We start from the raw sequence: 53,371 nt of genomic DNA, 5'->3' as shown, positions 1-53,371 counted from the left end.
AAAGATATGCATATCTCGTCACCTTCCTCACGTCCACGCATGCACTTGGCCGGATGTTACACAGTTTTTTCCGCCTCTCAAAACTTCTGAACAAACCTTATCTCCGCGTTATACAGTGCAATACACGTATCGCTTACGCATTGTGCGTCCCTTTTCCTGATATGCTCCATTAACTCGCGCGCTTTCTGGCTCTTTCCCTTACCCAGAATCGTCTCAGAAAAGCGCGGCTCACACTTATACATTTCCTGCAGTGTTCAGGTAAAGCTGCTTTCCCTGCACGAAAGTGAGCACTACTGACCCGAAGCTACGAACTAACCCGCCACAAAACTATGTCGCCAAATATTTAAGAGCGGCCCAGCCACGTGGGCCGCAAGCTAACAAAAAAAAAAAAAAATTCTACCGCTACCGTATGCGACCGTGGCCTACGCTAACCTATCTCCCACACCCCCAGCGTTATTTTAATCTGCATGTGCTACTCCATAAACCCTGACAAAGGAAAGGATAAACCGAAAGATCAGCTTCGCTGGAGCTGTCGTCGCGCCAGTCCAACACGTGGAGTGGTCGCATCAGTTCGTGGGAAATATGCTGTATGGCTAAGAGACAAGCCACCCGTTGAGGCGTACCACCATCAAGGCTGTATAATCATAAAAGCAACACAATTTGTAGGACTCCCCACAAGTAAGGGGGATTTCGTATACTACCCCCCTGACGCATTCAACATACGACCTGACATGCTTTGGAGTGCAACCTCCCCTTTATACCATCTGTACGAGCGAGTGCGTGCATCCACAATATGGGTGACAAGATTCCTCGATGCTTTCCCTAAATAATTTCTTGCAGACCACCGCAAAAGCCGGCGGTATCTTTTTACCTATTTTTTTCCGGCTGTACACAGCGGGTGAACTTCGCCGGTCTTTTTTTTTTAGAAGTTCGAACTCGCCGCTACGTTTCCCTTTCTTTTCAACTTTGGCAGATGGTTTTGATCACTGTTGCTTGCCATTTTCATTTTTCCATCCTTTTCGATACGCGGGTTTGGTCGAAAAAACAAAAACAATCGGGTGATTGTTTTGTTTTATTCGATTTTTCAGAACTAAACAGGCATTTGTACTGCAAAGTTCCTGCATTCACCATCTTGCCGTTCTGCTCGTACAGACCATTCTTATTACTTTGTTCAGCCGTATTTCTCCAGGACAAACATTATAAAACACTTTTTTTTTTGTTTGCATGAACCATCGCAGAATGGAATTCATTGCCGGCGGAGGTGGTGTGCCGCGAGACTATGGATCTTTTCCTTGGTGCATTGTGCCCCCCTGCAGTAATGCCCGTAGAGGCGCTGCTGGTTTTTCATGAATAAAGTATGAATGAGTAAATAAAGATGCCGTTCACCCTTGCTGCTGTTAGACTGGTGGCAGCTGGTAAAACCCGTTTGCTCTACTGACGTTTACTCCTGGTTAGCTCAGTTGGTAAAGCGCTGCAATGAAAATGGATAGGTCTCTGGTTCGATACCAGGACCAGGCGGAATTTTTTGACCGCGCACCAGTCGCATGCTTTGGCGATCCTGGCACCTGGTGACAGCTCTCCCCTCGATGGATTTCAACGATTGAAATCCTCATTAATTAATACGTGCTCGTGCATTCGAACCAGACTTGTACACGTTACAGAAAAAAGTAACCAATTACAATTACTTCACTGTAAAAAGTAACCAATTACTATTACAGCCTCAATGAAATAATCGAAAAATTATTCTGAAGTAATCGATGACTTCCCACATTACTTTTCATTCAACTTTTTTTTTTTGTTATGGAAGCATAATTCTAGGGGTCTTGCGCTCAGTTGTTCAAAAAAAAAAAAAAAAAAAAAGCCTTGACCGTTTTTGTTTAGAGCTGACTCGCAGACTTGTACGTAACGCGTCACAAGTAATGGATTACTTGTAATCGATTGCATTTTACCATAATTTTGTAACGCTTCACTTTAATTGAATTACTTTTTTGCTGTAATTGTTACAAAATTGCCCATACAATTTCTCTCGATTTTTTTTTTTTTTTTGAGGGGGGGGGGGGGGGGGGCGGGGCTAGGTGTGCTGGAGTCACTGAACTCTGGGCAACGGTAATTTTTCTTTTCCGAAATCACTAAGTACGGGACCTCCAGGATTAATAGGCCACTTCACTATGCTTCGTTTCCTAGGTACATTAATTTTTTTGTACACCGGAGATTACGTCCGGGTATGCAAAATGACATTATCCAGCCTCTTGTAACTAATGTGTATAAACAGCGCTCTTTTTATTTTTTTATTTTTATTTTTTTTCCGAGAGGGGTTGGGTGTGTTGGGGAGTGAGTGACGCCCCTGCTGTACTTTATTTTCACTGCGTTCGTGGAATCTTTTTTTTTTCCTGCCTTGTACTTGGGACCAGTTGTTCCGGAACCATTTTCTTCTACACCCGTTTTCAGTGCTACAGAACAAGGTACTACGAATGTACGCTGCTAGCCATTATGAGGCATAGCATGTTCTCACAAGGTCCAACACTCCGATAATGATAGCGAGTGAAGTGAGCAGACTGAATTTCGGAAAAGTTCCAACCCGTCAGGCAGAAATGCAGTTTCTTCTCTCACCCTACCTAACCCTACCAACCTACGACGTCAAGTAAAAAAAAAGAAGTTTTTGGGGGTGCAAATTGTGGACACACAATAAAAATGTTTTGCAAGATAACGAAGTTTTAAAGTTTATTCAATAAATTTGAAGGATGTAGCAGAAGACTAAAATACATATGAACAAATATAGGCAAGTTAAAATATAACTATACAATTTTACATTAACCAATTTTCTTAACCAGTACACCATGTAAACTTGTAGAGCACAGCGTTTACTCTCATCTTGTTAATTTTTTCATCTTTTTTACCGTCACAATTTTTTTTTTTATCTCTGCCCGGCCGAAGCTCAACTTCTCACTTTCACCAATAATCTATTTTATTTTCCATTCTTGACCATGGGTCCCAGGTAGACTGCCTTTCTTGACTTTTGCAAAGATTTTGATAGTTTCTCTCGAACTCTTTTTTTTTTTTAAACTTGGCAAACTTAACATTGATCCTGATGTTTTCTCCTCAATAAAAGGTTTTCTAACTAATAAATCTTAGTTTGTGGCTGCTAATGAGGCTAGTCCTGCCCTCAGTCCTGTTACCTCTGGTATTCCCCAGGAGGTACCCTTTATGACCCCTTTTCTTCCTTACGTAAATAAGAGAATTACCAACGTGGTCTATTATCACAAATTATCTTATTCACTAGTATTTTATTTCGTGGTGGCTGTGTAATCTATTGGGACGGTAACTAACTAATCGTATGCCACACTCGAAGGCGCGATATCCGGATGGTGAAACTTACGACAAATGACTCTCAACATTAATAATTCTAAACCATGAGGGTTTCTCGACGGAACACGTCCCCATCATGATACTCAATTTGAAACATCCAACTGCAATTTGGGACATCTTACAATTATTTTGGTGTCTACAGAACTCATACTGTGTCATGGAAAACTCACACCGAACCCACTATCACTAACGCAAATTATATGCTTAAATAAAAAAGAAATTAGCTCAGGCCCTATGCCATTAAAATTAAAATTACTCTTATACTACAAAGCTAGCCTGATCTAAGCTGGAATGTGCCGTATGAATCTGGGACCTCGGCCACGCAACGCCTGTGGCTAACCTCGAAGTTCTGCAAAAGCAAATGGTTTGCACGTGTCGCGAGTCCGCCCCTCTTTCTGGTGGCAAGAAGCGCCTGAACGCGGCCGAAGCTGCGCTCTCCCGCGCACCTTTCCCCCACGTCTACCCCTCTTTCTGGTGGCCAGAGAAGCAAGCCAGGAGCTTCTGGTTAAACGCGGCGGAAGCTCACCCGCCCTTTGCCCCATTATGTCTGGCCATCACACCGTAGTGTCTCATCTGTGAAAACCACTTCATTCCTGGCTCTCGTTACGTCAGAAAATAACTTAACGCGGGGAAACAAATCTTGTAGGAAAATATATTTTTGCACAAGATTTATCGTTCCAACCCTCCATTGAAAAGCGAGCTATTCCTTAGCCCCTCGTACGTTTCTTCATCATTTCAATTAAGGCCGGCATACCTCGCCTTGGAACGTCATTATACACCGACTACTTCATACCAAGAACATGACCTGACTGGAACCATCTTCCAGCATTTTTAGGAAACGTGCCAGCAATCGTTTTATTTAATAAGGCGTCACTAATTACCTTTGCGACCACCATGCCGGACCGATTATTTTCTAACATTTCATTATGTGTACTTTTAGCGTGTATTTACTGCGCGGTATTTCATGCTTCCCCTCTGAAATGCCCTCTGAATACTGAGGGTATGCGGGCAGAAACTGAGGGAGGGGAGGAGACGAGAGGGAACGTCAGAAAACCGAGCTCTGGTTGGAAGGATTAGGGGGTAGACGTGAAGCTAGCTGCCGAATTGCCTCCACTGCACTCGTCGAACGCGTTCGAATGCGAAAGCCAAACGCAGGACGCCGGCGTTCCGCCTTCTAACGCATTCGACGAGTCCAGTGGAGACAAGGGCAGCTAGCTTTACGTCTACCCACTAATCTCATAATAATTGGGTTGTGTGTGTGTTTATACAGCCTAGAACTTGGTCTGCCTCACAGGGGCGACGAGTCTCCCAGCTGTAGATGAGAAATTTAGCCAGTGCGGTACAACCGCTAGCCTGGGATCTTTAACGTGCATCACGCAGTAGTGATACACGACCGCACGCCGGTACGATGCTCATCCAGATCGAAACGGGCAGGTATGGCCTCGAACCCAGGATCCCTGGGTTCTGCAGCGCGAGCTTTCGCTCCACGTGCTCCGAGCTGGTGTGCGCTAGACCACTCGGCCACCGATCCCCCTTACCCACTAATCTTTCCAACCAGGGTTCAGCGTTCTGAAGACCCCGCGCGCCCTGGTCTCCTCCCCCTCTGAGTCTCTACCCGCACTGAAATAAATAGATACACAGCGCGGGCAAAATAATTTCATAACAATCGATCGAAAAAAAAAAAAAGTGTAGTAGGCGCGTGTAGAATATTCAATTCTGGACGTCGTCTTTTTGCAGCTCCATTGTAGAAATTCGCACCTTTGTTAAAAAAAAAGAGGAAAAACAAAGCGTTCGGTAGGTGGTGGTTTTTGATAACTAACTAATCAAGTATCGCTAGTTATCTGCCGCCCCATAGCCGTCGAGCAGCCTGGAGAACAATAATAGATATTTAGTAAACTTGGGCGAGATAGTTCTGCCCTGTCATGTGTTTTTTGTTTAAATCAAATATTGATTTAAAACAAAAAGTGAAAGCTACACAAATGTTGTTTGTGCAAGTGAGTTATACGGCAGGCGGTCATTATGCTCAAGGGAGAATGCAACTAAATGATGACTAATTGACAGAATTCATCACTTTACATCTTGATGGAGCACCAGCTAGGTCAGCGGTAGTCCTGAAGGGAAGTCACGCTAATGCCCGGTCTCCTTTCTAACTTCTTAGGGGGGACCTTAACATTCGTTCAGTACAAAGGATCAGCGCTGTTGCATTTCTGGGTTATTTGCGAGGAGATTGACCAGCTTGTGTTTTCCACATAGCTCGGTGTTTACCTAACACAATGCCCGTGGACTGGATTCGTAATGTAACGTTCCTCGATCGAGTGCGGGACACAGATGGAAGGGCTGCGTCACAGGTCGGCTGGTCCTCGTGTTCGATTAGTGCTTCACTGATCGGACACGAACCCCAATATAACGCTGACGCAGCGTTCGACCATGTCAGCCGAGCGCTGCATCAGGAAGACAAAGAAGTAATTCATGTTGTTTCCATGGCTTAAAAGGACACTGACCCCCCCCCCCCCCCCCCCCCACACACACACACGCACGCACACTTTTTTTTGTTTTTTGTTTGTCGATGTATTATGTTGTCAGAAGACTACCCAATCAACATTTTGCTGCAATGTCAAATATATTAAAAAAAAAAAAAAAAAAAACCGCAACTGTTTGAAACAGAAACTGGACGGGGGAGGAAGAGAAAGATACCGGAGTCACGTGGCTGCGCAACTTTTTTTATTTTTTAGCGCATTTGCAGCTTTTTAGAAGCCACAAAAATGGGTATCATATTTTTCTATTTTTAATATTGAGTGCGTGCCTTCTATGACTCACGACTTCGATTACCTATGGTGTTTGTGTCTAGATGGTTGTGTCTAATCCATAGAAAACGGCACCCATGAAGAAGAGCGTGAGCGCGGCTCAAATCTCGATTGGCGGTTTTCGGGTGGAAAGAAAACGAATTTCGAGCCGCAAATTGTATTCTGGGTGGTTGGACTATCATATGTCATGTACAAATAAAAACCCTGGCGAGCATAAATACCCTGGCAGTGTCCCTTTAAGTTCTCGCCGCTAGGGGCGCGACGGTTGGATCTCAAACATGTGATTGTGGTGTTAGCCACTATTCCGGTTTCAAATCAAATCAAATCAGCTTTTATTTTCCATCACATGATGGGGGATACCAAGAGAAAAAGCTGCTTATATACAGCTTGACGAGCCCCTGGCACCCCTACATGGCAGACAACGCAACAAGAGATCATTTAATAAACAAATAAATCTAGAAAAACAAGACAATGTGCATTTTTATACAATGTTAATAAATCATAGAATGTGCATTTTTTATACAATGTTAACGATGCTATTTTTATTAAGTGAAGTGATATCAATTTCTAGCGATGCGACATGATTTAGTAAGTGAGGAAGTGCATGTTTAATTCTTTGATGTCCAAAGTTCGTACGTGATCTTGGTATTTGCCATGGATGTATTTGACGGGTTTGATAAATTGCAATTTTCAAATGAAGGTCAGCGAGGTTCAGAAATGTTTCGGATTTACCTTTTAGGGCCGATTGGTACGTTAATATTAAGCGTTGACTGTAAAGTTTTGACACGTCGGTTATGGAAAATTTATCAAAGAGAGGCAATGATGGTGAGGTCGTAGGAACATTGGCTATTGCACGAAGAGCTTTTTTCTGCAGCACGCGGAGCAAATTTAAGTTGGTTAAACCAGTGGATCCCCATATCAGATGCGCGTATCCTAAGACGGGGAAAAATAATGATTTAAAAATTTGAAGTTTGATATTGGTAGGTAAAATGTTTCTATATTTGTTTATTACTCCAACTATTTTTGAAAGTTTAGTACGAACATATTTAACATGTTCAGACCAGGACATGTTAAAGGAAAAAAATACACCCAGAGTTTTGACATTTTCAACACAATGAATAATATCAGAACCATATTTGAAAGGAAGAAATAAATTTGTTTGAGTTCTAGAATGTAGTTGAAATATTACAGCCTTGCTCTTATTAGTATTTATATGAAGGGAGTTAATTTCGCACCAACATTTTAATTTAGATAGAACAATATTTGCTCTGGTAACAAGATGTTCATAATTTTTATCAGAAATGATTATACTCGTATCATCTGCGTAAATTATAAAATTTACATCAGGGTCAATAGTTACAATATCGTTAATATAAAAAAGAAATAGAAGTGGTCCCAGAATGCTTCCCTGGGGAACACCAGAATTAATACCTAGCAAAGAGGACATATGGTCGTTGATTGAAACATATTGCCGACGACTTTGAAAATATGATTTTAACAAAGAAAAAGAAACACCCCGAAAACCACATAAAAATAATTTATCTAAAAGAATACCATGATCAAGACAGTCGAACGCTTTACTGAAATCTAAGAATATACCGACTGTTGACAACTTTTCTTCTAAATTGTCCTGTATTATCTCTTTTTGGTGTAAGAGTGCACACTCGGTTGACCTGAATTTCCTGAAACCAAATTGAGAGTCAGTTAGGAGTTTATGCTTATTTGAAAAATTTGTAATTCGCGTGTGCAGAATTTTTTCGAGGCCTTTTGAGAAAATGAGAAGAATAGAAATAGGTCGGTAGTTCCCTATGCAATTTCTATCTCCTTTCTTAAACAATACTATTACTTTCGCGGTCTGCATACCCATGGGAAATGTTCCTGATGTCAGAGCAAGGTTGTAAATATGTGTTAAACAAGGCGCAATGATATCTATGACAAGTTTAACAGGTTTAATATTTATGTTATCAACATCGCAACTGTTGCTGTTGCGTAAATTGTCCATCGCCGCATAAACTTCGTGTTCATCGGCAGGCGTCATCGGATCGGAGTTGAGGCAGCGATTTTATTAAAGTGGAAGCTCCGATCCCGCAGATTTTTGTAAATCGTGCTCGCAACTAAAGTAGCTTTCGATGTCTTTTTTAGCCTTTGCGTGTGAATAATATATATATATTTTTTTTTGCGTAATTATGGATAATTAAGAATACCAAGAGGAAATTCTTCTGATAAAGGTCGAAGGTACTTTGAATTTAACAGAATCCGATTAACAAAAGCTCCGATAAACCAGGCTCTAAATTTCATCATTAGTAAACAATAAAAATCTGGAACCCTAGTTATTAATTACTGTTTATGGGGCAGAGTACGGAGCGCGACGCCGCGCGAACATAAGGTCGCTCATTTAGCCGTTTTTTCTCTCTTAAAAATGAAAGGCTATCATTTGCGGCACCAACCTACGTGAGAAAATTTGTTGTGCACGTGGACACTGTTTAATTTAAATAAAAGGAAAGAAAAAAAATCAGTTGTGGTTCTAATCCACGCTGTGAAGGTAGTTGGACAGCAAAGCTGTGGTATCACCTGCAACGATTGCCCACGGCACTATAGACCCTTTCTATGGCCAACGCCACCAGTTCGTGCTCCAGTTTTTGACGTCCCAGAGAACTTACGGTTTATAAAAAGAATGAACCAATGGCGAATTCCAGTGGGCTTTTTGGAGCGCGCCGGGATCAGTTGACCAGATCCAGAATGGAGCACACGATCCGAACGGGGTCGCGCCGCCTACAGATCCCCCAGTGGAACATGACCACTGCTCCGGGATCGGCGGATGCCTTCCCGTCATTCAACTGCCCGGGAATCCCCTTTCCGCGGCCGCCGCGGTCGTTTCGAAGACGTTTTCGCAATCGCGGCGCAAACACGTGTTCGACGCACGAGCGGCAGGAATGGCTCAGGAGCTTCTTGCAAAGATTGCCGGAATGCCCGTAGCGCCGGCAAAACCTCCTCTTCTCCTTCCTGGAAAACGAACCGGCTGTCGAGCCAAGGGGCAAGCAAGCGGCCATTACGCGAACTGGGCGAGATCAGGCGAGATGCCCCGCGAGAAAGGAAGTCACGTGTGTGCGCCGAGGGCTGGCCCGGCTGGCTTCCGGTTGAATCCGCCGAAATCGTCGGAGCGACTTTTCTCAGATCCAGATCGAGATCTGGAGCGGGAGCTAATCCAAAACGACCAGTGAAACACGTCCGTCTCGATCCCGATCGCCCGGTGAAATAGGCTCGCTCCAGAAAAGTCGATCCCGGCGCGCTCCAAAACGACCTGTGGAATTCGCCATAAGGAATCACAAGTGTGTGAACGGGCCTTTAATAACCGGTATTGTCTCAGTCGGTCGGAGTCGAGCGCAAGTCTGTGCACGGGCCTCAACATGTGACGTCACCCGCGCCCCGCCCCCCCCCCCCCCCCCCCCCCTTCTTTTACGAGCGCTGAAAAATTTGAATGTTGGTTTCAGCATATCACCCTCATTTTCCGTTTTCTCAACGGCTTGTTTGAATTTAGAGATACTAAATAGCACGCCGGAGAGAGTCGGGTCTGAGTATTTCGAAAATGTGTATAACTTAAATACCCCCCTCCCAAAAAGAAAAAAAAAAAAAATTGGAATTCAGTTTTGGAGTTAACCTAACTAACTACATTTTTGGGAATACCCGGCATTTACTCTTCCCGGCATGCTAATTATTACGAGTAAATACAAAACAGTTCGAAATGACTGCAAGTGAAGGTGATGCTAAAACCAACACTCAAATTTCCTCGCGCTCTTCAGTGGGGCGACGTCACATGCTGTAGGAATTGCAGGTTCAACGGCAAGCAGTATGTCGCAATTTTTTTTTTGTTGTTGTACTGGAATAAGGCTTTTTCAGCATTTACTTTGACTTAAAAATTAGTGCTGAAGAAGCTCGTTTATTTGCGCACGCACACCACAAATTCTCCAGGTGAACGCCAAAAGAACGAAGGAGTGCGAGATCTGTTAAAATGTTTCTAGTATTCTTGTAAACCAAGTTGCCTCCTCCAAAAGAATGGGGTCGCCGCTGAGCACAATGAGCCAAAACACGTAATCGCAAGTAATAAGGTTGTGCTTCTCGAAAAAATACGCGGACAAGGAGGTATACACGACGTTTCGGGCGGACGCCTTTCTTCAAGTACACCAAAACTTACACCAAAATGTAATATTGTACAGCCGAAGGCCCTCGTTAAATCTCCAACTTTGTTGTCCGTGTAGCATTTATGATTTCTAGCACAGGTGACGTAATCAAGCTCAACAGGCTTGCAAAGACGGTGCGACCGGCAGTCGCTCGGGACGCAAGCGGCAGCGGGGAGCGCTACGTGGTTCGCAGTGTCCGCGCACGCCTTATCTATCATGTGGTTTTGACACTTGTTTTGCGATTTTCTTATTGAAACAAGTGTCAAAATCACATGATAGAGATAAGCCGCACGCGAACGGTGATAAGTCGAGCGCGATGGTTTTCTGTCGACTACTGTTCTGTCGACGGACACGAAAAAAACCCGACCAACGAGTCATGTACAGCTTCGCTGAAAAAAAAAAAAAAAAAGGAAGAGGAGACCGCCCGATGTAGCTCTCGCGCTAACTATGCCGCCCGGTGTGCATGGCGAGCGTCTTCTATGCGCACCTTGATTTACCATAGGAACTCAAGGGATCCAGATAATGAGAATCCAGAAATTACTTCTCCATACGTGGTAATTTTAAACAGACTCATCCATTTAGCAGTTGTCACGAATGACCGACACAGATGGCACAAGCGACGACGTCATCTGGGGAAAACAGATGCATGATGCATTAATCCATTCATCTGGTGCTAGTAGTTTTCGTTGTGCCCGCCGCGGAGAATGCTAGCTTTCAGTTTGGCAAGTAAGGCGTCTAGATTAATGTTCTCGTCCCCAAGGTGAAAAATCTACTCTCTGCTGATTTGGCCATGGTGTTCAGTACACCTCACATCTCTAGGGTCTCATTAAACCACGGAAAAGGGTATTTGGAGGCGAGCCGGTTCCAGACGCACGCTTCCATCCATAAATCGCAGATCGCAGAAAGCCATAAATAAATAAAATTGAAAGGTCTGTGCCGCTTCCTTCACGCGCAAGAAGAGGAAATCCCCCCCTTCCCCCCTTCCCCTCCTCCACGGAAAGTGACGGGTGTTACGTATGGATAAATAAAAATCCGGTTTGCCCGTATCGCGAAGCGGCGGATGCATAAGACAGCGCACTCCCGCGAAAGAAAAAAAAAAAAACAAAACAAAACAAAAAAAACATTGGACCTCTACGTCATCAGCGTCTCATGGAGGCACGAAAACAAAAGGGCATTCGCGAGACGATTATTGTGAGCGCGTCGTGTAATCGCCTTCTCGGGGAATCTCCGTAAAGTGACACCGGCAGATGCAACGACCAGTTAAAAGCCCTTTCTCTCTCTCTTTTACTGTCCCTCGCGTGCAGCTTGAGCTTTCGAACTTGCGCGCAGGCTGTTCGCCGACGACAGACAACCCAAAGACGCTGCCATCTTTCAACATGTGCACGTCGGCTACAATATGTAAGTACAGGGCAACCTGGGGGCACTTGTAGATCTAAAGTGGCGAAGCAGGCGAGTTGGTTCGTTACTTCTAAAATTGAAAGCGATAACAATACACAAGGACGAAAAAAAAAAAGGCGAACAGGACGAGCGCTTCGTCATGTTCGTCTTCCTTTTTGCCTTTTATTCGTAGGTTAAGCGTCGATATAAAAGTGCACGCGATCTTCGCCATTCAACGGCATCGAACGACGGTACACAGCGCGACGCTGACTAGCGCGAACGCAGTATCAACGGCTTTTCGCAATTCACTTCCAAGGGGTATTGGCGGGCGCCAAAGATTACAACTTAGGTTAATGCTCCAAATGTGTACTTTCCACCACACTGGTTGTTTCGATGAAGCCTTTTGATTCTAAGGAATAAGCGCAGAAAACACGCTATCCCTTGTTCGTGCTAACAGTGTCGCGCAGTGTACAAACTGTATTTGGTTTCAAGAGTACGCGCCGAGAAACTGAGGGAGAGGAGGTGGAGACGAGAGGAGACGAGCTCGACGTCCCTCTCGTTTCCTCCTCCTCTTCCTCAGCTTCTCGTAGCATAGGGCTGTCCGATGCGTGAATACTACTTTAGACAGTAAACACAGCAGAGTAATGAACGTTGCAGAAACATTAAAAAAAAAATCCACGCGGGTTTGGACAATGCCATCTAGAGTATTGAAGGCCTCCGAATAGACCCATCTCACGAGGATTTGCGCGACGCCACCGCTGCCGCGGTGCATTCTGGTAGCTGTAGTTCTCCCCAGTTTTCCGGCCGCGTCGGCGCGCACTGTACGCCCGGCGTTTGGAAATTTTCGGGTTAGCACGAGACTTTTAGCCTGGTGTTGACTCATGGTTTTCAATCGGTGGCTTCACATGTTGTATGCCACGGAGCTATAATAACAGCACCAGGCAAAAAGGCCTCGGATATTATGTCTTCCCGCAAGAAAGAAGCCTGGCAAAGAAAGGTCAACAGAGCCGGACAGAGCGGCAGGAAAAATAGCGTTTTACGATTTGTTTCGCGATTTGCCTCATAATTTATATCCAATTATGGCACGTCAGCTAAAATATGTAAGATTACAGGGCACGAGACATAGAGCGTGCCGATGTGTTCCGTAAGCTGGAATCTCTCTGACCATTTGCTCCGTCTATTCGTTGGTCTATCTCAAATAGGACATCCGCACTGCTTTGCGGAGGCCGTTTTTAATACACTTCTTACTCGGTGTATTTTGGTGGTTATAACTGTTATTGCGACGACACGTTTCAAGCACAACTGTGCTTCAAAAGATCGGGACAATAACTAAAAAAGAGCAGCGATTCCCGATATGAACCACTTGATATAAAACAACTTTTTTTTAGGAAGCAGCCTTCATTTTGTTTTCATACCAACGCGAAAAGATTACATAATGCAATTTAGAAGTGCAACACGTACTTACCGTCAAAAATGTAATAAACGAACCTGATCTATTTTGTGGTGGTCTATTAGGCTGGTGTTACTAATCCATTCTGCACTATAGCACCAGTCGAGACCGCAGAAAAAAGCTTCCCCCGTCGGGCGACGTTTAGCGTTCGGATCTTGCGCAAACAAAAAAAAAACTGGATAGAAACTGTGCACGAAAAATTATCTCCACCCCAAGCTTTCAGTTATCTGGCATGGTTACTTCTTTTTGATATATGCCAATTATTACGGCGCATCAGCCATGGCCTTTCTGTAGATCAGTTGTTTGTGTACAGGCTTCTCCCGCTGTTCATCTGTGCTCTGTCGCACAGGCTGTCAACCAGAATGAAACAACTTTTAGAAAACTATCGCTGACCGAGAAAGTCTATTTAGCTCCTCTTAACTGATGGCTGATTAAACGTTATCCACAAGACTGAGCGCTACCAAGCTCAGTTTTTCATCACATTTGATACTGTTCCGTGGTGCTACACCGAGCCGATGGTGCCTCGAATTTGCTTGTTCTTTGCTATTGCACTAGATGTTCACTAATTTGCAAGGTAATTGAGACGTCCGAGGAGTCGGAATGCTCGAGTAGTGGCGCCGTTGTTTTTTTGTTTTGTTTTTTCTGCGGCAGCAGTGGGATTACCCCGTGAACGGCAGTGGGGTCACGCGTTCACGAAGACGAAGAAGCAGACGACGACGAAGCAGACGACGACGAAGCAGACGACAAAGCGATTCTAAAGCGATAAGACGACTGAAACTGCTTTTCTGCCCTTGCTGAGGAAAGTAAGGCATCACAAACTCACAAACAACACAATCTTATGAAGTAAAAACATGCAAGAAAATCAAGGTGATACCGGGGCGTACCAAGTGATAATCTATGATGATGTACGTACGCGCAGCCGTATGTAGCCGGGAAGCCGGGAAGGGATGACTACAAGTAGCATGGCGGCGGCACCACTTCCGGAATGCGCGCGCCTGCGCAGTTCGCTTGGTGACATCGGTCTATTAACGCCCCCACTCTTCCTCCATGGGACGTCATCACAGTCGGATGGCGCCAACTCAGCTATTGGGCCCGATCCCGACGCCGGGCGTCGTTCGACGCGTTGATTGGGCGCGAGGCCCAGCCGAGCACTGACGCAGCACACGTATCCAATCGGTGTCTTCGCGCGATCTCACCGTGATGACGTCGAAATTCTGGTTCCTGTTAGGCTTGGATTATTCTATAGGTGGAGTTGGTTTGGGAGGATTTCGAAATTTGGGGGAGCTACAAAGATTTCACACGCAACAAACCTAAAGCCACGTTTTTCTTTGTTTTTTTTTGTTAGTTTTGTCAACGGGTTCCAGTTAGAAGAGAGAAACGCAAGTTTAAAAATTTGAAGTGAAAAGGAGCAATATGTTCTTGACCCTGAGATGCCGGTTAGATTAACATCGCGGGTATTAAGCAGAGCACTAAAACCTCAAAATTAACGAAATCGAGAGCTTAGAACGTCCCAGCTTTAGTATACACACAGCCACGAAAATGTTGAGAAAACCCGACACGGACGTTTCCCCAAGCACGTAGAAAGCAAGGGCATCCATTTTCATCGATTTCAATTCAAAACATGGTATTTCTCCTAAAAAAACCCAAGTACACGAATGCAGGAAAAGCAAAATTACGCAAACACTGGCAGCAAGACAGAAGCACGTATGGATAGTTCACTCTTTGGATAGACCGCAGCCGCAGCCACCATCTACCCGGCCCCCACTGCAGTTTGACGTGATACGCGTTGTCAGGTGCAGTAGACGCTTTGCCAAATTATGCAAGCACCAAAAAGAATGTTGAGAACGCAAGTACACGAGCTGCACGCACTCGCTCGATCGGTATAAAAGATTCGAAGTAAATAACCAAAATAAGGCGTTGGAGGACTCACGTGCAGGGTGCCATATTTCTCGTAGATGCAGACGCTAGCACGTGCAGCACGTGTAGCAACACTCGCAGCATGTTCCTTGGCACCTGGGTAATTTAGCAAACGGTCTATTCACTCAATCCGGGAAATCACCTGGCAAAAGTATTCTTGCTACGCCTTTAATGATTGGAAGTGTGCGAGACAACTCCTTCGCTCATCGCTCTTCATCGGTGACGATTTTTGAATTTGACCATAATTTATAGCCGAAGTTGCCCCGGATCGGCATTCATGCATAAAAAAAAAAAAAATCATTATGTGAATTACTACAAATTAAGGTTAGTTCGGACATTTAGGTTGTGGGACCCTGTTTACGCTTTCAAAAACCAAGAAAAACTACGGTAATCGTGAGCTGCTCGCATAATTGTATGCATATTCCTCCACTGTGACGACGTCATCGCTGAACTTCGCTATCCATTCAGGGTGCCTGCTGTCGCTGATGCTGCTTGACATTACGAGTACCATAGACATTAAGGGATTCTGCCACAACGAGTCGCATGACTGCGAGTGTGGCCCCGACGGCAAGATGATAAACGTGAGAGTTTCTGGGTAAGTTAGTTACCTTTTGTTTTCCCGTTCTTGTTTTTGCAGTCATCGTTAAGTATTTTTGTTTTGTTTTTACTAGCTGAGACTCTTCTAAATATGTTCGTCTACAGCGCGTTTTTTTTTTTTTTGTATTACCTGTTTTATCAGTCAAAGTGCACGAGCGACGAGTGGGCTGTGACAGGAACCCCACCTTCTACTATGTACGCTCGTACTCGCCGCAAACACTGCCTTGTAGTTATGCAAAAGTAGTACATTATATATACACAAAAATAAGTTTTGGGCGCTACTTGTTGAACATATTCCAGTAGTAAAACGTAGGCGTCAATTTTACAACTTTAAATAGAAAAAAAAAAAAAAAAACCTATCTATATCGAGTGTCCGCGAGAAATCCGAACCCTGTTTTTCGCATCGCAATAATAAACTAGATATTGCGGAGAGCTCAAACTTCGTCAGAACGTAGCCCAGCCGTTCGAGCTAGATGCCAAAGTTTGAGCATCTTATTCAAAAGTTATAACTGATTTTCTTACATTTTCAGTGGGAAATGTGGCCCATTTTCGCCCGTTTTCAGTTTCTGGTGCCATATATATATATATATATATATATTCGGTTTTCGGTTTTCTCACGGACGTATATATATATATATATATAGCGCTCTATGTATTCGAGAGCTCAGTCGGCCGCCATTTTTTCATTGAAGATTTAAGGTCACGGTTGGTGCTAAAACTTTGACATCTTGCTCGAACAGCTGGGGCTACGTTCTGACGGAGTTCGAGCTCTCCGCGATGTCTAGTTTATTTTTGCGGTGCGAAAAACAGGGCTCGGTTTTCTCACGGACGCGCGGTATGTCTAGAGTGTTTATTTAATCTCACATTTATTTAATCTCACACACAAAAAATGGTTAAGACATTTAAAAATTTATGAGGAAAATGTTTTGTTTTTCTTTCGTTTTCTCGTGATTTAGAGGGCCCATTTCCCCGAAAAAAGAAAAAAAAATAACTACGTTGTTTCTTATAGACATTTTGTAACAGAAGTCAGCATTTACTACCAGCAACTATAGGCATTTTTACCTCAAGAAAAAGGAAGTTTTGCGCATTGTTCATGCGCCGAGCGAAGTAGTTATTACAAGATTTAATTGTCGGAGGAAGAAGCGATCCTTTTGGCGTTTTAAGCCTGTACGTCTTTATAAAGTAAGGTGACATATATCTAATCTAAAATTCACCTGCGTATATCTTAAGCATTTACATAAAGGGGAAATTAATAAGGCTACGCGACGAGCCGGACTTTTTTTTAACTACGGTTCTGAGTATAAGATTGAGCTTTGAATTTCAGAAGTGGACTCCATGTTTGTCAGAGCTCACCTTTTTTTTGTTTTCGCGCGACATTTTTTTTGTTTTGTTTTGTTTGTTTTGCCGTATTGTTTGATGTACGTACCAAAGTTTCCCAAAGGACGTAGCCTCCCAAACGCGGACTGTGGCTCTTGGCTTCCCCGCTAAACTTTGGCCCCGACGCTGCAGGTGCAGCTACGTCAGGCGCTTCGAATTCCGGTGTCGGCCCTGCGAGGGCCACAAGAGAGAAAACACTTGCCCAAACTACGCGCTCTGCAAGACCTGTGCTCAGGGCCTGGATGCCTGCGAGACCTGTCCCTGGGGGAGGTACGGCCGCTGGTGCACTTCGAGTGAGTCTCTCTTGTCCAGATCGCTGGACTGCGAAGCACACGCCACCAGGTTAGAGTGGTGACATTAGGGAATTTTAGAATGGGGGTCCCCAGCGCTTTGGGTCCCCCAAGCAGCTTGGGCCGTCGCACTGCGCATGCGCGGACGTTCTGCGCATCCTTTGCTGTGCGACGTCCCAAGCTGATCGGTGGATTCAAAGCTCTGGGGCCCCCTCTTCTGAAACTCTGTATAAGAACGTTTTAGAATAGGGCGCCCCAACGTTTTGCGTCCCCCGAGCAGCTTGTGGGACTCAAAAGCGTTGGGGGCCCTCTATTCTAAAACTCTCTGGTGAGTTTGCCTCCGATGGCTTCCTTGCTTGGCAATCAGCGACACGAGATACGAGAATTGAGTAATTGTACGACTCGTATCTTGATTGCGGAGACATTTGGACGCTTCAGAGGCTGCACACCCACTTGTGGTAAAGAATGAAACCGTAAACAGGTAGTGCAGTGCTTATTCTTTCAGAGCGTTCGCGATTCGAGTTTCGTTTCACGTAGATGTAAATTACAACAACAACAACAACAACAACACCGTCATCATCACCATCATCACCATCACCATCACCATCATCATCACCATCACCATCACCATCACCACCATCACCATCACCATCACCATCACCATCATCATCATCATCACCACCACCACCACCACCACCACCACCACCACCACCACCACCACCACCACCACCACCACCACCACCACCACCACCATCACTACCACTACTACTATCATTATCATTATTATTGTGAATCGTTTTCTCCTTTCCAGTGAGCCGAGTAAATTCTTACGCGTTATGATTTTTCTGGATGATGTAATTAGGAGATGGACACGAGTTCTTAAACTGGATATCATTTCCTGTATCAAATAACCATAAACAGCAAATATAATACTAATGAAAAAAAAAACGACTTGTAGATGTTTTTTTTTTCTTTTCAAATGACGCTTTAGGGTAAGGGCGTGGTGTACTGCTCCAAGGACACTTGTTTTAAGGAAACATTGTGTAAAAGTTTGCTTACTCTTTACAGGAAATATAATTGTTCCAACTGTTTTCAGCATGTTCCTGCCAGAACGGCGCCAATTGCGATAAGGACACGGGCGAGTGCCGGTGTCTGCCGGGTTTCTCGGGCACCTACTGCGAACTCAGAGACGGTAAGTACAAGTTGTTTATTCCTCACTCTTTAGAACTAACACCGTCTCTTATGTGAAACTGCACCGCCCTGAAGTGTTAACACCCGACTCGACTTACAAACGTTGGGCGCAGTCCTTGCTGTTTCAAGAAAGTTTAGAGAACCTCCGTGCTTGAATGTCCAGGCTGCGAGCCACCAGCGCACCCGGAAGGCATCCTAGTAGTCACCATGGTTCCTGCGCATCTACCAAAGATCATCCACTACAACTGCCCCGCGGGTTTTAAGAGGATCGGCGCCGGTACCCTCAACTGCCAGAACGACGGCTCCTGGAACGGCATTCCTCCTTACTGCGGTGAGTACTCGGCGAGTCGAAGGAATATTAAGAACGCATGTTATGGAACTCTGGGCGTCGATTAAAAATTTTAACTGGACTAATCTCCACTCTTTAATCGATTAATTAATCTATTAATCGGTTTTGTTCATTTCCATGCATAATATGTGAAGAAAACAAAAGTTTAAATTTCACTTCATGTTTCTGACTGTGCAATAAACGTCGCCATGTACAATTTCGATTATGACTAAACCTCGATGTCTATAGTTGAGAACAAACCAAACACTCTTTCTCACAGATTATTACTTCACCTGCAGAGGCAATGAGGTTCGTTGGTATTCTCCGGCAAGAGCGAGATCCTTTGATGGTTCACAATAGTTTCTGCTGCGCTAAACGGATCCATTCGCACGACGTTCAAGTGGCCGGGCCACGTATAGCCTCCTGCACTTGTTTGGGGTTACAAATCTCGCCCCACCAGTCTACCTTAGGTCAAAATTATACATAAAGTTTGCCCCTCATACAAGTGTACTCGTCCACGCTTGCGTGGCGAAAGCGTTTAGGGATAAATTTTACTCTATTTTTGGTAGTCAAAATTTAACCGATTAATAGGTTAAAAACTTAATCGCGATTAAAGCATTAATCGTAGGTTAATTGATCAGTTGCCCAGCCCTAGCTAGAGCCTGGGCTTTTCCGTTAATTTCCAGTCATTTTCAATTTCTGTAACTTACTGTTGCGTGCTATATATACACTGCATGTATAGAGACTGATTCTGACCAGGCTCTGATTCTGACTACTTTGCTTTTCAGAGAGACAAGTCCCGTGTGCACCGCTGCCGGACGTCCCGCTCAGTTTGCCGCAGGTGCATCATGCCGGTGCCGGAGTTCGGGACATCCACCACAACGGCACGATCGTGAACTACGCGTGCGCGTCCGGATACGAACTCGTTGGCGCAAAGTCCCTGGAATGCCGCCAGGACGGCACGTGGTCCGCCGATGTCCCTCTCTGTCTCCATGGTAGGCCTTCCAGCGCACTGCCACTATACAGATCTGGTAGCCCGAGAGGACAAGACGAATGGAAGCCCCTGGTTCTTGTTCTAGGAAATGTACGAGCACAGTCGTCTGCTTCTCGCGGTGGCGGTCACGTCAGAAAGACGTCGAGCTCTGACTGGCTCTGATTGAAGGACAGTGGGCAGAGCTCGAAGCAAGCTGCCTTGAGGTCTACCCACTATCCTTCAATCAGAGCCAATCAGGGCTCGACGTCGTTCTGACGTCACCACAACTCCTGCAAAAGAAGCAGACGAACTTTCGCTCCGCATAGGTTTCTTCTAGCCTTCGCCCCCTGAATACGTCACTGGCTGGTTCTGACATTTCGCGTTTGAGTATGTCCGACCACATGACAGCTCCTTCACTTCCACCACGACGCGTTGCGCGGACCTCGGTTGCCATAGCAACCACCTTGTGGTATGCAGTCACTAGCGATCATAGCGCAGTTTGTCATTCTTAAACGCAGACATCTGAACCAGCCTTTACGCGCGCCTGACTATCATCGTAAAAAGGCGCGATTGTAATGATTTTAATAGCTGTTTATCGGTAAAATTCCGAGTCGACGACAGTGACGGCGACGCCCCTTTTTGCGTACACTCTCAAGAATAAAGGGTGTAAAAGGGTGTATCGTTACACCCTTCGTCCCATATAATACACCCCCAAACTTCAATTCGACGTACAGCGCCCTACAGTCGAACAGACGGCCCGAAATTTTACGAGGGGCTTGATAGCCGTATGGTACAACTTATTAAAATAGCTAATGCACGTTTTATTGCATAAAAAAAAATAATCGGGGTTTTCCTGGCCCTATTGTAAAAACTCGGTGTTTTCTTTCTGTGGTCTTTGATACGTACTTTAGATATTTAAAAAGTTATATTGCACCGTTATCAAGCCCCTCGTAAAATTTGGAGTCGTCTGTTCGACTATAGGGCCCTGTACGTTCGAAATGAAGCTTTGGGTTGTATTATACGATGGGACAAAGGGTGCAACGATAACCCTTTTACACCCTTTTTTTCTTGAGAGTGTAGCTTCACATCTTCTCGTAGGAATGTGAGCTCCATCACAACGCTTCAACCGGGCGTTTATTTGCGGTTTACCGTGATCTATGTCTGGGAGTGTGACGGGGCTGCTTTTTTCCAGTTTCAGAGAGGGAGGTTACCTGCTCCACCAAAGCCAACCAGATCTTGGACGAGTATAAGGACACCCCAGTCAGGTATACAAGACAAGCATTTTGGCATACACCATCGAGTAACCAGTGCTGCTCTAACAACCGCATCAGCGGTCTAACGATTTGGCAACCATTTTGTGAAATAATAGACTTTGTCCTGATCAGTAATCACTTGTAAGCAAAAAAAAAAAAAGAAGAAAAAAAAAAAGTCTTCTTTTTGTACATTGTCTGTTCAAAGTTTTTAACTTCTCAAAGCAGTCAGCTTTAGTAATGGCGGCTCCTATGCGGGTTGGTACGGCTCTGATGACACACGCACTTGGTGTCGTTAGAAGGGGGAAAAAGGTTATGGAGCAGAACTACTAGGCTTTCCTCCTTTTATGATACCATCGATTTTACGTGCCGTAGGAAGCAGACTACGCAGCAGCAACGCCATGCTTGAGGCTCGCGGCCTCAGGTGATTCGAAGCTCTCCAAATGCGACATTTGTCAAACCACCACCTCGTGGATTGATATTCACGTATAGTGACGCTCGTAATTTCACAACGACGTCATACTCATTTCGCAGACTGACGTGCATCGGTACTATTTTAACCATCTCTTCATACATCGCCGAAAAAAAAAAATGTTTGTTATTGATGGACATTGCAGGGTCCGCTGTCCTCCGGGCTGCGGACTGGTACCGGGTCCCGTGGTGGGGACGCATCAGTACCACATGGTGTCGGCGCTGTGCCGCTCCGCCGTGCACGCCGGTCGCGTTAACAACGCCGGCGGCGCCGTCCATCTTCAGGCCGCCGGCGCCTACGCGGACTTCCTGCCGTCCACGGCTCATGGCGTGTCCTCTTCCAAGTGAGAAACCCGCTCTCACGAGAGTGATAGCTCGTATACACTGGAAAGCCGCCGCCACTCTGCAAAACACAGCTTAAAGAAAAAGAAAAAAGAAAAGAAAACACGATCGCGAGTTTATTTTTCCAAAGAACACGGAGACAGCCAATCGCGGCAAAAAAAACAGAAGGGTACCAGCGAATGACGAAGCAAAAATATCGTGGGAACAATGAACGTGACGTTTCATCTTGCTCGATTTTTCCCCCGCGCACATCGCATCTTTCAAGTTTTCATTCTATTCCGAGTTTCGTCGTTCGCCGGGATCTAATGTTTTGCCGTGATCGGCTCTCTCTCCGTGTTTTGCGGGAAAGTGAACTCACGTGCGTTTTTTTTTTAGAGCGTATGCGGCTACCGCATGACAACGCAAACCTGATTGTCTAACGTATTCCGCAGTGTGTTCCCCCAGCCAATCAAAACATAAAACCAGATGATGCTGAAATCTCACTGGCCGCGAAGCGTTAGTAAGAATCTTCTCTCTCTCCGTTTCTTCAATGTCAGTGATTACTACTTTGAACCAACGAACGCCTATAGCTTCTTGGTCAGAATACAAAGTAGCCGCGTCCCTTATACAATGTTGTCTCTTTCGTCTTAATTAAATATAGTATTAATGTCTCTTTTTTTTTTTTCAGCATTACGCCATTATACCGAAGTTTCGAGAACGGAAAGGGGTGGCCAACTTGCGATGTAACCCATATTCTATTTCAGCTTTTCCAATTTGGGTACCAGTTTCAAGTTTGTCACGGTGGACGATTCTCAGTGGCGGATACCAGAAGAAGGCGAGTATTGTGCAGGCCTTCTGCACCAACTCCATTGCAGTTAGCGTGGAGCGCAGATGACGTGTAGAACATTTATGACGCGACCGAAGCTTCCGTTGCATTTTTAGTGAATCAATGCTGAAGCCACTATCCGAAGGTTGAATCGGCGTACAAACATTCCTGTCTCAGAGAAGCGCAGGCTCCTCCTTTGAAGCAGCTTCTGCTTAATGCCTTCTGAATCGCCTTCTGAATCAAAATAATAATGTAACAAAAATCGTAAAAAAAAAAGCTTTTACAAACTTATCTCGCGCGAACGATTGATCCTTGATCATTGTCACTACATTATTTGACTAATTCACTGACGGCATGCCATTCGGCATTATCTAACCCAGTGAAAGCATACCTAACGCCAAAAATGATTGTTTGTTCCACAGGAGCACACGATAGTCGGTGACAGGTTAATAACCTAGTGGACGCTTCTCCTTCAGTGCGAGCTTTCTGGCCTTGAGAACACTTCGTCGCACGTGGAGCACTGGGTTCCTGTCACCGACTCTAGTAGTGTTGAAGAAAACAACTTCACATTCATCTCGGACTGACTTTATAGATGACCGCTGCTGACATTGGCGGTCAATACAGATTCAAGTCGAGGCTGCGCTTTAACCTTCAGCCACGTGCTTCGACGTCGTAACCTTGTTGAACGCAACCCGGCTCTCGTCGACTGCAAGAATCGCTATCCGCTTCTCTTGGTCAAGTGGGGATCCGTTTCTCCCGACTGATAAACGGCAGAGCGTCAGGCTCACTTGTCAACACATTTTAGATTTTCATTTGGGGGGAGGGGGGGGGGGGGGGGGGAGGGGAGGGGAGGGCGGGGAGTGCAGTTCCGCTTTTTGCTTATTAATGATAGCAGGAAAACCCTGGAACACCAGTGGACTTTTCAAGGTTTTCCCGTGGGAATTCCTAAAAATCCGATTACACGTTTTCTTTTCTTTTTTTTTTTTTTTTTTGCGCCCTTTTTTAGTTTGTTGCAGCTTTGCTGTATACGTATATTTATTGTAATCATACTCCTTTCTTTAACCATGTGTTGTTTTTTCATCGAGTCTTGTTTTATGCGATTCATACTAAAATATATTATAAATAGACCAACACATTATTTTCACGCTTATATGTTTCGCAGCTTTAGTGGTGTATATAAAGGCTGGAACACATGTGCAAAAAATCAACCGAAAATTGCGCGAAATTCGGAGCACGCGAAAATTGTTTCATGCTATCTTCGAGAAATGATGCTGCACGTAAATGGAAGATATGGTTTCGTTAAAGAGCATATATAAGATTTCGATGCGATGAACACCGGCCCGCGATTCGTTTTTCAAACAATGAAGTGGAACTGATTTTTTATGTTTCAAAATTCGTGCGATTGTTGCATGGTTTTTTACACGTGTTTTCTTGCCGTAAAGGGGCCGTGCAACAATATTGATTAAGAATGTTTCTCATCTTAGACAAACTTACTGACACTAGTGGGACCGAAGAATACTCGCACGCAATGCCTTTGACTAGGAAGCTTCTTTTTCGCCTTGTAATTTCAAGAATAAGGCGAACGCTCTCTTTTAGTCTCTCCCCTTCGCCAAACTTGATGACAAAGTTGTGGGGTCGCATTTCTGGCGTTGTCAACAATGGGATCCCCAGGATTTCCTAATCAAGCTTCGCCATTCCCGCCGTGACGATATTTGCATGCGGCCCACACAGTGGACACGAGCGCCGTGTGAGCTCTCGATTTGGGCTCGTGGCCATCGATACCTCGACGTGCATGAGTGGAACTCGGCGCATGCCCTGTGCTCTGCCAAACCCTGCGCGTGGCTAGGATCAAACACTGGCGTTTTATAATCGGCTCCAGGTCACATGGCCGCTTTTCTGGCTGTGAGTTGAGGGGGTGAACGCTGCTCGTATTTCTCCATTTCCTTTCTTTCTTTCTGCGACTGCCATTGCGCGAAAAAAGGAATGTGCGTGTTTTATGGGTTGTGAATGTCAAGGAATAATTCTAAGCGATATTTACTGAAAGCACAAGAATTGTTACATCGCCCCTTTAGTTGATTTGTCCCAGCTAACGTATTTATTGGTGAGGAAAATACAAATAAGTGTTGTTGTTTGTTTAACGCTAATAACCAGATCACGTGACATGTATTGGTGTTTTGCCTTACCAATAAAGGCGGGGGCTGAAGACCAGCCTTTCACACCATTGAAGGACTGAAGGAGTGAAAAAAAAAAAAAGGTTAAGTGTAACTCGACTCTCGATTATGAACGAATGGATGTACCATTCGCTTGAATGAAAACATTGAGAAAGTGAAACCCGCAATGATTTCACAATTTATTTATGAGGAATAGCCGAAAATAGGCGTCCCTTTCATTCCTTCGGTTCCTTTATGTCTGACCTGAACTGAAATTCGACAGAGATACTCAAGACTGCTTACGGGTAGGAATGCGAAAGCATTCCTACCCGCAGCGCACTCCTACAAGCAGCGTGCTACGTCTTCCTATCGCGCACGGCGCTGCGGCGGTAACATCAGGTGCGGCGAACCCTGCCGGCTTCACGGCGACTTCCGTGACGATGCATCTTCGTGGCTGTGCTTTTCTTTGCGTTTTATTTCTGAAGCGCATCCGCTTTGACCTTGAGCGCATCCTCCCCGAACGCTGGAGAGGAGGCAACCTCCTCTGCTAAAATGGAAAGAGTAGGAAGGAGCTTCCCCTGAACTCTTGACCTGCCACCGACTATAGAATGATACTTAAAAGCAATGGACACTGACCGGGGTATGTTTCTCTATTTGAGACTTCGCAGCCTCAACTTTGTTCCCAAGACCGCTGAGAACGAAAACTTTGACAGCGTGAAACGAACCGTGCTATGTCGGCTATGCAGGGGTTTATCCACGATTCTAAATCTTGGTGGGGTGAGGGGGGAGGGGTTGGGGGACTGGGGGTGTGTGTATACCATAGGTTATGTAGCCTATAGGTTCGTTTATTACTCTGTATAAGAAATTCGGGGGTGGTGGTACTCAGCCTGGTGGTGTGTATAAATCACTAATGCTATGCGAGTCGTGTAGCACTGGGATTTCATGTAATGTGACCCGGGACTTCCCTTTATGCAGGCTGTCCCCAAACATGGATGGACGCTGGAAGTGCTTGCCTTTACGCTGCTCAGCGGAGCCGGCCCTACGACGCTAGTCGCAACCTCTGCAGAAACCTTGGGGCTGAGGTTCCCGCCACCCGCAACGACGACAATGCCACGATGGCCCTGCTCTCAGAATTCCTCGGAGCCAAGGGTACGCCACTCCTAGAACATAGAATGTGCTGTTCTTCCAGCGATGCTATGAACATTCCTGGTTGTTCAGTGGATAGCGAACCTAAGGAAGCAGATGCAGTGCCACCGTAATAGGCTACCTTATTTATAAGACCCAGTGGAATTTCACAAACGATTTTTCGTTTATGTTATACGATAACGATCGTAATATGCGCGAGTATTCGGTTGGCATCATCTGCTCGCTGTAATCTAGTATAGCTCGTTGGTCGAAATGTCACCTGGCCGCTGTAATATGCATTGCGGTGGTCGAAACGCACCACCTTCGTCTATACTACTTGGAATATATTGCTCCCGGCAAATGTAAAGTAAGACCGACTAGCGACATTGTTCTCAGTAAGAAAGCAGCCCGATAACATCAGTGGCGACCATCGACGATCCAATTGAGCTTAAAACAGTCTCAGTACATGGGTGGGGTGCTGCTTCAGTTATTCGCTTTAATGACCTTATTTTGTTTCTTCCAAAGGTATCGGTGCCACCTGGCTCTCAGACCGCGAATTCCAGTCATATGGCGTGGACTTGAGGAGCAACCGGAGCTTGCCGTCCAATGACTCCTGCATCTCTCTCAACGCCCAGAATACCAAAAATCCCCAGGTGGTCATGCAGCCTTGCTCGCAAAGCCTGCCCGTTGTCTGCTCGGCGCTCAAGACCTTGAAGCTTGGTATACGAGTGATTCTTTCTTCTATTAAGTCAAAATCAACAGTTATGTATAACAATGTCCACTCCAGTGGTTCAAGTAGCTTCACTATTTCGTAGGTGGAGCAGACTCGTCAAGATTTGCGAATTCCACGGCACTAAAATGTATAGACGTGGTCGCATTGCTTGTTGGTACCACGTAGGGGCGGTAAAAACAATCCTTTTCCCCTATCTGTGAGCGACATCTTCTAGAAATTCGACATCAACACCTGCGTGCACTCCTTTCACGGGCCCCTACCCGGTTGTGCTACGTGGCAAACGCACTCTGGTTCTTAAAGGGGCCCTGCAATGACTTTTTGACTGGTTTTAATTTGCACCGAACCTGAGCGCACTGAACTTAGTAACTTAATCAAACTTTTCTTTTCTCAAATTTCGCTTTATTTTAAAAGTTATAGGCGAATTAGAATTACAAAAACAAGCAAAAAATAACTTCCTTCATGACGTAGTAGGTCCTGGCTTGAGTGGCCGTGAACTAGAGGGGGGGGGGTAGTGAGCTCATCGAGCGTTCACGGTTGCCGCACTCCGGGTCAACGGCTCGAGAGGGCGCCACTAAAGCATGTGTTGGATAGGCTGTATGACGCGGGCGGCCGGGGCGGCTCGCATTGCATTTGCTGCGCGATTAAAGACTATTTCGGCATAACACTTCTTTGGCCACAAACGACAGCAAACACGGGGTAAAGATCAGTTCAGAACGGGAGCCACTTCGCGCTACCGTACCGCCAAATGGCCAAATCGCCAGCAGGGCCCGCGCCGAAGGCCTTCGGGACGCTCGGTATCGGTCGGATCGTTGAGCCGGTATACGACCGCAGCGCCGCCGCGTACATCCGGGACTTTTCTACGCTGGCCGTTCGTCGTAGCCTCATCCCACTAGTTCTTTCTAGTATGCGCCGTTTTTTCCGCCGCTTGGTGCCGGATATGTCGATGGGTCTTTTCTTGTTTCCGTACTTTATAAACTGCATTTGTTTCTTTTTTGATCTAAAATACTGAACAAAAACTTCTTTTATAAATAATTGAAACGGTTCGCGCCACTTATATTTTGTATTTCGACTACGAAAAAGCTTTTAGCGGCTCTGACCAGTAGTAAGCCTAGGACCAAACACGTCACATTTTGCGCGCTTTCGGTACCGCAGGTCGCCCTCGTCGGTGGAGGTGGTTTCCGCGTCGTCCGGTTAAAATATGACGCACTGATATTTAGTTACTCTCTCCGTGCCCGCTGGCTTGCCCTGACCCCAAGAGACGTAAAAATTGCAAAAAAGGTAGTTGCTTAAATATGATTGCAGGGCCCCTTTAAAGCATGAAATGCTTTTTTCACGCTACCCAATATTTCGTCCGTCCGTTCCTCCGTCCGTCTGTCCGTGCGTTTCCCCCTAAATTTAGCGGGGAAACTGGATTGCTGGTTAGCTCACGTGACGTGAATTGAGGTAACGTGATCCTAAACACACATTCAGTTTCTCCGCTAAATTTAGCGTGAAAATTGATGTCACGTGAGCTATGCACCAATTCACTTTCTCTACTAAATTTAGCGGGAAGTTTGATGTCACGTGACCTGACGTCACGAGACCTATACGCCAATGTGTAGTTTGCCCGCTGAATATATCGGGGAATTTGATCAAATTCAAGGTTCTTTGCTCCCCGAAATGACAATTTAATGTGTTCTAAATCGCTTGGAAAAGATCGCACCTTAAATACTGTATTTCATGCAGGACTTGAGAGATAATTTTTTTTTTTTTTGTTTCAATTGTTTGCTCGCTTCTCTACACGGCCATCCTATCCAGTGTACCGCAAGCACCGAACCATGTTGAGTTGATTAATAATTTTGGTAAGGCGGTTTACCCTGAAATTAACGAATCGGAGCACGGATTTGTTGGCGTTTGGCACCATTGTCAACTTTGCTGGAGGTTTTGATGTGCGCAGTTATGTGGCATAGATTTGTTTAACCATCTAAATGGTACGTTTCCACCGACAGTTCAGTGCGAAGATCCTGGTTCCATCAAAGACGGTTCGGCCCTTGTCGAGAAGTCAGGGTCTTACGGAAGTTTCCTGGAGGGCAGCAGGATCGTGTACTCCTGCAAAGAACTCCGCTACCTGAGTGGGCAGGCGACCATCACCTGCACTTCGAACGGGACGTGGAGCGCCGAGAAACCCCGTTGCATCCCCGGTAATCCGTAGTACACGCACCAACTGCACAATGATAAATGTAAAGCGCTGGGTTTCAAATTTCGCATGGGCAGAGGCCGTTCTATACAGTCGAATCGAATGTGAAAGAGAACGTGGGAGCGTGGACGATGGGGATGATGATGATGATAATGATATTGCGACGGTGTTCTTTGAATTGGATGGTTTTAAATCGAGTCGTGATCGCTCCTCGAAGCTTTCCGACGAGTGTTTAGGAACGTAAATTCGCCTGCCGCTGACGCTTTGGGAAAGCTGTTGGCAGCGAGTATAGAACGTACGTTACGGTATATGTATCACCCGTGGTAGACGATCGTGTTATTTATATATCTGACGTGACTGTTGACCTAAAATAATAATTATAAAAAAAAAAAAAAAAATGTAACGTGGAACTCTGGTAGCTGCATTCCTCACGCGTGACAAACCAGACTCTTGATGCGGTGCCGACTGTTTTTATTTGATAATTTTCGCCAGAGACGCTTGGAGCACGTGTACTGCGAGCCGTTTCTGAACTTGTGCTCTGCATCAAACCCCAAATCTGCCTACAGAAAACTGGAGACCCCAATTCGTCTCTGGAAATTTGCAGTGGTCACGTGCGAGGAACCGGGCCTTCCGGATCATGGCACCATTCGGTTCCTGCCTCCCATTCGCGGTGGCGATCCAAGGAGAGGTCCCGTGAGAGGGTAACGTCTGCTTTTCGAACCCGTTTTTGACTATAGTATGCAAATCTGCTGCCAGATTTGGCGCTCAGAACATGTCGGATCCCTTTCGTTTGTATTTTGTACATCGTTTAAAATTAGAGCATCAGGAATGCCCTAGAGCAGTTCACGTTTTTTTTTATTTTTTATTAATGAGTCATTGAAGCCATGAATCGGGAGAAGAACACATAAATACACGCGGCAGAGCAAGGGAGAAGCGATCGCTCTAATTAATGGTCGTGCTTTTCCGAAGAACACGCCGTCCACCACTCCGGAAGTAGCTCACGCGATGCAACGCTTCCTCTTTCTCTCTCTCTCTCCCTCTCTTTCGCTTTCTTTGTCTCTTACGCTTTTCATGTGCTGTATTTCACTCTGTAGTTAAAGTTACCTTCATCTATTTGACTCGAATCGAGGGTGCTCGTAATTGATTCTGGGTGCTCGAGGAAACGCCCTTGCGAACGTTGTAGAAGTGAACCGCACGTTCTGCGGGTTCAGAGCTACTCAAACTTTGCGTCGCCTCGGATCCCCCCCCCCCCCCCCCCCCCCCCCCCCCTCCCCCCTTCCCAACTATCTTAGAGCCTAGAGGTCAGTCGCGAAGCCCCATTGAATGCGTCTATACAAAACCAACGTGCTACGCCCTAAAACGGAGAAAGTTGAAAGCGTCAATCCAGTTAAATAAAAATCACGTATGACAGAATTATCTACGGCAGGCCTCAAGAGTGTTCGAATCATGTTTGATGTATACAGATGTGTACCTCGAACGTGTCGGCAGACAGTTTTTGTGTGACCAATGGGACCGTCATACAAAGAAGGCCTCAGACAGTGTCACGCACGCACGCACACACACACGAACGTTCCGCAGTTTAGGAACCGCTCCTCTAGAGAAGCACACATTTTGGTTATTTTCTATGCCGTGCTCGCGTGCAGAGATGCGTGATTCGCGGTCGACTGGTGGACTCTTTCAGCGAAATGGGAATTGTTCACGGAGTGGAAGGAACCGAAGATCGTCGCACATGTGAGCGCTTTACCGCCCAACAAATATATATATACTTTTTTTTTAGGTAGCGAAGGTGCATGTGGGCGCGGGTTAGCTGGCGAACATTGAACATTGCGATTAAACCGCGACTATATATAGGGCAAAGGGGGACGCGAATGTGCCTGTTTGTTTCGTCCCTTTGTGTCGTTTTCTCAGGTCTCGGGTGTATCACTAAATGCGGAGTTCGATCTCACCGAGTGCACCATTTGTGGTACAAGCACAAAGAGTGGACGAGTCTGAAGAATTTTTAATTCTTTGCTCTTGACGAATGCGGCGATGCAGGTACATGCATCTCCGTACTGTTCAACGTAAAACGTGAATTCTAGATATTTTTTTCGTCTATCGCTCCCCCCGGAAGCTTGCAACGCAGGCAATGTCTGTCTACGGCAGCCAGCGTCAAGTCATCCAGAACATCAAGGCTGCGAAAGGCTCTACTTCGTTTCAACCTCAGTCCGTGCGCATCCGACGCCACGAGGTGACAGGACCAATCAAACGGCGTGAAAAACGCAAGTTATATACTGGGCCTTCAACCATGTACAGGGTGCCCCACCCCCCTTTCAAAAAAAAAAAAAAAATGACAAAGTACTTTTATCTTAAAAACACATACGCGCACATTATATATATATATCAGTGTGCCGAACCGAAAAAAATACGGGTTCGGTTACGGTTCAGGTTCAGGTAAATTTATTTTGTTCCGGTTCAGTTCCGGTTCGATTAATTAGATCCGCGAACCGGTTCGCGAACCGGTTCGGAAATTATAAATGACAAATTGCAACATCAAAATAAATTACAAATAAAACATCTGAAATCAGCACATACGAAACGGGATACATCGTAGTGTAAGGCTCAGGGATTTCTACCAGGAATGGTTTCTTTATGTGCACTCAAAGGTTACCTCACCGACGTTTACGCATTCGGACTTCATCTAATTGGGTCCGACGCAGTAGCTGTAAAATCCGCGACCTCCTTACAAACCCACTTACAAGTAGAACTCGCTAACTATCCCGCCACCTCGGCGTGTAAGCAATTGAAGGAACAGTGGGGAGAAAATACAGCTTTCTTTATTTGAACTAGCCTTCAGTAATTCAAATTAGACCCTTAAAGAAGTTTTCATTAAACAAGATACGGAATATGAAAAACACTTCACCGAACGCAACGCCAGAAGGACGTAATATGATACATATTAAAATAGAAGAGTTCGCTGTCCCACAAATATGTTAGCTTCTAAGTGCCTATACGAAACCGGATGCATTATTATCAAACTCCACAGCCTTTTCTTTTCTCATTCCGATGGAAGCAAGCTTCAAGAACTCGCGCGTTCTAGAAACGTGTTATGAAATGAGCACACAGCAGCATTTAGGATTTACGAGATTGTAGGAAAAAAAAATCCCGTGACGCGATTTTTTTTTTTTTTTTTTGCACAGCCTTTCAATTTTCTTTCTTCCGTGCAAGCCGCGACCAGCGCAATACTGGTTTCTATGTCAAGATTCATGGATGCAGCGTTTGCCAAGATTCATGGATGCAGCGTTTATATTCCCAAGACTGAGTGGAGAAGAAAAATATGTAAGCGAGGTGTGTGTCAGTTGACGGCACTTAAAAAACAAATGGCATTGATAGCACATTCATTGTCAACAGCGCGTGGCCGAACCGTTTTGACATGAGCCGGTAACCGTTATTTTTTTTCCGGTTCAGTTCCGGTTCGGGTTTATCGCGATAACAATATAACGGTTCGGGTTCGGGTTCAGTTCCGGAAAAAATACCGGTTCGGTTCCGGTTTTCGGTTCGGTTCGGTCCCGGTTCGACACCCTGATATATATATATATATATATATATATATATATATATATATATATATATATATATATATATATACACGCATCGTTGAACGCTCATTTTCCGCCCTGATGAATACCAGTGGCGGTCTGAACCAGACGCCAAAGTTTCAGAACTGACCGTTATCTCATTCAAAAGTTATCAGTGATTTTCTGAAATTTTAAATTGGAAAATAACGGCCGACGCAGCTCTCGAATACATGGAGCTGAATTGCGCCAGTTGCCGAAAACGGGAGAAAAAGGGACCCATTTTCCCATCGAAAGCTGTACATGACTGTTCAGAAATGGTAGAGCACGTGCAGAATCATGACCAACAGCATGTTAGTGCATTTTTTATGCTGCTTTTTGGTCCGATCAGGTCGTCGCGTCGCTTGCGACTGGACTTGTAGGGAAGCCAAGTATAGTTCCGTATCTTTGACCCTCAACCACTGGTAGGACGACTCGACAATTTCTAAGGTCGTCGCCTCTCGCAGAAAAAGCCGGGCGGGCAGCGGGCTGGTGCGGCTGCAGCGTCCGCTGAGCCTGAGCTCGACAATGTACGACAATGCGGACAGCGAGGAGCAAGGCGCTTCGGCTGTGGTGCTGCCTCCGGGTCACTACCGCGTCGGCTCCCGCGCGGAGTACGGCTGCCTGCCCCAGTACGAGATGACGGGCTCGTCCGTGCGCCGGTGCCTCTCCTCGGGCGAGTGGAGCGGCGTACCGACCACATGCATTCCGGGTAAGGTCCCGCTACGAGAAACACCCCACACAAACGATGACATCTACTTCTACCGCGAGACCCTAACCAGTAGACAGCTATCAGCGTTAACGTACCACACAAAGACCCCATGCTTGGATTATATATCTATTTATCCAGACAATTTGAGGAAGAGATGACGAGGTGGGACCTTAGTAGTTTAAGATCATCAATTTTTTCATCGGCCTCGTCTCGAAATCGCGCGTTACCACGACGCGTTTGAAATCCTGAACATCCCAAGTGCTTAATTTCGTTCTCCTTTATATATATATACCCCTCGTCTGCACCGGTAGCGCCATGCTCGATAGGTCAGGGTTATGAGCGCCTTCCTCCCGGACTCACTTTGCTCGCAGTGTGTGGCCGATCGGATTCGCCCAGAAGCCCGCTCATTTGGAACGGCAACGCATCCGACCTGGGCCAATGGCCGTGGCAAGCCGCCATCAGCGTCCGGAATGTGGGAAGCGACGACGACGCCAAGGAGGACGCAAAGAAGGACGAGTGGGTGCTCAACTGTGGCGGCAGTCTTCTCTCCGAAAGCTGGGTGCTGACCGCGGCCCACTGCGTCACCTACGAGTCTTCGCGCACGGTCATCCCTAGGGACATTCTGCGGGTGGCCATGGGAAAGCACTACCGGCAGAACGACAAGGACGACCAGCACGTTCAAGTCAGACAGGTCGAACGTCTCAGTCGCTCTCCCTGCTACACCGCCGCTCAATGGCGTACCTGTGTCGTTGTTCGCTCGTGCTTTGGATGATTGCATGTTTCTGCTCGAGCGCGAGTGTAAGTAGGTACAGATGCGTGCGTATAATGACGTCAGTTCGAGCGTCTAAGCGTCGACCGATCTTCTTGAGAGTCTCTATCTCAGTCCGAAGGCACTTCATGTGAAGGGTTTGTCCAGCGAAATAAGGGGACGCTGGTGCTAGAATACTCGAACACATTTCCTTAATGTTTGACTCTCTCTATAATTGCACTGCTAACGTACTCACACACAATTATTTATTTCTAAATTGTGCAGCCCAAGAATGCTGGTATCTAATTAAACCGTAAGCGACATGACATCAGTACTTATGTCGTAAGGGTGCCTGCAACGTGATAGGCACTCTTACGCCGGTCACCGTGACACTTGTTAGTGTGACGGTGAGACTTGGTCGTTACTGAGCACCTGACGTTAACACAGTTTTGTACCACTTGACAGGTACGGGAGATACACGTGAACTTCGACTACGATCCCAACTCGTTCGAGAATGACATCGCGCTGCTGCAGCTGGAGGAGCCGGTCGAACTGAGCCCCAGAGTTCGTCCCGTGTGCCTGCCGTCGGACCGCTCGGCCCGGGTCCATCTACAGGAAGGCGCGCTGGGCGTGGTAAGAGCACTGCGCGCGTCTGTCGCACCAGTATGCAGTGCACCTCCCTGCGTCGTTCTCCTGATTTCAAAAGAGCGGTTTCTTCCCGAGAAATGAGAACGTCTGGAAATCAGACCCCTTGTCGAAATTTCCTCTTATTTCACGAGCCCTTGTGGCCTCCTTTAGCTTCCACCACGCCAGAAGACGTTAAGTAGTTTACGACTTCCTAGATCGTATACCCAACTTCTCCCCCCGAGACGTATTTTGAGAAGCGCCGAGCGCGGACGCTGTGTTTTCGCGATGCTGTGTCCACGATATGTAGCTTAATTTTCAAGTAAGAAATATTCTCGGGTGTCTATTCCTGAAATGATTACGGTGCGGGCGTGATTTGCGTTCGATGGCACGTTAGTATATATTAGAGTTAACGTTTGCAACTGCCTGGCGGCATTGCATCCTTCGCTATTGTAGAGGAATAGTTTGGAGTCAGTGTAGTACGACTGCTAAGCTGGAGTCTTCAGCGTACGACAGGGTGACTCCAATGGAACATGCTTAACACGCCTCGGGGTTACAGTTGGGGGACACGTCTCGGGAGCAGTTTGGAGGGCGGCTGCACCACAGTGTGGTGCAGCGTCCCTCCAACTCGGGTTACGCTTCTCCCCTCAACAAGCGAGCTCGGTACTGTTCCGACCGATCAACCCCGTGTCCGCTTCGCAGGTGACCGGGTGGGGCCTGACAGAGACTGGCGAGTACGCGGGGGTCCTGAGCGAGGCCGTGCTACCCGTTGTTCAGAACGAGAAATGCCAGAAGGCGTACGAGACGGCGGGCCTCCCGCTCACCATCAGCGAGGCTATGTTCTGCGCGGGACATGCCAACGGGACGTCGGATGCCTGCAGCGGCGACTCCGGCGGACCCATGGTCTTCGTCGACGACACCGTTACGACGGAGAGGCGATGGATTCTGGAAGGCGTAGTCAGCTGGGGCAGTCCCACGGGGTGTGCCGTGGCCAACCAGTACGGAGGCTTCACCAGGGTCCACTCTTTCCTCAACTGGATACGCCAGTTCGTCTGAGTTCATCTCTCATTGTGCAGTCCCAGCTCCGCACCTCCGGCCAAGGAATTTGGATAACATCGGGTTGGTGCCGTGTTTTGGCTGCGACTGCCTAGAATGCACCATATCATTAGAATCTTGAAACGGCTGAAGTAATTATGCGTTGTAGAAGAGTCATGACACTATGATTTTCAAGTGTATCTGGTCAAGCGTTGAAAAAAAAAGCCCAAAACACGTGTTTTACTTTTTCACTTTAAATGCAAGCGTGGCGGAAGTTGCAAGAGCGAGCTCCGTACTTTCAACGTCCCTGCCAAGTACCCGCAGTAATTCAGTGCGAGCATCATTCAAGGCAACATGGTCGGACTTGTAGCTTGGACTTCGCTCTCATATAAAGTGAAACAAACTATAGTGGGAATGTACTTTGAACCATACACTCACAGAGAAGAGGGAATGTTAATGGACGCGTAACAACCAAAAGCCTCGTGTGAGACTTTCTTCCTTAGGCATCGTTTTTTCGTCGCTTCTCACGTTCCGGTTTCAAATTTCAACCCCCAACGTTTGCAAGTTTTATTTTTTTTTTCTTGTAATGGCCGGTAGCAGATTTCTTCCGTATTAGAGAACGAAAAAGTAAAATGTGTGGGCTCAGAAACGAGGGCACCTTAGCGCGGAGTATTGTTCGCTGCGCATGCTAGAAGCGCTAACTATCTGCTTTGGTTGAAGCCTCATCGGCTGCTCGAGGGCTCGTGCAGCGAGTGCTCCTCAAGGCTACCCGCTCGCGCTTGCACATCCTTCGCAGTTAGTCCATGCTAAAGTTAGTCGAGGTATAGACGATTGCAAGCAAGTCGACTGGCCGCCGCCATTTCTCTACTCGTGCAGACAAGCTAATGCAATTGCAAGCTTGCCAAAGCTATGTTCACGCGCAAGCTGAACGTGCTTGCACGCATCGGGCACCAGCAGGAGCGCGATACTTGCAATTGTTTATAGGAAGTATTAAAAAAAAATTGGGTTGTGTGGTATGTTTATACAGCCTAGAACTTGGTCTGCCTCACAGGGGCGACGAGTCTCCCAGCTGTAGATGAGCAATTTAGCCAGTGCAGTACAACCGCTAGCCTGGGGTCTTTAACGTGCACCACGCGGTAGTGATACACGACCGCACGCCGGTACGATGCTCATCCAGATCGAAACGGGCAGGGGTGGGGATTGAACCCAGAATCCCTGGGTTCTGCAGCGCGAGCTTTCGCTCCACGTGCTCCTAGGAAGTATTCACTGGCGGCCATAGCTGTGTGCGCGACTGCTGAGCGCATGCTGATGGCGAGCTTCCACAGTTCTTTTGTAACGTGCATTCCGCACCCTCAAGATTGCCGGTATTAGCAGCCTATTAATGTCGGCTCGTTCAGAGCACGCGCTCTAGACATCACTCACAAATATGGCGCTCAGTGAATACTCCTTATAGAATTGCACCGTCTGAGAATTGTTTACTCCTCCCAAATGAAAGTTTATTTCTTCGCGCGTTTGGGCTGCTTAAGTGATATCTGAGCGACATGCCGGTTTTTCATGCACGTAAGATTTTATGCTATATTTTTGTGCATGGGAATCTCGCGTACCTCTTGTAAATATCGGCTCGATGAACCAAACAATTTTATGAAATAAGGCAGTGTTCAATAAATGCCTCACATGCCTTCTGATAATCAACTTCCATGGCTTCCTGTACATTACCGCTTTTCAACCTTTGCCGTTTTCTTTGTGTATTCAGTTTTTTTTTCTATTTCTTTCTGCAAAGCTTTTCTGATGACCTGAGTGTATGAAATTAATTTGCCGTGTTTGTTTCGCGATGAACGAACTTCCAGGGTTGATAGGTGGCTTGGTTGCTTTGAGCTCTGTGAACGTGGTACTAGTCTTATACTGTACACCCGTGAGCGATATGAAGGTGAACAGCCCTCTTCTTGTTTTTGACGCTCCTGCAAGTTTTGGAACAAGGCTCTGTTCCAGAAGAGGGCTAGAACGCAAAGTTTAGACCCCCAAGCCACGTACCATTTGAGACGTTGAGAGTTAATACTGCTTTAGGGAGCCGTAAAACAGGCAAGAAACCGCGTAAGGTGTTCACCTTCATATTGCCGGCAGGTGTGCATGCGCGACGTGATATCTGAAAACTCGGCTATTTCTCTTGTTCACTTTATGTTTCATTCTCACCAAATAGCTGAGCTTTCGTGTAGGGCATTTTCACGTGGGCTGTTTCTAGACAGCAGGCCTTGCGCTGCTGGTCTGTCGCCAAAACAGCACGCTGGTTGTTCAACGTCGAAGAAAGAAATAGCGACCGCCAATGTTGCTCGACGAGGCTTTGAAGAGGGTTCGTCGCAAAGCTGACTGCGGTGTTTTCAATTGCGAACGCCTGATTTACAGTGAACTATTTCGTTCGTGTGTGCGGTATTTGTGCGTGTGCACTTGGGATGAGTGAAGTTCCTACTTTTCATGTAGCTTTTACAACTTTTTTTTTTCTATCGTGATCTTCTATCGGTGATGACTCTTTTGATTGAACAGATCACCTGAATGATATCGGTGGAAATTTGAAGGTAATTTTCAGGTTTCATTTATTCGTTCATCTATGCATGCTGCCCTAGTTTCTTTAACAGCCCTTCGATGCTAAAAAAATGTTTTTTTTTTATAAGTTAATTGGTGGTTTAAAACCACTTCCTACTTTTTCGTTTAAAAGTATCTGAAGGACTTAAGCGATGAGCTTCTTCAAAAAAAAATTCGAGAACTAGGAAAATGACTTCATGGTGAGTTCTAAGTCAAATATGACGAAGACATCACGTACTCGCGAAAAGCCCGGTAAAATCGAGAGTACTGTGCCGTGTCAAAGAGAGCCAACTGCCATTTGTGTTGCGGCCAACTTTTATTGTCGCGAGTTGTTCTCTCTACACACTCTAACAAAACCCCGTGCCTCTACTTTCCCGCGCAATACTTGGAGAGCCAATCACCGCAACCTACGGAGGCAGCTCAGCGAATGACGATGCCGAAACACATGTTTAGGCCAAAAAAACGCAGTCTTAGTTGCGACATTAAGCAATGCAAGCGTGACGTTTTGCATTGCTTAATGTCACAACTAAGACTGCGTTTTTTTGTCTAAACATATGTTTCGGAACCGTCATTCGCTGAGCTGCCTCCGTAAGCTGCGCTAATTGGCTCTTCAAGTGTTATGCGGGAAAGTAGACGCACGGGCTTCTTTTAGAGTGTAGTCACTGACAACGCAAGAAACGCAGGAAGTGGCACGTTATCTTCACGCGTCTTGTTTCCTGATTGGTTGTTCGGCGTTCTTATCGGTTAATGGCGCAATCTCATTGGCTGTGGAGCGATAACCAAATGATCGGGGCTCGCCACATTCTGCGGTTCTTAAGTTGTCGGTGACTCTACCAATTATTGATACCGTATTTACTCGAGTAATAGCCGCACTGTGTATGAAGAAAACCTGAGGGTTCGCTTTTCCGCGGAGCACGAAGATTGCCAATCAGCGCGATCGACACCATGATTTCAGCTGTTTACAGGACAGAGATAACTTCTTCGTGCGAAGATACCATCTGTGAAGATTGCATTTGTATGGAGAATCGTGTTCTCCATCTGGCCATTTGCTATGCTATTTATGCGCAACGCGATGATTGGTTGTATATGTATTCTGTGGGAAAGTAGACGCAAGGGCCTTGTTCATAAATAGTGCGGCTATTACTCGAGTAAATACGGTTGTAACAAGAGTGATTCTTTTTATGTCGAAACCCGCAACAAATGTCCACGTTGACGAATTTTCTGAATAAACGCAATAATCTAACTTACGTATTGTGCTATGTTTTCACTCAAGGTTGTAAACTACACATACTCGTTTTCAGCTAAAAAAAAGAAAAAGAAGTTTTGCGCATTGTTCCTACGCCGCGCGAAGTAGTTCTTACGAAATTTGGTTGTCGGAGGAAGAAGCGATGCTTTTTTGGCGTTTGAAGCGTGAATGTCTTGATAAGATAACATATACTTATATCTAACCTAAAATGCACCTACGCATATCTTAACTGTCCACATAAAGGGGGAAATTAGTAATGCTCCGCGAGGAACCGGACTTTTTTTTTACTACGGTTCTTGAGGTGAAAACGAGTATGTGCGGAGCGCAGGTTCGTCTGCTCCTTTTGCAGGGGTTGTGGTGACGTCAGAACGCCGAGCTTTGATTGGCTCTTGATTTATCCTTCAATCGGAGCCAATCGGAGCTCAGCGTTCTGACGTCACCACAACCCCCGCAAAAGAAGCAGACGAACTTGCGCTCCAGGGCCCCTAAACTCGTCCAACACAAAGTGTGGGCCGAAGTTGACGGAGCGCAACGATTGGCCCATCACGACGATGACTTCGCGGTTTTTTCGCCGGTGTCCAATCAGGGCGCTCCGCGAACTTTCGGCTCCAACTTTGTGTTTGACGAGTTTAGGGCTTCAGGTATGCAAGTGCTCGTTCCACATCGATGGCCAGGTCCTTTTCACGTATTTCTAGGTAGAAACCTATGCCCCTTTATTTTGCTCGGTAACTGTAGTTCACCTACAATTCTTGATAATTTTAACTAGTACAAGTTACTTTTCTTTAGGTAAACTTTTCCGGTAGCTTGCACAAAAATGAGAATGGTCCCATATTTGGTCATCGTGATCCCAAATAGCGGAATCGTAGGGAGTTAAACAGTCAAGACACGTATTCAGATAAATATTTAATCAAAAGAAGGGTGGAGAGTGACGTTGACGATAAGTGTAATCCAGATCGCCAAAATATTTTTTTGGTCATTAGCAAATTGCAGGAACCGTAGAGTTCACTCGTAAAAGTGTGAAATTAAATCTGCATTTTCACGGTTGTCTGCTAGCGGAATACCATTCGGGTGAGTATTCTGGCGTTTTGATAGAAATCAATGTCACGAATCTAAGTCTAGCCCAGAAAGACTGCACTTTCAGACAGTTTTGTCAGGAAAATACACAAAAACAATTCAAAACGACCACTTACCTGTTGGAACTGGAAAGAATTTTTCCGTTTAACGATGTATATTGTAAATGTATAGTATCTCTCCAGAGGTAATGAAAGAGCTGCGCGTTCGAAAGAAGCTTAGGAACGTCAGAAATAAGTGAAACAGGAAAAGCTCAAACGAAAGTGCACAATGGAAAATAAAAACCCACAGCTGGACGCAATAAACTGAAATGGCATGACGCCGCGCAGAATATGTGTGTTTTAAGACATATAATGTTTAGTTTTAAAAGGAAATGGTACCCACGCACGTACTCGATTGAGGAAGCTCAGGCAAGTACGACCAGACGCTCGTTTTAAAGAGCCCCCAGATATGACCCAAAGCGATCCCATGCCAAATCTGACAACAAAGGTGGGATTTTCTTCCGCTACTCGGATACCGGCAGATATCCCTTCAAGCCCTTGGTAGGAGAGCCTATGATCTCGTCGCGAACTCGAGCGAAACGCGTTGGCTCGTCGCTCTGGCAGAAATATATGTAGGCCCTTTTTCGTGACCAGGAGATATAGTCCGCACGAAGTAACGATGCGCCGCTACCGCACCAGCCTGTTAAAAAAAAAAAAGAAAAAAGGAGAGAGAGAAAAAAAAAAAAAAAGAAGGTGGGATGCGAACGAACTTGGACGGCGCCCTAATTAAACAGTCGATTCACGGGTTAGGAAAAAAAAATCTTTATTCATTGCTCGATTCGTTTCGCTCCTCAGCGAAGTTGTGGAGTAGTCCTGAGAGAGCGAAAATTAAAACTGACGTTCCACTTAAAAATAAGAATAAAAAAAAAATAACGGAATTACTGAGGCACTATCTTAACTCCGCTATTGTTTGGGACGGGCACAGCTTTCCGCTGGCGAAACTCGCTGGCGAAACTAACGTGCCTTTTCCCTTCATGGTCCTTCAAAGCGGAGCCGACCACATTGTGCCGTGTACGCGTCTCAGGACATTGTGCCACCCTCTACAGCTTTCCAGCGCTTATCAGCCAGGCGAAAAAGGCTGAGTCACTGGGCTTTGGACTAAAGGCCCTTGATATTTCTTTTACAAGTAACGACAAAGCAAAATTCCGCTAGAAAAAATGGCGGCATTTAGTTCAAAGCTCTGCTGCGCGCCTCCATTCGCTTCCTAAATCCTGCACCATCACGCTGTCGGCTCTTCAAAGAATGTCACTATATATCGTATTATTGCGTTTAAAAAAAAAAAGTAAGGGCGAAAACGACAATAATTGACGAATGTAAAATGAGGCTGAGTCCTCCTCGGACAGAACGGGCAGATACATTTCAGTGCCAAAAAATGAGATCACAAATCGCATTATCAATATTGATATTCGAAGGAAAGTAATTGCGAAGTAACTGCAGAGTAATTTCATCACTTTCTGAAAGTAATGGGTAGTTACAGTCAATTACGTTAGTATACGTTCTATAGTCGCTGGCGTTTTTATAAACGCAGGATCGGTGTCCGGTTTGCATCGCGATTTCTTTTTGAGCCGCTCTGACGTCACACAGCTGCGGTGGCGCTGTCGACGACACTGCGGATGCGCAGACGCTTCACTCCTCCTGAATTCGGTTTCTGCGCACGCGCAGTGCCCACACCTGGTGTAGGAAAACGCGGGCATGTTTGTAAACAGCGTGTCGGTCTATAGCACGTGACACTATCGTCGAGTTTTAGCGTGTTTGCCTCTTTGGGGCGGGTCCACTGAGGGTAACGTGAGGCGTGATCCTTCTCCTCTACGTGGTATTGGTTCGTTCACGTCTCCCTCTGCCAAAGGAACGTTCTGAGCGCGAAGAAGCGCGCGGTACGAGCACAAAGGCCGCCGCCGGCCGATTGGCGCGGGGGATTGCGGTGCGTGATACGTGCATGCGGCATGAACGGTGGGCATCGTTCGCCAACTGGGTTAATTGGGTCGTCAAGGCGGTTAATTGCGCGTGTCGCTCGTCGGGTCCTCAACACGGCCGGTCAAGTTTTGCATCGCCAGGTTAATGAGGCCGCTTAAAAAGGAAAAAAAAAATCATTTCACTAGAGCAGGCGGCACGTGAACTGACTGAGACGGTCTCACGGTCGCTTTATCGTCGATATACGCATCATCCATCTTTCTTATTGGAGCGAAAGCTGACAGCCATAATATTTTTTCAGCAGGTGCGCGAAGTTCCGGAGTCGCCCTCTCGTAGGTTTTCTTCGCGGGTGAAGTGAGAGCAAAGTAGGGACAACTTGGTACGCGCTCCCTCCACGCAGTTGGAGGAAATCGGGCCGAACGCCAAAAAATTGAAAACATTAAAGGGTCCGCGAAGAGAAAACGAGTATGCAGAAACGCCACAAATTGTTGGTTGTTGTTTGAGCGCATGCTCAGACCTTGCTCTCAGTTAACGTCTGCCAAGAACTGCGATCCTCATGGGAATTGAAATGCCCGGTGAGCGCACATAAGCGTGCATTCCTCCCAATCGAGATACTTGTTCTCGGCAGAAGATTAATGGGAGCTCGTCTTGAGCATGCGCTGCGACCAACAATATGGTGTCCAGTTAATACACCCCCTATTTTTGGCAGCATAGCATTTGGCTGGGCTCTGAACTTTCCCTGTTGCCAACGTCTGGACCATAAAAGTAGCTAAGAAAAACCGTCCCTTTGCCGCACTATAGTGTGGCAAAGGCAGATGGTAGTGTCTAGGAACTGTATACACACGAGGAGACCGAATGGCGCTAATGGTAACTGGGTGCCATGTTCTGCGGTGGCAATATAAGTGCGACTTTCTCAGACTTTGTTGGAGTGCGAGACACAGTAGACGGAGCGCTCGGAAAACAGACCAATCAAAACGCGGCAGCGCCTAGCCAGAGCCGTATATGCGGAGAGTTTGGTCATTAATTGGTAAGAGTAGGGCGAACATCAGGGCACGTCATTGGCCGAAATTATTCCAAAGACCTTGTGCGCGATGATTGACAGCTCTTGTGGCGAACCACCAGCCACAACTATTCCCCTAGCGGAGGCTATGAGCTTAACGAATACCCTCCAATCACAATTTCTATAATCCGTCTCACTAAAACCTTGCAGTACAGCCAAAGCAACAGGGGAGAGAGCGTATCCCAACCTGTTCAAGAGGCGAAAAGGAGGAACAGGAGATAAAGACGGAATCCGAGCCTCTCTCTCCTGTTCCTCTTTCCCCTTCTCTTGAAAAGGTTGGGGCATAGACGTTTGCAGTTACGGCCTCTGGGCGCCGCCATTTTGCTGCTGGTGTGGGTAGATCGTCTGCTAGTCAGGCATTGCTGAGGTGTACCCACGGTTTCTAGACTGGCGCCCAAGCAAAGCGTTTTCCATCCACGGTGGCCAGACTAACTCTCGAAGCGCGGCTGTTTGCAAACGTCTATAGGTAAGCATATATTCAAGTATTTAATTTCAGCACACTAGGGGTGAAATTTGCGACTCTTCGTAACTGAAAAGGCAACGCACGTGACGTTGACGTCACAGCGGCATGAAGGAAACGCCCGTTGGCGAGCTGATCTGGGAGGTGGCGTCGGTGTCGTTTTGAATGTGCGCTTCCCCATTAAAAGCACTGGCAAACTGGTGGTGATACGCCTCCCATTTTAGTACATCCTAGCACGGGGGGCTTATTATGTTCACACATATCTTGCCGTGCCCGTTTGACAGGGGTCTAATACACGTTCTAAGAAATCTGAGGCGTTTACTTTCCCGCAAAGCACTACTGTTCTTTTTTTTTTTTCGTTTTTCTTTGTCTAAAGATTATCATCATCATTTATTTTCCTTGAGGGCCCGTGGGGCATTATATAAGGGGGTGGCAATAGATAAAAAAAAAAAGATAGAACAGTAACCACAATTATAACACTGTAAGCTAGCTAGGTAGGTTAGATAAAGAGAGGGTAATGGCTTCAGCAAATGTAGTAGTATCATTGATAGAAACGATGTTGTGAGGTAGTGAATTCCAATCTTCGTGGCCAACGGTAGTGTGGAAGTCTGGTGAGAAACAGTTGCTGATCGAATTGGACGTAATTTACATAGGTGACTAGACGCGGGAAAATACGATGGGGAGGTGATAGCAGTGATTCTTTGAGGTGGCTATGGCGATAAAAAATTCGATGGAGGAGAGAAAGGCGTGAAACTCGGCGGCGAAGGGAAAGTGAATGAAGCTTAGCTGATTGGCGTAATCCTGATATGCTGGTATATGGTGAGTAGTTGTTATAAAACGAAGGGCTCTGTTTTGGACGGATTCTAGATTATTTGCGGGGTAGGACTGCCATGGGCACCATATAGATAAGGCGTATTCTAACTTCGATCTTATAAGGTGTTGCAAGTTTGAGGTTATGGCGCAAATATTTGAGAGAACGGTCAGTATCAGAAATAACAGAAGTTATGTGAGTAGTCCATGATAGGTCAGAGGTGAGATGAACACCCAGGTATTTATAAGATGAGCATGCTATTACTTGAGTGTTAGCAAGGTAATACGAAAATGGTGTGGCGCGCGAACTGCGGGAAAATTATAGAGATCTACAGTTATTGAAGTTTATTGTCATCTGCCATTTTTCACACTAATTTACTACAGACTCAAGGTCTTCCTGAAGAGCATGATGACCATGGTATGAAAGAATGGGTCGGTAAATGACACAATCGTCGGCGAACAGGCGCACAGAATAAGCTATATTAAGGTGGAGATCACTAATATAGATTAGGAACAGAAGGGGGCCGAGTACGGTTACCTGGGGGACACCTGACGTTACGGTAGAGGTGGGAGATTTTGCGTTGTTAACGAAGGAATATTGCTTACTATTGCTATTGCTAATTAGGAATTCAGAAATCTACTCAACAACGGAGGGGTGAATATTAATATCGTAAAGCTTTGTTAAAAAAACGTTGGTGTGGAACTTTGTCGAATGCTTTTGAGAAATTCATGAAAATGGCGTCGGTCTGAATATTCGAATCGAAGCTTGAATAAATATCAGTAAGGAAGGCGGTTAGCTGGGTTTCACACGAGGAAGGTTTACAAAATCCGTGCTGATGTTCAAAAAGAAGGTTATGAGAGTCAAGAAAGTTTATTATATTTGAGTAAAGTATACGCTCCATGAGCTTAGATGGAACAGTGATGAGAGAGATGGGACGGTAATTACTTACTAGTTGGCGATCACCAGTTTTGTGAACAGGTATTACGTTAGCTATTTTGCAGTCACGTGGAACTATGGAAAGCGTGAGCGATTGTGAGAATATGTCACATTGGAAAACAGAGGAAATGTGTTTAGTGTTTATTAATACCTTCGAATTAATTTGGTCGTCTCCAGAGTTCGAGGAGACCTTCATGTTTTCTATTGCTTTCAATACGCCTGCGTGGTCAATTATGATAGTATAAATCTGAGGGTGAGATAATGGGCGTGAGTCTGGAACGTTTAGCAAGTCTTCTTTGGTAAAGATTGCTGCGAAGAAATTGTTAAGGTAAGGAGCGATATCTTCATCTGAAAGTGGGATGCCGTTGTCGTTTATGAACTGCAAAGGAAGTGACAGAGCTGGGTTGACCACTTTGCAGAACGTTTTGGGTTTATTTGTTAAAATGTTGGGGAGGTCGTGAGTATAAAACTTAGTTTTAGCATCAGTAATGACGGTTTTGTATATTCTAGCTCACGCATGGATATGCATCCCACGAGGCTGAATTGTTGACAGTTCACGCTCGTTTATAAAGTCGTTTTTTTCTTGTTAGCATGACTATACACTGTTTTGTTATACCATGGGTAACAGTTATCAGATATGATGCGAGTCAGTGGTATGAAGCGCTCAACTAAGTGGGTTAGCTTATTTTTGTAGATCGTCCAATTTTCATCGACGGTTCTTTCCTCAAGATTAACAGGGAATGATTGGTAAAAGTCTTCGAGGCATGAGTCGATAGATACGTAGTCGGCCCTCGCGTAGTCGCGAATGTATTTGTAATATTGCGATTTCCGAGGAACAGAGAGAGAGTGTGTTATGTTGATGACAAGATGGTCGCTAATTCCTGTTAAGTAGGTAACGTTGCTAAAAAGAGAAGGTTCCAAGTCGAGTATATTGCTGCAGCAGTCGGTAATTCTAGTAGGCTGGGTGATAATATTTGTTGGGTTATAAATTATAATCTAGGCAAAGATCTATAAATGCTTGAGAGGAAGTGCAAGTGGATGTGAAGTTAGACCAATTAATATGTCGGGTAATTAAAATCACCAAGAAGTACAGCAGAAGCGTTAGGATATTGAGTAGCAAGTTCAGAAAGACACTTATTAAGCTCAAAGGTGAATTCCTTATTACTATCAGGTGGCCTATAACTAGGGTGTGTACTTTCCGGTGTTTATTTGTGAGAAAAATCGGCGGATGTTTTTCGGTGTTTATTTATTTTCAAAACACCGGTGTATTTCGGTGAAACGTCTCGCGACGAGGCTAAAATCGGTGAATATCGGTGAAAAAAAAAAGCGATTGATCACAGACAGAGAGTTCCAACTTAATTCACATAGTTCATACGCTTCTTCTCTAGGAAGCAACTATTTCTCACACTTGGTTATTATAGTAGATGCAAGCATACTTTCATACTTGCATCTACACGCAAGGAACGTGCTGCCGTCATGGCAGCACGTTCCTTGCGGTTCACAACCCGCAATTATGAAAACGCACGCTCCTGTGCGACACGGACGTTGGCAGTGTCTTCCAGGAACCACAGCAACCTCTGAATATATGGCTTGCACCGACATCACTTGGCCAGACACAATAAGGAAAAGGCACGTGAGAGCCTACCCTCCACTGTGTTAATTTTTTCACAAAAGGGGGCCATGTGAGACACAATAAGGGAAAGGCGTATGAGAGCTTAGCTTCCACTGCGTTCACCAGACGCTTTTGACCCCCAGAAAGGAGGGCGGACTGACGCCACCTGCAAACCATGTATAAACACTGGAAGAATGCAGGATTTACGAGATAACACGTTTGACGAACCTCTACGGAGAAAGAGTTGCGCTAGGTCGGAAACTAGCAACGGCCGGTGTTTTTCGGTTTTAACCAGGGCAAAAATATCCAACCACCGGTGTTTTTCGGTTTTAGCCGATTTTACATTTTCGTCACCGACGGATGTTTATCGGTGTTTTTCGGTTAAAACCGGAAAATACACACCCTACAGGCTATAACATACGCCCAGTACAACAGAGGGTGCCGTAGGAAGGTAAACCCATAGGACTTCTATATAGTTCGATTGAAAGTGGAATGAGCCGAGACGTGATTTGATTATTAATAGCCAAAAGTACGCCTCCCCCCTTCTATTAATTCTGTCGCACCTGTACACACGAAAGATTGGATAAGAAGGAAACAATTCAGGGCATCTGATATGTCGGGATTCAGCCACATCTCAGTTAGAACAACAAAGTCGGCGTTACATGTTTGAATCAAGGAATTCACATCATCTCTCTTTGGGGTTAGGCTTCTAATGTTAGTTAACAAAATATAATTAATATAAGATATTTTATTGATAATATAGGGTTTAGCAGTTTGATTGTGAGTGGGCAAACGGGAAGAACGCCGGCATTGCTACGTACATTTTTCACCAACCGAGCCCGATAGCGTCATCGAATACAAAACACTTGCCATCTATAAACAGTTTATCGTGACGCGGCCGAAAAGGCGTTCCCTTTGGTCTGGAAAAATTAGGGATGTCGTGAACCATCACTCCAGGTTCGAATTTGAAAGTTATCAATATTTTCGAACCGAACTGAGCGTCGAATTCGAAAGATTTCGATATTTTCGTACCAACCGCGGCTCTAATGCGAAAAATTCTCAACTTTCGATCACAATGGAGTTTCGAATTCGAAAAGTTCGAAGCTTCCACGGTTTCTTAGAGTTCGGGTTCGATTATTTCGAATATATTTTTGCTTGAGGTTCGAGAAATTCGAAGGTTTCAAGCTTTCTGAACTTAAAATTCGAGAGATTCGAAAAATTTGAATTTCTTGGGATCTGAAGTTCAAAAAATTCGAAGATTTTGAATTTCTTTAAATCTGAAATTAAAAAAAAAATATCGAAGATTTCGAAATTTTTTGGATCTAAAATTCGAACGCTTTGAATTTTTATAAACATAAAGTTAGAAGATTTCGATTCTATTTTAAGGTTAAATTCGAAAAAAAAAAGAAAAAAAAACTTCGAAGATTTCAAGTTTCTTTCAGGCCCAAGTTTTAAAAGTTCGAAGTCCGGTTTTCATGTTCCTCCACGGTTTCACTTTCAAATAACGTGTTCACCGGCCCCTCACTGGTTTTTACGAAATCAGGTTTAGAGATGCTCGGGAGTGATATTCAGACTCCGCGAAGTTGGTCAAACAATTAAATCAGACGACGAGTGTCCCGGATGTGCTCGAATATTTGCCACTAGAGTGACGTGTGATCATAGATCAGTAATTGTGACCGCCAGCCCGGGGGGGGGGGGGGGGGGGGTCTTTAACGTGCATCACGTAGTAGTGATCACACGAACGCACTGTCTTACGATACTCATCCAGTTCGAAACGGCCAGGGGCGGGCAGGAGGTTGAGGCTCAGAAAAACCGCAAAGCGACCTGGAAAACTACCTCCCCACCCCCTTGCACGCTGGCAGTAATCCGATCGAACGTCGCCCGAATGACGCTGGCATATAGTAAGTTAATGGCCAATGCGCCTGGGCCCGCATCGCACCGGTGCAGTGCCGTTCGCGGTACACAGAAGGCAAGAGGGGAGAGGGGAGCTTCCTTCTCTCCCCGCTAGCCTTTCGTGTACATAGCTGAAAAGAGTTTACTGCACTAGACGGGTACTAAAGTGGAAAGAGAGACGGGTACTAAAGTGGAAAGAGTTTACTGCACTGCACTGGACGGGGGACGGAAGAAACGCCGAGCAAAAAGCACAGAAGCCGACACAACTCGAGGTCAAGGAGTGTTCTACTATACCAGTGGCGTCGGAAGAGGAAAAAAGGGGGAGGGGGCCATAGCGCCCCCCCCCCCCCCTTCTTACTGATATTCCGGACTGTTAAAGAAAACAATACGGGGAAAGACGGCGTGGTCGAGCTTATTTTAATCTGAAATTATTTATGCATGTGTTTAGCTACTGTCGTTCTTCATTGCATAAAAGATCGCGTAGATGGTCATTGTCGGAAACTCGTTGTCAGAACGCACTACTTGTCACATGCTTAGTGGTTCGGAAGTTCAAAGTTCGGAAGTATTTTCGACCTCAATAACACTCTTATTAATAATATATATAATAAACATAACAATAAATGCGGAAATAAAAAGCTGGAGAAAAACAAACTATCAAGAACCCGCCGGAAGTGCTGTATTCTTGCATATTCAGAGTCTCAAAACTTCGAAACAAGTTTCTCCTACCAAAATGTGTACAGGCTAAAAGAAACACGTCCCAGGAACGTGAAGCGAAAAAAAAAAAAAGATTTTTTAAATGACGTGTAGAACTTGAACAATATTCGAAATCTTACCCCCATGAGTTAATTTATTTATCAACGTGAAAAAACAATAAATAAATAATTTTCTATTCTGCAAACTGCAATGATATGTTCTGCCTGTGGCGTTAATTTAAATGCGATACCTCAAACAATTTAGATGAAAAAACTTACCAAATTTAGGGCATAATTGTCCGTAGATACATGTTTGGACATTTCTCCGAGACTCATCTTGAAAAACAATAATCGCATCTTAAGACGACATAGGCTATACATAGATCATTCTTAAAAAGTTTAACATATCTACCATAAATAGCTTCGGCTATAGCGCGCTTCAAATATGGCACAAACGACGATCGTCATGGAACCCGTCGTCCTCCCTCGCCCCTTTGGGAATTTATTCCTTTGAAACTAAGCATGCCAGAACATTGAAATAAACGTCATTGTCTTTCGTAAGGAACGCGGCACCGCATGTAAAAATTAGAGAAAAAAATTACGAATGCACTTCACTACTTGAATTCAAATGAAACCATCCGCCGATCTTTCGAAGTCGAAGAACTTCGTACTTCTCCTCTAAAAGTTCGAAGTTCGTCGAGCTTTTGACTTTTAAGGATTCGAAACCTTTCGAATTCTATAGATAAATAAGTTCGAAAGTTCAGAAATTATCAAATTACTTAGCGTGGAACGTTCGAAAGTTCAAAAATTATCGAATTCCTTAGCGTAGAAAGTTCGAAAAGCTTCGAACTTTTTAGTGCAAAAAGTCGAAAGTTCGAAAATCCTCGAAAGTTTTGGTCTATCAAGTTCGAAAGTTCGACAAGCATCGAATTTTTCAGCGTAATAAGTTCGAAAGTTCGACAAGGATGGATTTTTTTAGCGTAATAAGTGCGAAGGTTCTGAAAACATTGCATTTCTGAACGTGCGAAGCTCGAAATTCCGAAAAGCGTCGAACTTCTTGGTTAAACAAGTTCAAAAATTCGACTTCCGTCGAATTTTACGGTATGGATAGTTTGAAAAATCGAAATCTTTTGAACCTTTCAAACCGCTTGATTCGATCATCGAAACTTCGGTTCGAAAAAAGTTCGCGGCATCCCTAGGCAAAATCAAGAAGACGACGTCGTGCGAGCCTTACAGAAAGTGGAAAACCTTCACTAATTGAAACGCGCGAGCCCTTAAGCTTGTGCGCAGAACCAAGAATGCCCTCTTTTTCTTGGACCTATGAAAACTTGACAATGATGGGACGACTTTTCTGCGGATGGAATGCTCCTAAACGATGAGCTCTTTCAATATGCTTAGCTTCGGCATTTGCCGAGTTCACTCCGTAGATTGCAGCTTGCGATTGGCTCCTTGAAGTGTTTTGCGGGAAAGCTAACGCTCCAGATTTCTTAGAAGAGTGTACAGATACTAGTGAGGTTTTCAAAAACGCCCTCCGTTTTTGCAGGCAGGCCGTCAGGTGGAGTGCACGCGGACGCTCAATATTCCGTCTAGGATTTCGAACTGCCGCAACAAATAACAGCTTTTACTTATGCGCTTGGCAGCCAGTGGGCCATGTACCAGTCCTCGCAGTCGTACGCCTCGCAACTGTGAGCTCTACGCGTCCAGATGTATACATTTGCATCTGGAAAGTGAATACGTGGAAAGTCCGTCAAGTTAAAAGTAGGTTGTTCTACTCTGCGCTAACAAAATAAAGAAACAACCAACGCACTCGATCATAAGGCTATCTAATGTTGGAAATGAACGAGAGCTTTGATCTTTAGTGAGAATCGTGTAAAACAATACATAAAAGGAAAAGAACTTAGAGAAACGAAGCTAATTATCTAGCTACAAGTGGTTAAAGCTGAATTTTATTATCAGAGAGTTTGGCCGTTGGGCGATGCTTGAGGCACGCTAGAACGAGCCGACTTGGCAATGATACAACACGGCGTGTTATCTCACGGAGAGGCGGTCATGCATTCAACAGCGTTAACAACGCAAGATGGCGGAGCTAACATATCATTTCCCGGTTGCCAGACTCCCAGCCATGGCGTCTAGACTGTCGTCATCTTCAAAAGGCTGTGGAGCTCTTCCCGTATACACTAACACATATTTACGAACAATCCGGAGCGCCCCTAGCGGACGCCACCGGTGCCGCGCGTGCGCGATGGAGGGTGGGCAAGAAGCTCGCCGTCGTCTATAAACAAACCATCGAAACGCGATCTTGTCGGCGTTGATGTGAGTCCCCGTGCTGTTTTTCGCGTTAGAATTGTTGATTGTACGTCCTCCTTACAATGTCCAACTATTTGAGCGGCTTCGACAAAATTAACGAGGCTCGATACACTGAAAAACGTCGCGTGAATAATGTGAATTGCGGCGATTCATTTCACGTGGACGCCGCAGAATGGGCGCTAAAGCCTAACTCCCACGATGAGATCCTGCTCGGTATTTTCAGTCGCGACGTCGCTCGGGCTACAAAAGCGAGGACCGTAGCTGAGATGGTGGACGTCGATACTGAAAATCGCAAGCCGAATCGGACGTTAGAAGTCGGTGATGGCCACTGGTAACAATGATCAACATCTCCTTGTATCTACTGTTTACATCGAACCTGCTTACCAACCTTTTCAAACTTGAGTCTTTTGAGGCCTGCACTTATTTCTTATCGCAAGTACCGGGCCAACATTTGGTCTACGGGCCGGTGTCGTCTAAAAGAACAGACGACAAGCAGAAGCGTTTGAAAGAGCAGGCGACAGTTCGAACGCATGCGCAATGTAGTGTGGGCAAGAAGCACCGCGTTCCGCGTCAACAGACCATTGGAATGTCATGTTGTCGGCGTCTGTGTGAGTCTGCGTACTCTTTTTCGAATTGGAATTGTCGGTTCTACGTCCTCATAGCAATGTCTTACCACTTTAGTCGCCTGAGCGAAATTATCAAGGCTCGTTACGCCGCTAAACTTTGCGTAAATAGTTTGATGTGCGGCGATTCATTCGCGTGAACGCCCCAGAATGGGCGCCAAAACTACGATGAGATTCTTCTCGCTATTTTAGGTCACGACGTCGCTCGTGCTGCAAAAGTGTGGACGACAGCGGCGATGGTCGACGTCGATACTGAAAATCGGAAGCGGGAACAGACCAAGTGAATCAGGCGTAACAGGTCGGTGATGGCCAGTTGTACCAATGATCAACATCTTATATCTACTGTTTACACCGAGCCTAGTTAGAAGTCTTTTGAGACCTGCAATTACTTCTTATCACAATCATCGGGTCAAAGTTTGGCCTACGGGCTGCTTTCGTTTGAACGAGAAGACGACAAAAAGCAGACAAAATTGAAAAAGCAGGCGACAGTTCGAACGATCAGGCGGCCGTTTGAATTTGACG

At 45.6% G+C, this 53,371-nt stretch overlaps 2 protein-coding genes across 2 annotated transcripts; one reads left to right on the top strand and one right to left on the bottom strand.

Moving 5' to 3' along the window:
* Positions 1 to 6,662: 6,662 nt before the first annotated feature.
* LOC121833747 lies at positions 6,663 to 7,365 on the bottom strand (the record flags this gene model as incomplete). The annotated part of the gene is made up of 1 exon (XM_042287295.1): positions 6,663 to 7,365. A coding segment is annotated over one exon (678 nt), but the record flags the coding sequence as incomplete, so codon positions are not given.
* Positions 7,366 to 11,724: 4,359 nt separating this feature from the next.
* Positions 11,725 to 35,815, top strand: LOC8028156 (clotting factor C). The gene is made up of 17 exons (XM_029980104.4): positions 11,725 to 11,746; positions 15,561 to 15,687; positions 17,199 to 17,359; positions 18,453 to 18,548; positions 18,711 to 18,878; positions 19,664 to 19,870; positions 21,041 to 21,113; positions 21,716 to 21,913; positions 22,655 to 22,725; positions 25,842 to 26,015; positions 26,517 to 26,711; positions 28,713 to 28,904; positions 29,505 to 29,601; positions 32,958 to 33,202; positions 33,574 to 33,893; positions 34,416 to 34,583; positions 35,277 to 35,815. The coding sequence occupies exons 1-17, from the start codon at positions 11,725 to 11,727 to the stop codon at positions 35,628 to 35,630; spliced, it is 2,868 nt and encodes a 955-aa protein (XP_029835964.3). The 3' UTR covers positions 35,631 to 35,815.
* The last annotated feature ends 17,556 nt before the right edge of the window (positions 35,816 to 53,371 follow it).

This window comes from Ixodes scapularis, unplaced genomic scaffold, assembly GCF_016920785.2.
Source record: "Ixodes scapularis isolate PalLabHiFi unplaced genomic scaffold, ASM1692078v2 PGA_scaffold9__187_contigs__length_104089568, whole genome shotgun sequence".
Taxonomy (NCBI): Eukaryota; Metazoa; Arthropoda; class Arachnida; order Ixodida; family Ixodidae; genus Ixodes; species Ixodes scapularis.
The sequence above is the reverse complement of the archived record's forward strand: the minus strand, read 5'-3'. Positions and strand labels throughout refer to the sequence as shown.

Bases quoted from the DNA above. Each gene is read 5' to 3' on its own strand.
- LOC8028156 (XM_029980104.4), top strand. From the start codon at position 11,725: ATGTGCACGTCGGCTACAATAT. The intron at 18,879-19,663 runs GTGAGTACTCGG...TTTGCTTTTCAG, and splicing joins CGGCATTCCTCCTTACTGCG to AGAGACAAGTCCCGTGTGCA. The intron at 19,871-21,040 runs GTAGGCCTTCCA...GCTTTTTTCCAG, and splicing joins TGTCCCTCTCTGTCTCCATG to TTTCAGAGAGGGAGGTTACC.